Raw genomic sequence first — 72,089 nt, 5'->3', positions numbered from 1 at the left:
CAATCTGGTCTCAGCAAAAGTGACAGCCCCTCCAAGGCCTTTCTAGGATTTGTTTTTCTATTTTTTTAACGTTTTTTATTTATTTTTGAGACAGAGAGAGACAGAGCATGAACGGGGGAGGGGCAGAGAGAGAGGGAGACACAGAATCGGAAGCAGGCTCCAGGCTCTGAGCCGTCAGCCCAGAGCCTGACGCGGGGCTCGAACTCACGGACCGCGAAATCGTGACCTGAGCTGAAGTCAGCCGCTTAACCGACTGAGCCACCCAAGCGCCCCTAGGATTTGTTTTTTTAATGAAAAGCAAACGCCAGGGCGCGCTCTGTGCTCCTCCCTCCCCCGCTTCCGGCACATCACCCAGTTTAGTTTTCTCCCTAGTTCTGTCATAGACAGTAACCTCAATGGAGGTCTGTGTGGCTCACCACTGTAAAGAGACCCTCAATAAACATCTGTGGGACGACCTAAGTTCTCCGACTTTTCCCTTCCCACCGAAACAGCTGTTCCTAAAGACATCTGCAATTGTCCCTTCTCGCCGGCTCATAAAGGCCCACTCTGCTGGCAAGTTTTTCCTGAGACAGGGCCTAATCCCACCCACTTCCGGCGTTCCCCCCTCACTCCAGCACTGCCCGACGCGCGGGAATGACTCGGGCCTCGCCTGAGGGAAGTCTAAGGCCCGCTGAGGCGTGCACCGCCAAACCCACCTTAGCACATCTGGCTCGGCGATACCCAAGCGCGGTGCTAAACGCCGGATCAGCCCCGATTCCATGGCGCGAACTAATCTCGCGAACAGCTGCTACACGATGAAACCCGCGCGCAAACGCCGCGCCAGCCAGTGACGGCCAGGCCCCACCCCTCTAACTGCATCTGGATTGGCTGGGACAAGAAGTTGAGACCGTTCCACAAATCAAGCCTAGTCTTCCTTTTGCGCATGCGCAACGTGACTGCACGCCCCTGGACAGGTGAACTTGGGCCGGCAGCTCCCACTTCTTCCATTCCTTCCGTCTTGACAAACTACTCAAACGACACCTTTACTTCCTGCTGTCTCCTTCCTGCCGCCGAGAGATTCCTCGCTACAGTGCACCTCCCCGCCCTCTCTCACACACTGTGGAGGGACAGGCTAGAACCCAGGTCCGTCAGTCCATGGATAAGTGGCAGGAGCCAATAAACACGCGAGACTTGAGTTCCTAGAAGCGGGCCAATCGAGGAGCCGCCTGCAGGGTCCGAGGGCGGGGCTAAGGAGGGCGGGGTTTGGAGAGGCCGCAGCGTCACCTGACCACAGGAGGCTTCGCGCGGGGTGGGTGCTCCTTGCTGCAGGCTTTGGGGAGTCGCCATGGTAAGTGTTGAGGGGCGGCGGGCCCCGGGCGGACCCTTCTTTCAACCTCTGCGCTCTCCCACCGCCCTGGAGCCTTGCGGGCGGAGTTGGGGCTCTGCAGCCTGATCGGGGCTAAGACCAGCTCGGCTTGGCCTGCGGGATGAGGACAGGCCGGGGAAGGCCGCAGGCGGGCAGATCCGAGATCGGGGTGGGCGGCGGCTCCTGATCGCAACGGTTGCTCTGGAATGGGGTAGCCTTTTCGAGGGGGTGTCTCGGCCTGTAGGCTCTGAGGTCCATGAAGGCCTGCTGCCACCTCTTGAGTGGAGTCGGCCACCGCCGCGCCTTGAGGGGAATACCGGGTCTAAGCGTCAGGCTGGGTCGGGGGCGTGCAGTGGGCCTGAGACTCCGAGGTGGCGTAGGGATCCGCCCAGAGATTGATCTGTCGCTGGCGTGCGTTTCCACCTTTGTGCCTGGTAGTGCTCTGTTGTCCCCACGCCCTTTTCTTGTACAAGAAATACCTACCGGAGGGGCCAAGTGGTGTCTTGGCCTTTTTCGGCCTCATAGCCCCCTTCCACTGCTGTGTTTGTCAGCGATTTCTAGGGACTCACGTGAATTTCCTGGAAGGACTCTTGCTATCTGATATCCATTAAGTAGGACAGAAAGGAGACTTCTTGTTTCCTTTAATGTTTGTTTATCGGGTACCTTGGCTATATTACGTGTCTTCTCATTGATGAAATCTAAGTATTTTATTTGCTGGAAGTAGGCATTCATTCTTGTTAGCTCCTCTTCGTGGTGGCAGCAAATCGTGATGTGGCTGTTGGCCTGTAAACTTGAACTTCCTCAAAATGTAAATCCATGTGCCTAGTTTCCACAAAGGCAAGTTGTCACTTGCATTTTATTAGCTTTTGACATAATCTGCAGTGTATAAACCATGTTTTGGGGTGTTGGTGTATTCTATGTAATTTTAATGATCTCATTATTCAGTTCATGTAGACAGGCTTTTATAAACCTCTAAGCCTGGAAACAGACTTCACTTTAAATGTGTTAATGCCAGAAAGCAGGATTAAATGTTTGACATACTACTTTCATATAATATATTGCCGTACAAGATTTTGTTTATTTCTCAGAATTTTTACAATAGAGAACTGATGTAAGGACGATGTAAAAATTTAGCGAGGATGTGTCAGTTTCTCAACATTTATGGATTGATATGTACAGTGTTTTGTAATGGAAAGCACTTAATTAAGGATCTGCTGTACACCTTAGTTCTGTACTGGGTGAACCAGTTTGAAGCAGTGAGCTGGACACACGGTCCTGTCCTCATGGACATTTTTGGGAAAGGAAACTTGGCTGTCAGTCTTGTCACAGTCAGTGTTTCTATGAATTGGGCGAGTCATTCATTCTTCTTTGAGTCTCACTGAAAACAACTGTTGGCTTCTTTGGCTCTTCCCCGTCCTAAAATTCTGGGATACAATTCAATTCAAGCATATTGTATGCCTTCTAATGTCAGTGCTAGGCACTGGAAACAAACACGGTCCTTACTGTCCAAGAGCTTAAGAGTGTCTAACAGGGAAGATATGCTTATGGAACTTAATGTAATATAGTCTTTACAGTCTTTATTAGCACTGTCAGCTCAGTGTTGTGGGATCGTAGAGGGAGAGAGTTCTGCTTCAGGAGCCTGAAAAAGACTATGGAAAGTGACATGTGAACTGAGACAGTGAGGAAGGTAAGCAGAAATTCTCCAGGTGGAGGAGAAAGAGCATTGCCAATAGGTGAAGCTGAGAGAAGTGAATGCTCATGGTGTGTACCAACATAGAATTCCTGGAGAAATTTATTGGTAAATGAAGTTGGAGCCAGTTTAGTGTTCAAATTGTATTTTGAAGTTCCCAAGCCCTCATCATCCTTAATGCTCTGTACTTCAGTTGTAATGTTGTGAAAGGAAAAGAAAGGGAAGGGAAGGAAAGAAAGCAAAGGAAAACAAAAGAAAATACAAAATTTCTGATTTTGAGAAAAATAAAATAGTACTTTCACTAAATATGATGAAATTCTGTATCTTTGTGAGAGTGGTTATTTTCACTTTACAGTTGATTTGCATTGTGTTAGGATTACATCTACAGCATATCAGTGAAAAAATGGACCAGTAAATAAGTGGCTAGGATGGGTGGAGATAATTGCTTGTATCTGAGGGGGGTATAATAATAATAACACTTAAAAAGTGCTTATTACTAAGTGCTAGGCATGTTCTGAGCTCTGTGTCATTTCATTTATTCGTCATAATAGTATAAGTACTCTTACTGTTCCTGTTTGATGGAAGAGGAAATGAATGCACATTGTTTGAATGGAGAGTAATTTTATAAGTGATCCGTTCATAATGGATCACTTTCTCTGCCTTTCTCTGAACCGTGTAATTGTATAGACTTAGGACTGTTTGGCCTGGGTCTCAAGCTAAAGTGAGCCTAGTCACAAATGTTAATTTGATCTTGATTCTTTAGTGTTTCCATTTTTCTCTGACCCATGTAACTGCTAAGTATAGAGTCATTTGTAAATGAGGAACCACTTCTGTAAGTGAGGAGACATTGATTACCTGGCTCATGTTTAATGAGAGCATGTTCGTAACAGTTCTTACTGTTCTTGCTGTATGTGACACTTCCCAGGGAGGGCATCAAGACACTCCCTTAGAATAGCCATATTATGGCTACATTTGTATAATAACTACATTGTTCTGGAAGTAATATCTAAAAATACATTTCTTTATTATAGCTTTAGTTTTTCATTTGTAGCCTACTTTGTAATAAGGGTGTAGTTTTCTACATTTTGTATTTATGTTTCTATTTTAAACCCAGTTGATACAAAATAGAAGAATTTTGCTAAAGTTTTATTTATAAATCACTGAATCTATTTAGTTCTATACAAATATTTTTACAATTGTAGTCTCTTTGTAACCAGTTATATTTGCTATATTAAAGTAATTTTAATACAAAATAGCCAAAAGGTGGAAGCAACCCAAGTGTCCCATCAATAGATGAATAGATAAACAAAATGTGGTATATACATAATGATGGAATATTATTCAGCCTTAAAGGAAAGGAAATTCTGACACATGCTACAACAAGGTTGAACCTTGAAAACATGCTAAGTTGAAATGGCCAGATACAAAAGTGTATGATTCTACTTATATGAGGTACCTGGAGAAGTCAGACTCAAGAGAAAGTAAAATGGTGGTTTCCTGGCATGGAGTGGAGAATGGGGGATTATTTTATGGGTAGAGAGTTTCCCTTGGGAAAGATAAAAGGCTGCTGGAGATGGATGGTTGGTGATGACTGTGCAACAGTGTGAATGTACTTAATGCCACTGAACTGTACACTTAAAAATGGTTAACATGGCAAATTTTGTAAGTATTTTACCACAATAAAAAATAATTATAAAAATTTCTTGATGTATAAATATTTATCTCTAAGTTGATCATCTGAATGTAATGAAATCTGTTGATTCTAATAATTGTTAAATCTATTCCATCTAGAGATAAAGAGCCAAAAAAAATTCCAAACTATAGTTTGATGTCACTGAAGTTCTCAGAGGACTAGCCCAGGATGAATAGCAAATTTTATTAAGTCAGAATCCTCAGATGCTGGTGTTGTCTTTGCCTCTGAGACCAACATTTAACACTAATAGTTCTGCTGTGTAAATTAACGTTCCCTTTAAGTTTAGCTTAAAAGACATAACTTTTTCTTTGAAATTTGTGTATGCTTGTGAAGAAGTGTGGTCATAGGGAAGCACAGGATACTAGAGTTTGCCATGGGAAAAAGATAGAGACGCTTAGCATTTCTTGTTATTAGCTTTCCCCTCTTTACAAAATTAGACCAAGAGAAAACTTTCCACTTTTATAAGTGATTATAATTCAGAAATGGGTTTTATGTGGTTTTTGTTACTCTCAAATTCATTGTTGTTTTGATTGTCAGATATTGGAACAGACCAGATTAAACTTTCACGTTTATGTGTAAGTCTTTGCGGCCTTCCTTTCCATCTTATTGTGTAAGAGGGATTTTATCTTTGGTTATTTTTTTTTATTAAGGTGAAATTTATATAACATAAGATTAGCCATTTTAAAGTGAACAAGTTAGTGACATTTAGTACATTCGCAGTATTGTGCAACTATTTCTGTCCAGTTCCAAAACATTTTTATCACTCCCAAAGGAAACCCTATACTCATTAAGCAGTTATTCCATGAGTCTCTCTTCTGGTAACCACCAGTGTACTTTTTTTTTTTTTTTAATGTTTATTTTTTACCAATAGAGCACAGATGCGCATGTGTGTGCTCCTGAGTGGGAGAGGGACAGAGGGAGGCAGACAGAGGCTCGGAAGTGGTGCAGGGAGCCCTACGCAGGGCTTGAACTCACGAACCATGAGATAATGACCTGAGCCAAAGTCGGAAGCTTAACCAACTGAGCCTCCCAGGCGCCCCTCTACTTTCCGTTTCTATGGATGATTTGCCTATTCTGGATATTTTATATGAATGGACTCATACAATATGTGGTCTCTTTTTTGTCTGGCTTCTTTCACTTAGCAAGATGTTTTTTAGTTTCATTCGTGTCACATATATCACTACTTTGTTCCTTTTCATGACTGAATAATATTCCAGTTTATGTGTTTATGTATATGTGTATACCAGAACTTAACTATTCATCTATTGATTCTTTAGTCATTTTTTTAATTAAACACGTAACCTGAACATTCTAAAACCAACTCATTCTTTCCTACAGTGAACATTTGTGAATATCACATAACCTAATATAAAAATGATCATCATTTATAATTGCAGTACAGTGCATTTATAGAGTGTAGAGGTGTAAACACGTTTATATAGCATAAAGGAGGGTGTAGTTATTTCTGCTTAACAGGTAAATCTAATTAATTTTGCAAATAAGGTTTTGCTGGTAACAAACTGAAGAGTACATAATATTTTGTCCATTATAACTATAGATTTTTCTATTTGAAATGGTAAGGTAGGTACTTGAGAGTACTCCTATGGCCTTCTACATCAGTCACTAATATTAGTTTCAGTTATTTTATTTCTAAGTTTTTTAGTTTCTTGTTCTATATTGCCTGAAAATGTCAGTGTTCCATAAACTGGCTTCTTGATCTAAGAATAGACTAAAATGCAGATGAAAAGTAGTATGGAGAAAAAAAGAGGCTTTTAGAGATTTGGGTTACACTATACCTATCACAAAGACTAGATTGATTGGATGGCTGTGTTCGGGTTGGATTTAAACTAACACCACATGTTTTTTGAGGCCAACCTGCTAACAAGTATGTTGAATCAGTTTCTGAGAGAGAAGAAATTCCGTATACATTACTGTTCCCCTTTGGCATTATTTTGCTGTTAAGTTAGATGACTGGGTTCAATAGTTGTCAAAAATAGATAAATGGGCTTGAGATCTAGAACTGGAATGAGCTTATGAAAGCTTTGGAAAAGGGCTATGGCTAGAGCTATGGAAATAACAGATTTTTATTTTTTTATTTTAATTTTATTTATTTTTAAAAGTTTATTTAGAGAGAGGGAGAGAAGTGCGCAAGCACATGGGTGTGGGGGGGGAGGAGGGGAAGGCGGGTGGGGGGGGGGAGAGAGAGAGAGAGAGAGAGAGAGAGAGAGAGAGGGAAAAAGAGAGAGAATGAATATGAATCCTGTGCAGGCTCTACCCATCTGGGGGCTGGATCCCATGAACTGCAAGATCATGACCTGAGTGGAAATCAAGTGTCGGACGCTTAACCCACTGAGCCACCCAGGCACCCCAGAAATAACAGATTTTTTAGAGGAGAGTGCTAATGGGACATTAATGGAAATATTTTTTATTTTTCAGCCTACAACACAGCAGTCACCTCAGGATGAGCAGGAAAAGCTCTTGGATGAAGCCATCCAGGCTGTGAAGGTCCAGTCATTCCAGATGAAGAGATGCCTGGTAAGAATGTCAATATGAAAGCAGAATTTCAGCCTGGGTTTTCTTAAGTCCTATAGCATCACTTCTTCTGTCTTTATCCCATGTCCCTCAAGCACTGTGTGGAGCAATTCCAACAGAGAGCCCTGTTTACTTGCATTTGCATTTATGATTTGGGATTGTCTCTTCTCTACCAGAATGTAAGCTCCAGGAGGACAAGAAACCCTATCATCTATTTACACATAGTGTTGATCTACATACCAATATCTGCCCTTAGTTACTAGCCTCATTGATTCTATATCTCAAATCTGAGGAGTACTTGACATATAATGGGTGCTTAATAAATATTTGTTGAGCAAATATATTTAAAAGCTTTCAGTTTGGATTATTCAGCTTTTTTTCTATCTTGAAGACTTTTTGTTTCTATCCTGAATAGATACATATTTTTTGCAGCAACCAACTTGAAAATTATCCTTACACCGGTTTCTGTGTTTTCATATTCTAAAAGACAGGGTAGGAGGTAATCTGTATAGAAACTATGGATTCTCTGCATTAAAATTTATGAAATGGAACCAAAGAGGCCGGTACTTCAAGTTATAAGTTGCTCTGATGATGATGATGATGATGATGATAATACCTTATCTTTGTAAAGTGTCTTATAGTTTCTAAAGCTTAGCAATATGCCATTTTAACCAATTATACCTACTGTATTTTTTTCTTACAAAAAAGTGTGTTGGAATGGAGAAGACGGGTGGGTATGGAACTTGGTATTGCTTGTTTCTGTTTTTTCTGAGTCTGAATATTGCTTTCTGTATCTGCAGGCATTTTTTGTATTTATGTGTTCAGTGGACACATGGGCATTGTGAGGAGGAAAACATACTTAAAAGGATAGTCATTTCATACATATCTGAAGAGTCTTTACTTGTGGCAAAGCCATTATCAGGATAATATCTTGCTTTAAAAGAATTAGTATGCCAGCCCTCTTGATTGTAGGAAATGTGAATTAATGGAGCTAGTTTCATAGTCACTAGGGGTTGAAAAGATTAGAGTTATGCCAGGAAGTTTGCAGTCCTAGTTACAGATGACTTGCTAATAAGCTTTGCAGTCCTGATGAACCATGAATCTTTTTCTTTCAGTAGAGAGAATGTAAAGTGAAACTAACCTGATTTGCATGTGATTAAAATAATTTAAGTACTACATACTGTATAACAAATCCAAGTTAAATGAAAGCTTTCTCATCAGTTCTCTTGGTATTTCTGTAGGACAAAAACAAGCTTATGGATGCTCTGAAACATGCTTCTAATATGCTTGGTGAACTCCGGACTTCTATGTTATCACCAAAGAGCTACTATGAACTTTGTATCTTTTGAATGTTGAAGATTGAACATTTTCATCATACTTTTTTTCTTGATAAGGCCATATTTTGTTTGTTCCTTATTATGTTTTTCTGGTTTTACATTATTTTTCATTGTCTTAACCAAATAGTACTCCATGGAAATTTTGTGAGAAAAAGAAAAACTGAATATCAGAAACCCTTTTTCTATGCCTTAGCTTCTTTAAATAGGTTGTTGCAGTTTCCAGTCCCTTCATGAAGGATATTGAAGCTATTAGGCAGTTGGTTCTTTAATGCTTAGATTTTGTTATGCAGTATTCTGAAGTGGAAATGAATTCAATGATTTGCCATTTTAAAATCCTCTAGTAGTATGTTAGGCAATCCTTGTTTATACTCCTTTGCTTTACCAGACTATCTTTAAAAACCCTTATTTTATTTTTTTTCTTTAGCATTTTATTCCATTTATTTTTTAAGTTTTTAATCACCTGGTGCTCATTGTGACAAGTACCCTCCTTAATCCTCATCACCTGTTTCACCCATCCTCCAACTCCTGTCCCCTCTGGTAACCATCAGTTTGTTCTCTATAGTTAAGGGTCTCTTTATTGGTTTGTCTCTCTTTTTTTTTCTCTTTGTTCATTTGTTTCTTAAATTCCACATATGAGTAAACAGAAACTTTATTAAAAAATTTTTTTAGGGGCGCCTGGGTGGTGCAGTCGGTTAAGCGTCCGACTTCAGCCAGGTCACGATCTCGCGATCCGTGAGTTCGAGCCCCGCGTCAGGCTCTGGGCTGATGGCTCGGAGCCTGGAGCCTGTTTCCGATTCTGTGTCTCCCTCTCTCTCTGCCCCTCCCCCGTTCATGCTCTGTCTCTCTCTGTCCCAAAAATAAATAAAAAACGTTGAAAAAAAAATTTAAAAAAAAAATTTTTTTTTAAAAATGTGTATTTATTTTTGAGAAAGGGAGAGACGGAGCACGAGCAAGGGAGGGACAGAGAGAAAGGGAAACACAGACTCTGAGCTCTTAGCACAGAGCCTGATGTGGGCTCGAACTCATGAACTGTGAGGTCATGACCTGAGCTGAAGTTGGATGCTTAACCAACTGAGCCACCCAGGCACCCCATAAAACCTTTATTTTAAAATAAGGAAAACCCACTGAAATCGTCTTCACTTAAACACATACTTTTTTGAAGGACTAATGTTTAAAATATCTGCCCAGTAGTTTAATGACTCCAACAAGTTCATTGTATTGCTTAGGCTGGCATTGCTTCTCGGCCTTTTGGCTAAGATCAAGTGTTGTATTGCTTAGGCTGGCTTAGCTTTATTTGAGTCCTTAATCGTAATGAAAAGATATGGCTATTTCTGATGAACTACACTATTTGGAGGTCTACCTGACAGATGAATTTGCTAAAGGAAGAAAAGTGGCAGATCTCTATGAACTTGTACAGTATGCTGGAAACATTATCCCAAGACTGTAAGTAATTGAGAATTTGAGGGCTTTTATAACTGCATTTTCCACTTTATGTTATAGCCTTTAAACTTTGATTTTTAAAAATCATTTTTAAGGTTACTTAATTTCTTAACAAATTGAGATTAACATTTTGGTAGAAAGTCTAGGTTTTCTTTTTTCTTTTTTTTTTAATGTTTTTACTTATTTTTAAGTACAGAATTACAGAATACGAGTTGGGGATGTGCAGAGAGGGAGGGAGACACAGAATCCGATGCAGGCTCCAGGCTCTGAGCTGTCAGCACAGAGCCTGACGCGGGGCTCGAACTCACAGACTGCAAGATCATGACCTTAGCTGAAGTCGGATGCTTACCCGACTGAGCCACCCAGGTGTCCCCCCACTTTTATTTTTTTAATATTTATTTTTGAGAGAGAGAGTGCACACACATGCACACACACAAATGTGGGCAAGGGCAGAGAGAGAGGGAGACAGAATCTGAAGCAGGCTCTGATCTGTCAGCGCAGAGCCTGATGTAGGGCTCGAACTCACGAACTGTGAGATCATGACCTGAGTCAAAGTTGGACACTTAAACAACTGAGATACCCAGGCACCCCAATACTCTGTGTTTTCTTTTAAGGTTTTAGGGTATGATTAATTTTACTTTTTATATAGATAGTTGAGGAATTTTTGAAATAGAAAAGTGGACTTACTGTTTTGTTTAATGTCGTGACTACTAGAAAAATTAATGATGTTTATTCTCTTCCTAATGTGTAAAGGTGATTATGATACTCATGTGTGTATATATATATATATATTTGTATATGTATGTAAATATACATAACCTGTATGTAAATATATATGTAAGTTGGGGAGAGGGTCAATGAGTGGTTTTCTCTCTTTATAAGTTCTCTCTTTTTAAGTTTATTTTTGAGACAGCATTCAAGTGAGCGGGGAAGGGGTAGAGAGAGGGAGACAGAGGATCTGAAGTGGGCTCTGTGCTAACAGCAGAATGTACGATGTGGGGCTTGAACCCACAAACCGCGAGATCATGACCTGAGCTGAAGTCAGATGTTTAACTGACTGACCCACTCAGGCACTGTGGTTATATTATAAATTAGATATTTTTTCATTGTGCAGAAGAAAAACATGGTTCCTGTCTTGCTTAATAGGTTTGTAGTCAGTATGTTTCGACATAATCAAATTCTTGACTTGAATATTTTACTTATTTATTTATTTTTGAATATTTTATTTTTAATCAAATATTTTCTCATAATTCCCCTAGTTATCTATTGATCACAGTTGGAGTTGTATACGTCAAATCGTTTCCTCAGTCCAGGAAAGATATTTTGAAAGATTTGGTAGAAATGTGTCGTGGTGTGCAACATCCCTTGAGAGGTTTATTTCTTCGGAACTATCTTCTTCAGTGTACCAGAAATATCTTACCTGATGAGGGAGAGCCAACAGAGTAAGTGATTTTCTTTCTTGATTTAGTTGTAAGATTTTTTTGTTGTAGAATATGCAAGAAGTATAGAAAAGTGTTTGGAAGAAAATAAATCTCAGTAATTCTCCTCCCCACACCCAACTAGCGACTTGTAGCATTTCATGTATGTATTTCCCCTGTGATACAGAACTCTTGAGCATGTGTGGTGTGATGTAAAATGTACTATTATGAAATTTATGTCTGTGGATTATTAGAACCTGCTTTTTTCATTTAACACAATTGAGAGCATTTTTCCATTATGTTAAGTATTCTTTGAAACTGTGACCTTTTAAATTACATTTATGATGAATTCATGAGGTATGATGAACTTTTTCCACAAGTGAGGCTAATTTTCATATTGTTTCTTGAGTATCTTATCAGTTTTATAATTTATGGACTGGATAACCTGGATATAAGAGACTTAAGTTATCTGTGTACACAAATTACATATTAACTCCAAAACTGAAAAAACAAAAGCCTTTCAGTGAGAGCCCCATCTCTTGTGTGACCAGTATTCTAGTACCCACATCCATTGCACTTTTATTCTACAAGTGTAGATAGTCAGCCAGCTGTGGTCTTCAACCAACTAGATGAACTATTTATGTGAAGATTCTGTAGATTGAGGAACTTAATATCTTTTTGTTTAATTTTATTTATTCATTTATTTTTATTATTTTTTTATTATTATTATTTTTTAGGTAATCTCTACACCCAACATGGGGCTTGAACCCGTGACCCTGAGATCAAGAGTCACATGCTCTACCAACTGAGCCAGCCAGGCACCCCTTATTTATTTATTCATTTATTTCTAAGGTGCACAATTCGATAGTTTTTAGTATATCTACATCAGTTCCTTTTTAAGGGAAAAAGAATATAATAAAAATTTACCATGCATGTGACAAAGTTAAACAGTATAGAGGAGATAAAAACTTAACAGTGCTGAGGAGATGGTGAGGTTATTTGTTTTATTATGATTTGACTGTCACTTTTGAGCATTTATTTTTTATTTTTTTAAAGTGTATTTATGTATTTTTTGAGTGAGAGAATCCCAAGAGAATCAATGTAGGGCTTGAACTCATGAACTGTGAGATCATGATCTCAGCCATAGTCAAGAGTCGGACGCGTAAGTGATTGAGCCACCCAGGCACCCCAGTTTTGAGCATTTAATTAGGCAGTTGTTACAAAATTTTGAAAACTATGTTTCCTATCCTAGAAGATGAAAAATAAGCAGGAAATAACATAGTCTCTTCCCTCTCAAAGCTTATATTCCAATTGGAACCATAAAAATTTTGATAAAATGATGTAGTTAGTATGTTATTAGTATCAAGTTTTTTAGGCTTTTTGAATTAATGGAGTTGCTGTAAGAACAGGTTGGCCCCGGATAGAGAGTGGGGGAAAGTTTTTTGTCCCTTTGTACTTGTACTATGTTCTCTCCCTGGTATTTTTTTTCTCTTGAGTCTGTTTTCCTTGAAATTGAACACTAAGCCAATGAAGTTAAAGTTTCTAATAGAAAACATTGACGTATTAATGCAATAAGGAAATGCACAAAGGAGAGGGATAACAGTAAAGCTGGTCCTATGGCATAAACAGTGTATATAAAGAATTTTTCAACTGTCTCTTTGCAGTGAAGAAACAACTGGTGATATCAGTGATTCCATGGATTTTGTACTACTCAACTTTGCAGAGATGAACAAGCTCTGGGTGCGAATGCAACATCAGGGACATAGCCGAGATAGGGAAAAAAGAGAACGAGAAAGACAAGAACTCAGAATTTTAGTGGGAACAAATTTGGTGCGCCTCAGTCAGTTGGAAGGTGTAAATGTGGAACGTTACAAACAGGTTTATATCCTTTTACTTGTCACTTTTTCTTACATCATGAGGTATAAATTGAGGTCTAATTTTTACAAATATTTTTATTAAATAATACTACATTGAAAACCATTTTAAAACTAAAGAAGATTTAAGTAAATTGATTTTCAGTTTGTTTGTGGATTGGAAGACTCAATATTAAGATACCAATTTTTCTGAAATTGAGATTAACTACATATTACTGTAGATTTACTCTAAAACTACAGTAAGATAATGTGATATTGGTGGAAGGGATAAACACATAAATCAGTGGGAGGAATAAAGCAGAGATTGACAAGCTTTTTCTAGAAAGGAAAAATAGTAATATATTTTTTTATTTTACAAGCCATGTTGTCTACAACACTAAACTCTGCAGGTATAGTGAAAAACAACCACGGACAATATAGAAGTAATGTACAAAAACAGATAATTGAGCTAGATTTGCTGAGCCCTGGAAAAGAGAATCCAGAATGGGCCCAGTCATATATGATAAATTACTTTTGATAAAAGTGTAATGGTAACCTTTTCAACAAATGGTTCTGGAACAATTGGACATCTGTGTGCAAACAAAACCCTTGAACTGTGACCCATTCTCATACCATGTAGAAAAAGTCAAAAATGGATCAGGGTTGTAAATATAAAACCTAAAACCATAAAACTTTTAAGGTTTTTTTTTTAATGTTTATTTTTGAGAGGGAGCATGTGAGAGAGTGGGGGAGGGGCAGAGACAGCAGAAACATAGAAGCAGGCTCCAGGCTCTGAGCTGTCAGCTCAGAGGCCAACATGGGGCTCAAACTCACAAACCGCCAGATCATAACCTGAGCCAAAGTCGAACACTTAACCGACTGAGCACTCAGGCACCTATAAAACTTTTAGAAGAAAACACAAAGGAAATCTTTATAATATTGAATTAGACAAAGATTTCTTAGGGCACAAAAGGCACAAATTATAAAAAAAAATTGATAAAATGAACTTCATCCTAAATGACTTTCTAAATAGAAACCCAGAATTTTTTACTTAAATTTTTACTTAAAAATTCTTCTGTAAAATGTTAAAGTTTAAAAATGAAATAGGGGTAAGAAAAATCTAAAGTAAGATTTTCAAATTAATAGTTTATGTTATTAGAGGAGTGGTTTAGGATTTAAAAATAATTTTTTTTTAACTCTTTTAGATTGTTTTGACTGGGATATTGGAACAAGTTGTGAATTGTAGGGATGCTTTGGCTCAAGAATATCTCATGGAGTGTATTATTCAGGTAAGTGAGAACATTTCACTTTTTAAAAGGACTCATTTTGTCTTTCATTAATTTTCATTGTTTTGAAAAAAATCTTGATAGAATATCAGCTGGCCTCAGTAAAGAATTTTCTCTTAATGATAACTTCGTCTTTGTATTGATGTGTTTTTTCTCCCCAAAATGTAGGAAAGAGTAGTTTTCATGTTTTCTAGTTCTCATTTGTCTTAGTTTAATTGTAGATGTACTTTGGTTATTGGAATATTTCTGTCTGGCCTTATGTTTAAAGAGGCTCAAAAGTAACATATTTGAATTTAGTTGTGTAAGATTAAATGATTGTTTCCACAAATACGACCTTTGCCATAAATCCAAAATATAATGTGAAATACTTTTACTTGTATCACTCAATTGTTATTTGATTTTCAGGTTTTCCCTGATGAATTCCACCTTCAAACTTTGAATCCTTTTCTCCGGGCCTGTGCTGAGTTACACCAAAATGTAAATGTGAAAAACATAATCATTGCTTTAATTGATAGGTAAGCATTTCCAACATTGCAGGGCAGTGTTTTGACTTGGAACTAATGAACTTAAAACATTTCTGTGAATTACTATTTCTGTTACATCTTTATTAATGATTTTAATGTAATTACATTATGAACATTTAGTTCTGTAAGTATGAGTACCTACCAGGTGCTTGCCTAGCTTAGGCGTGAGAAGAGGCTTAGCAGCAGGCATGGAGATAATGAATACTCTTGTTCTTTTGTTTTGTTTTAAAAAAAATTTTTTAATGTTTATTTGTTTTGGGAGAGAGAGCATGTGTGCAAGCACGGGAGGGGCAGGCAGAGAGAGAGTGAGACACAGAATCCAAAGCAGGCTTCAGGCTCTCAGCTGCCTGAAGCTGCCTCTGTCAGCACAGAGCCCAATGTGGGGCTCAAACTCATGAGCCGTGAGATCATGACCTCAGCCGAAGTTGGATGCTCGACTGACTGAGTCACCCAGGTGCCCCATGAATACTCTTAATCTAGACATTTAATTGGCATTTAAATTGGCAATGTTATACAGATTCATTACTTAAATCTTACAAATCCAAAGAACAAAATTTGTTTTTTACAATAATGAAAGTTACCTTTTAGTGGGAACTGATTTGATTTGGGAGTCTTTTTTTTTTTTTTTTATCAAGTATTCATTAAATAGAGATGATTAAGAATGTTTAGGTAATCACTCTATCACATTTTTTTAAAGAAGAATTTTGAAATATTAAATATGTTTAGTAAATTCCTTTTAGGTTTAAATTTTACTTCTTTAGCCAGTGGTCTTGGGTGAAAGTATAAAACTTTGCCTTTGATAATGGTTTTAATGAGTGCCTGCTTGGCAACTATGCTGAGTGCCAGGATATAATAGGTGTCCTGCTTGTGAGCTTACACATCATTGACATAATGAAACCAGAAACCCAAGTGAAGATTTATTTCTGCAAATACCTTTTGTTATATTTTAAATACCTAAGTTATTAAAGTCTGAGAATTTATATAGCAAATTCTCTAAATTATCTCTTCAAACCTGGGCAGCAAGAATTACATGCAAATTGGGCATACTCTTAAGGGAAGCTGATAATGGAATTTATCTCTTATTTTATTTTATTTTTTATTTTTTAAAATTAACATCCAAATTAGTTAGCATACAGTAGATTCCTTAGTGCCTCTTACCCATTTCGCCCCTCCCCCCTCCCACAAGCCCTCCAGTAACCCTCAGTTTGTTCTCCATATTTATGAGTCTCTTCTGTTTTGTCCCTCTCCCTGTTTTTATATTATTTTTGTTTCCTTTCCCTTATGTTCATCTGTTTTGTCTCTTAAAGTCTTCATATGAGTGAAGTCATGATTTTTGTCTTTCTCTGACTGACCAATTTCACTTAGCATAATAACCTCCAGTTCCATCCACATACTTGCAAATGGCAAGATTTCATTCTTTTTGATTGCCGAGTAATACTCCATTGTACATATATACCACATCTTCTTTATCCATTCATTCATCGATGGACATTTGGGCTCTTTCCATACTTTGTCAATTTTGATAGTGCTGCTATAAACATGGGGATGCATGTGTCCCTTTGAAACAGCGTACCTGATCCCTTGGATAAATGCCTAGTAGTGCAATTGCTGGGTTGTAGGGTAGCTCTATTTTTAGTTTTTTGAGGAACCTTCATACTGTTTTCCAGAGTGGCTGCACCAGCTTGCATTCCCATGGAATTTATCTTTTAAAGATTGCTCTTTAAAATCATGGTTGTTGAATGCATTTGTCACTTTACGTTTTTATCCATATCTATTTGATTAGACTTCAAAGCATATGGCAAAATTGGCCTATTGAAGATCTATGTATAGTATAAAATATGTATATATAGTAGGAATTCAGTGAAATGAGACATCATTGACAAAACTGTTCAGTTAAAAATGAATTGACCACTTTCTTACTACACAAAAATAAACTCAAAATGCATTAAAGACCTAAATGTGAGACTGGAAGCCATAAAAATCTTACGAGAGTGTACAGGCAATAATTTCTCTGATATTGGCCATAGGAACATTTTTTTTAGATATGTCTCCTGAGGCAAGGGAAATAAAAGCAAAAATAAACTATTGGGACTATATCAAAATAAAAAGTTTCTGGGGCACCTGGATGGCTCAGTTGGTTACTCGTCTGACTCTTGATTTCAGCTCATGTCATGATCTCAAAGTTCATAGGATTGAGCCCCATGTCAGGCTTGGTGCTAGTGCAGAGCCTGCTTGGTATTCTCTCTCCCTCTTTCTTTGTCCCTTCTCTGCTTGCTTACTCTTTTTCTCAAAATAAATAAATTAAAAAAAAAAAAGTTTCTTCATAGTGAAGGAAACAGTTAACAAAACTAAAAGGTAGCCTACTGAATGGGAAAAGGTATTTGCAGATGACGTATCCAATAAAGGGTTAGTTTCCAAAATACATAAAGAACTGATACAACTCAACACCCAAAAAACAATCCAATTAAAAAAATGGGCCAAAGACATGAACAGACATTTCTCCAAAGACCTACAGATGGCCAATAGGCATGTGAAAAGGTGCTCAATATCACTCATCATCAGGGAAATACAAATCAAAACTACAATGAGATGATACCTCACACCTCTCAGAATGGCTAAAATCAAAAATCTAAGAGACAATAGTGTTGGTGAGGATATGGAGAGAAAAGAACCCTCTTGCACTGTTGATTGGAAGTCAGACTGGAATAGCTACTGTGGAAGACAGTATGGAGGTTCCTCAAAAACTTAAAAACAAATCTACCCTACAATCCAATAATCGCACTACTGCGTATCTACCCCAAAAATACAAAAACACTAATTCAAAGGGATACATACACCCCTGTGTTTAGCGCATTATTTGCAATAGCCAAATTATGTAAGCAGCCCAAGTGCCCATGCCCATGGATAGATGAATGGATAAAGAAGATGCGTTACATATATACATATGTTTAGTCATAAAAAAAGAATGAAATCTTGCCATTTGCAATGACAATGTATTTGCTAGAGAGTGTTATGCTAACTGAAATAAGTCAGAGAAAGACAAATACCATATGATTTCACTCATGTAGAATTTAAGAAACAAAACAAATGAGCAAAGGAAAGAAAAGACACATCCCAAGAAACAGATTCTTAACTGTAAAGAATAAACTGGTGGTTACCAGAGAGGAGGTGGGGGGTGGGGAATAGGTGAAATAGGTGATGGGGATTAAGGAGGGCACTCGTCATGAGGATGGGGTGATGTATGGAATAATTTAATCACTATACTGTACACTGAAACTGATATAATGCTGTTATACTAGAATTAGAATAAAAACTTAATTAAAAAATGAATGGAGGGAATGGCTCAATTCCACGTTCTTTTTTAAAATCTTTTTTAATGTTCTAGGAGAAATACCTTGTATAAAATACAGTAAGGTATAAAGAATAAAATGTCACCCATGATCCCACCATTCAAATCCCTGTATTTGTTAAAATAAAGATTGTTTTCTTTTTCAGATTAGCTTTATTTGCTCACCGTGAAGATGGACCTGGAATCCCAGCAGATATTAAACTTTTTGACATATTTTCACAGCAGGTGGCTACAGTAATACAGGTTTGAATGGCTTTTCTAAATTCCCAAAACTTGGAAACTTCTCAGCTGGTATATCCTTTTGTGATTGTTTAAATTCTGTGGTTTTCTAAACATTTCAGTCTAGACAAGACATGCCTTCTGAGGACGTTGTGTCTTTACAAGTCTCTCTCATTAATCTTGCTATGAAGTGTTACCCTGATCGTGTGGACTATGTTGATAAAGTTCTAGAAACTACAGTGGAGATATTTAATAAGCTCAACCTTGAACAGTAAGTCAAAGTTACATTTTTGTAAAAACCCTCATAAAACACTTTTTAAATCCCAGATTTGTTATTCTTAATTGCTTTTGGAAATGTTAGCATTTGTCTGAAGCGTTTGTTAGATTGACTTGCTTGGTGTTAATCAGGGCAGAAAGTGCCAACCAATTCCTTGATTATGTACATTGATAAAGTAGTGGCACTCATGGAGTATAAGCAGTCTTTCCATTTCAGAATCTGAATGAGTTTTCAAACTGGTAAGAAAATTAACAGTTCATCTTTGAACAGTATTGGGATTAGGAGCACTGACCTTGTGTACAATTGAAAAATTGCTTAGAACTTTTTACTCCCCCAAAACTTAACTACTGGTAGCCTACTGTTGACCAGAAGCCTTAACAACAAAAAACAGCTATGAACACGTATTTTCTACGTTCTATGTATTATATACTGTATTCTTACAATCAAGTAAGCCAGAGAAAAGAGAAAATTATAAGAATATTACAGGAAGAGAAAATAACATTTCATAGTACTGTACTGTATTTGTAGAAAAACATCATGTATAAGTGGGCCTGCACAATTCAAATCTGTGTGGTTCATGGGTCAACTGTTTATGTTAAGCAGTGTTTCCATAAGAAGTGATTTCCTGCAGGTGAATAAGTTTTGAAAAATTAGAAACATATATATATTTAAGGTGTGAAAATTAAATTGGTTTGAAATATTTTTCTATTTTGAGCTTTGATTTTGATACCATCAAGGAAAGTTGATTTTGTTGCCTACTTGGGAGCTTCCTCAACTATGCTGTCCTAGTCTGTGGCATCCTCTAGTGGCCACCGTGGGCAGTTCTGGTCCCTTTACCTTTTCACCAGCAGTCCTCCTACTGTCCCATCCTGCATCGCATCTGAACATGGGGTCAATTATTTTTTAATAATTAAAAAGTATATTTTTAATAATAAAATTATTCATAATTTTACTTCATACCATCTTTTTCCTTTCCATCTCCTTTCTGGTGGTTTAGCTACATCAGGAAGATTTCTCATTTTCCTTTTACCTCCTTTTATTTGGCACTCCACCCCCCTTTTTTTGGTTATTTCCATTTTTTTGTGAACTGAAAAACATTCCAGATCTTGAATGTTAAATATGAGAGAAAATTAAATTATGTATCTACATTCCCCCACCAAGTAAGTTTTAAAGTAAAATTAGACAAAATAAGGAATTAGAAATCCCAACCTCTAAAGGTCTTATAAATGCCCGGATATGCCTCATCTCAACAGAATGCTGCTATGAGCTACTACCTTGAATTTAGCCTGCTTTTCCTTAATCACCAACATCTGATGCAGAAGAAACTGTTTTGTAGAAGTGCTAGTTTTGCATGGATTTTTCTTACTACTGATTTTCATCATGAATATACAGTATTTATTGGCTACCCAGGAACTTAACTACCACTTAAAATACTTTTCTTAGAAATGTCAAATTCTAGATAGTTATTTTACCTCAAGCTGTACAACCTGGTTGATGAGTTGGAGAGTGTTACATCTTATTTGTATTAATGGAAAATTAAGAGGTGAGTACGTGTTTGTGTTTAGATAGACATCTGTATCTTCTTGAAGAAGGTCATTGGAGTATTTTGAGATGGCATGATTCACTTGACCTATTTCCTTTAATGTATAAATGAAAAATTTTTATGCAATGAGTTATTCATATATATAGAAAGCTAATTTTATTCATTAAAGGGCTGTTGTTTTTCTTTTTGTAGTATTGCTACCAGTAGTGCAGTTTCAAAGGAGCTCACCAGACTTTTGAAGATACCTGTTGACACTTACAACAATATTTTAACAGTCTTGAAATTAAAACATTTTCACCCACTTTTTGAGTATTTTGACTATGAGTCCAGAAAGAGCATGAGTTGTTACGTGCTTAGTAATGTTCTGGATTATAACACAGAAATTGTCTCTCAAGACCAGGTAAGAGAATACCAACATGCTATATTAGGAAAACAGACAATGTAGTTAGGATTTTAGATCTTGAGAAAGACACATGAAATGGGAGGAGAGAGTAATACTAAAAAAGGTTATAATTAGCTACTCATTATATAAATCAGAAATTAGAAAAAAAAAATATATATGTATAAAGAAGAAAGTAACTGTAATCTCACCAGTAAGAGAATAATATTGTTAATTAATATGTGGTGCATCTCTTGGATGGAACTAAACGATATTATGCTAAGTGAAATTAGTCAGAGAAAGACAAATATCATATGATTTCACTCATATGAGGACTTTAAGACACAGAACAGGTGAACATAAGGGAAGGGAAGCAAAAATAGTATAAAAACACAGAGGGGGACAAAACATAACAGACCCTTAAGTATGGAGAACAAACAGAGGGTTGCTGGAGGGGTTGTGGGAGGGGGATGGGCTAAATGGGTAAGGGGCATTAAGGAATCTACTCCTGAAATGATTGTTACACTACATGCTAACTAACTTGGATGTAAATTAAAAAATAAATTATTAAAAAAATAAAATGCCAAAAAAAAATTTGGTGCATCTCTTCCAGACTCTTGTCTATATCTGTATCAACATATGTAAACTTTCTTATAACAAAAGGAATTATATTGTTAATACTATTTGATAACTTTATACAACTAGAAACACTTTTGACAGTGATTTTATATGCTGATAGTTTCACTTCAATGGGTTTCTGTGTCTCTTGTGTTATAGGTGGATTCCATAATGAATTTGGTATCCACATTGATTCAGGATCAGCCAGATCAGCCCATAGAAGACCCTGATCCAGAAGACTTTGCTGATGAGCAGAGCCTTGTGGGCAGATTCATTCATCTTCTACGGTCTGAGGACCCTGACCAGCAGTACTTGGTATGAGTTAACTCAGTTATACAGCTTCATCAGCTCCTAGTGAAATCACATGTAGATGTGACTTGAATGGTCTGATGCAGCTGTGGCCTTAGAAAGTTTAAAAAAAATTGCAACCGAATAAGATTAAGTGACATCCATGGACTTTCACTTTATATATAAATGCACAATTGTGAGCTTATTGGGAATAAGTTGGTTGCTCTAGTTTCATTGAAGATTTCTTAAGAATTGCAGAAAGCCCATCCTCCTTTAGTTGGGTGTTCAGTACTCATTTCATGTTCATTTTCTTTTTCAACTGTGCTGTTTTTAGAATTGTCCACTGTTTATTATAATAAAATTTAAAGTATAAACAGCAGTCCTCATATTCAGTTGTATTTATGTTTCGAAGGTTTGAAAATATAAGTTGTATGTGTTTGCCACATTGAAAATTTATGAAAACACTTTAGAATTGAAATTGTCTTTTTTTCTTAACCTCTTTTTCTTGGTAAAGAACAATCAGTTGAGGTTCTCCCTTTGTTTATCATTAGTCCTCAGTAAATCTTTGTGAAATGAATAACATGTTGCCTGAGTAGGAATATTGGTGACTGATCCCAGATGATTTGTTTTAATGAAAGGTAGCACAGATGGCTGTTTAATTACTGTTTGGGCAAGGTGTAGTTTAACTGTTGTTAGATACATGAAACTCTATAGTTAGACTGCTAAAATGAGGAATATTTTTATTTGAGGTTGAGTCCTGACTTTCTCCTTCTATTGATTTCTTTTGTTATAGTTGACACTCTTGTACTCCTTCATAAGCAGTGTGAAAAAGAAGCTGGTTTCTATTGGCAAGATGATAGTCTTTGACTTGGCTTACTGATAAACATTCTGGGCACTCCAGTGTCACATTCTGTGCACTGTGTGTGATCTGTGTACGATGACTGGCTGATTGTTCAAATATTTTAAGTGATCCCTTTATGCTACGTTGGTTTTCACTTTTTGTTGCATACCAAATGTAGTGGTAGGAAGTATGCCTTCCACATCTAGCCAATTGATTTTGCCTATGTACTGAGAATTAAGACAAGGATTATTAGCTCTGACTTCCCCAAGGGGGAATGCATTCTCTTATCTGTCTATTATATCAGAGGATATTTTGTGAATACAGAATCTGAATATGTCACACAGTGTGTCACACATATTAAAAAATATTTCATGAATATTTGTGTTTTTTCTGAAAAACCTGATGTTTCACAATGGCTCTTTTTAAAGTATATTGTCATTTCTTTTGACTTTAATGGTATTTTTTTTTTCTGAATTAGGAGGTATGACATACCAGCAATGTGCATATAACTGTTTTTGCATCCTACTAATAGCCAACATTTTCTAAGCACTTGCCTTGTGTCAGGAACTGGTAACACTTCACATGTATTACTTGATCTTCCCAACAACCCTAGGAGAAATATGCTACCCCATTTTTCAAATGAAACTTTTATAGCTAAGAGAAGGTAAATACTTTACTCAGGGTCACTCAGATAGTAAGTGTTAGAAACTACTTTTATTTTTTTATTTTTTATTAAAATTTTTTTTTAATGTTTATTTTTGAGAGAGAGAGGGGCAGAGTATAAGCAAGGGAGGGGCAGAGAGAGAGGAGACACAGAACCCGAAGCAGGTTCCAGGCTCTGAGCTCTCAGTACAGAGCCTGATGTGGGGCTCGGACCCACGAACTGCAAGATCGTGACCTGAGCTGAAGTCAGATGCTTAACTGACTGAGCCACCCAGGTACCCCTAGAAACTACTTTTAAATGTAAGTCTGTGTTCAGAGCCTGCAGTCTTTTTATATTTTTTAATTTATTTTTTAATTATCTATTTATTAAAAAAAATTTTTTTAATGTTTATTTTTGAGAGAGAGAGAGAAAGAGAGAGCAGGAGCAGAGGAGGGACAGAGAGAGAGGGAGACACAGAATCTAAAACAGGTTCTAGGCTCTGAGCCGTGAGCAGTGAATACATGACTGAGCTGAAATTGGACACTTAACCGACTGAGCCACCCAGGTGCCCCTAATTTTAGTCTTATTTATTTTTTTAGTTTATTTATTTATCTTGAAAGAGAGAGGCAGAGTGCGTGCGCCAGCGGGGGAGGAGTGTTGGGGGGGTTGTGGTGGTGGAGAGAATCCCAAGCAGGCTCTCCACTGTCAGCACAGAACCCTATGTGGGGCTTGAACCCATGAACTGTGAGATTATGACCTGAGCCGAAGTCAAGAGTTGGACCCTTAATCGACTGAGCCACCCAGGTTCCCCCAGAGCCTGCCGTCTTTATAAACACAGTATACTATGTACATATCTATATGAAAATATGTGTACATCTGTCATTGTCTCTACTTGTATAACCTTGGGCAGATTACCTTTGAACCTCGGGTTTCTTCATTTGTGAAATGGGGTTACTATCTGTCTTGGTTGCGATGTTGATTGTATTGACCCAGCGAGATAAGAAATGTAAAAGCATCTACTGTAAAGCCTGCTGCATATTAGATACAGTCAAAAATGGTAGCAATGACAATGATTAGAGCCCTCATTTAATTTTATAAATGATTAATCATAGTTCAGGAAAGATTAATGTTTTGGGTTTTGTTTTTTTTTGGGGGCGTGTCAGATTTTAAACACGGCACGAAAACATTTTGGAGCTGGTGGAAATCAACGGATTCGCTTCACACTGCCACCTTTGGTATTTGCAGCTTACCAGCTGGCGTTTCGCTACAAAGAGAATTCTAAAGTGGTGGGTTGACTTTTAAGTATGTCATTACTTTTTTTTCTTTTTTTCTTCATCTGTATGTGTTATTTATTATAGAAATTGAGACATATACAAAAATAGACAATGGTATAATAAAATTCCAGTTTCAATAAGTCAATTCATTATGCATCCTGTATTAAGTGTTCCTAACAGTGGTGTTGGTAGATTGCATAGTAGCTGAGGGATCACATAAAAACACTTAGAAATGAAAGATTAAAACAGTATAAATTTATGCTAGGAGTTTTTCCTGTATTTAAAGATTACTTGTGAGACATTGATAAGTTTATTAGAGAATTGGCTCAGAGTGCTTTAGTTTAGGAATGATTTTACTTTCTTAGGGTCTTTACCAATTCTAAAGTGATACAGTAATCTCATGTAGAGGTTGCAAGTACATAACAGGTAAGGTCTGATTCACGGTAGCTTTGCCTAATGAAAGGGCCTGACATTGCATAATAACCTCTCTCCAAAAGCCTAAAATTGAATTATTTTATGAATTGTGTACATTTTTTTACGCACTTATTCCTTAAGTAGAATCATGACTTAAGTCTTCGATAATACAGTTTTATAGAAAATACTTAAATATAGCATACCTGATAGTTGGGCAGTCAGTTAGTGTTAAGGAGTAAGCCTCAGTAAACTTACTTTTCTAATAGTGGAGAAGCAGATTTATTTAGTAGATATGCCAGCATGACATAGCAGCTTTTGGCCAGTTTTTATCATGCCAGCCACTCATTTAGACCCTTTTCCAGCATTCTATGTATAGATTTTAGCGAAAGTAACAATGGAAATAGCAGCCAGCACTTACTACATGCCGTATACTATGCCGAGGACTGTGTATATACTTGGATTATTGCATTTAATCCTTGACTATTATCTGATTTTAAAAATGAAAAGAATTGATTGCTTTAATAAGAAATTTTGATGGTTAAACATGGATAAAATATCTAACCTCACTAGTAATTACAACAATGAACCTCTGTTTTAGAAATTAAACTGGTAAAAAGGAAAGAAAAATAAGGTTCAGCAGTGCCAATGGTGTGATGATAATTCTCACCTAGTAATGGTGGGTATGTGAGATAGTACAGTCTTTCTAGAAAACTCTGGCATTATTTAAGTAGAGCCTTAAAAGAGCTAATAAAGTCCACTTCTAAGAATTTATACTAAGGAAATAATTAAGGATTCAATAAATCTTTATGTATACAGAGCATTCATTGTCATATTGCAGATTATTTCCAAAGGGAGTAGTTAAGTAAGATATCCTACATCCAGTTTGTGAAATATTTTCTAGTCATTAAAATGATTTCCAGTAACTTAGTATCATGAGGAAAAGTTATGACAAAATAAGTGAAGGGTGCAAGTACATGCAGCACGAACCCAGTTTAACTCTTCTGGTGAGTTAAAGTAGAAAACAAAACCAGAACAGAGATCCTAGTTAGTTATGATTTGCATAGACAAAAAAGAAGACCTTAACATCAGAATGTTATTAGTGATTATTGCTGGATGGTAGATTTAGGGATGATTTCAATTTTTAAAATTCTTTGGTTTATTTTCTTAATTCTGTCCAATTGGGGTATGTGTTGATTTTCTGATGAGAAAAAACAAATGCCAAATATACAAAAATGGTCAAGTCAGTAACTACAAATTGATGTTTTGAGAAGACATTGTGCTTGATTCATTTGTGTGCTTTATAAATGAAACAGAAGAAGGATACCAGGAGAACCTTGAGCTCAGCTTTCCTGCTTTCCCTGTTCTAAAGACGTTTCACATAAAATGAATATTCTTGAGCAAGTTAATCTTGAAAGTAAGGTAATTTAAACTTTTTTTTTTTTCCTTTTAGGATGACAAATGGGAAAAAAAATGCCAGAAGATTTTTTCATTTGCTCACCAGACTATCAGTGCTTTGATCAAAGCAGAGCTGGCAGAATTACCCTTAAGACTTTTTCTTCAAGGGGCTCTAGCTGCTGGAGAAATTGGTTTTGAAAATCACGAAACAGTAGCATATGAATTTATGTCCCAGGTGATGGTCTGTTTTCCTTTCTGTGTTTAATGTTACAGTTTTGCTGTGTTCAGCCACCTGTCTGTAGTTATGGCGGTTAGTGCACATGGATTGTCTCTTAACTGAATTTGTAACTATCCCTTTCCCACCATCTTGGAACTCCTTAATACTGTAGTCATATTGATTGATTTGGAACAGGAAAATGGATCAGTTACTGGGTGCTAATGAGATTTAAGATTTCTAGGTAAGCCTAGGTAAAAGTGTTTCATGGGGTAAAAAGTACCTTTATTCAGCTTGGGAACTCTGGGTTAAACAGTAGTTAAAACAAGTTTCTTTGTTGGAAGTTGTATCTTTCCATATCAGCTGTGTCTTTCTTGTGCTTCTCCAAGGGAGGGGTAAGCATCTTGTGATCTGAAGGGGCTACAGAGTGTCTCACACGATGGGGTTTGGTGGGAAGTACTTTAGAAAATGCTTGAGTAGATAGTAGTAAAGGTCTCTTCTGCTTCTTGTTCACCAGGCATTTTCTCTGTATGAAGATGAAATCAGTGATTCCAAAGCACAGCTTGCTGCCATCACCTTGATCATTGGTACTTTTGAGAGGATGAAGTGCTTCAGTGAAGAGAATCATGAACCTTTGAGGACTCAGTGTGCACTTGCTGCATCCAAACTTCTGAAGAAACCAGATCAGGGCCGAGCTGTGAGCACCTGTGCACATCTCTTCTGGTCTGGCAGAAACACAGACAAAAATGGGGAAGAGGTAAGGAGAGAGGTCATTCCTGGTCATAGAAGAGGGGATTGTTTGCTGGAAGTAGCTGCCAGGTCCTTGTGTGCTGGAAGTGAAGCATTTGGAGTGCTTGGAAACCTGACAAAGAAAATTGCTTTGTTTATTAAAATAAATGAAATGGATGGTAAAGTATACTGTACAGAGTTACATACTGTGGTGAAGCCCCACTTTAAGGATATTGTAACACAGCAAGTATATACTACTACCTTTAAAAAGTATACATAACAGGGATGCCTGGGTGGCTCAGTTGGTTAAGCATCCTACTCCTGATTTCATCTCAGGTCATGATCTCATGGTTGTGAGATCAAGCCCTATGTCAGGCTCCACATGGGGCATGGATTCTGCTTAAGATTCTCTCTGCTGGGGCGCCTGGGTGGCTCAATTGGCTAAGTGTCCGACTTCAGCTCAGGTCATGATCTCTGCAATTCGTGAGTTTGAGCCCCACGTTGGGCTCTGTGCTGACAGCTCAGAGCCTGGAGCCTACTTCAGATTTTGTGTCCCCCTCTGTCTGCCCCTCCCCTGCGCGTAGTCTCTCTCTCTCTCTCTCTCTCTCTCTCTCTCAAAAATATTAAAAAAGAAAATTATCTGCCTCTCTCCTGCTCACATTTTCTCTAAAAAAAAAAGAAAGGTATACATAATAAATATAAAACATTTAAGATACAAATATGTAAAACAGGGACATCTGGGTGACTCAGTTGGTTAAGCATCCCACTGTTGATTATGGCTCAGGTCATGGTCTCATTGTGAGTTTGAGCCCCACTTCAAGCTTTGCACTGACAGTGTGAAGCCTGCTTGGGATTCTCTCTCTCCTTTATTTTCTCTTTCAAATTAAATAAACATTTAAAGAAATGGATACTCTTTAAAAAAGTGAATATGTAAAACAAATACATGTTTTAAAATATAGCTGTGTCTTTAAAAAAAAATGAAGAGGTTTTAAATTTGTTGTGTACCTTAAAAAAGAGCCAGTGTAGGGTAGGGTTCTGTTGATTTCTTTGTGTGAAATGGGACATTTGTGATTCATTAATCTCTTTAATACTCTCCCCTTACCCCCAATCCCCTCACTTTTATTCTAGCTTCATGGAGGCAAGAGGGTAATGGAATGCTTAAAGAAAGCTCTGAAAATCGCAAATCAGTGCATGGACCCCTCTTTACAAGTGCAACTTTTTATAGAAATTCTGAACAGATACATCTATTTTTATGAAAAGGAAAATGATGCGGTAAGTAAACTATAATAAAATATTGTTAGTGAATTAATACTTCCCTTCCTGCTCTTCAGAGATCTGATACATATTAAAGTTTATGATCTTGATAACTTTTTTTTTGTTTAAGAGGGTCAGAGTTTAGAGAATTCACCTAGTAGTCTCTTTTATTCTCTAGTATCCTTTTCTGTCTATAGATGCATCTCTCTAACAGAAGGACTCATCATGTACAAGAAATTCTCATCTCTTTTGTTATGAATATTTTATAAAAAAAATAGTCCCTGTCTGTTTGAAAAACACAAAATAATTTACAAATGTAGCATACTGATTGGTCATCACATACAAGTTTAGAATAATTCCTAAATGAATTATCCTTTTAGCAGTACAGTGTTGAAGATTTGTAGGTTAAGTAAAATTTTGCTATTCTTTTATTGGTTTGTGATGCTCTAATTTTTATTGATTTTTTTTCATTTTGTTTTGTTGGTTGTTTTGGTGAATTGCCAATAGTTGTTGCTCAAAGCAGGGATCATGTTTTCATATGTCTTTTTTTATGATTGATTACTCTGGTGATTGGTGTAAGACAATCTTTAAAACGTTTTTATTGAATTATCTTTTCTTTTTTATTGTACATGCTTGGTTATGAAACTGTGCGTGTTCTTTTGTAGGTCACAATTCAGGTTTTGAACCAGCTTATCCAAAAGATACGAGAAGACCTCCCAAATCTTGAGTCCAGTGAAGAAACAGAGCAGATTAACAAACATTTTCATAACACACTGGAGCATTTGCGTTTGAGGCGGGAGTCACCAGAATCTGAGGGGCCAATTTATGAAGGTCTCATCCTTTAAAAAGGAAACTGGCTCACCATACTTCTTTCCATGTACATCCAGTAAGGGTTTTATTATACTAGGTTTCCCCTCCATAGATTGTGCCTTTCAGAAATGCTGAGGTAGGTTTCCCGTTTCTTACCTGTGATGTGTTTTACCCAGCACCTCCGGACACTCACCTTCAGGACCTTAATAAAACTATTCACTTCATAAGTGCTCAATCTGTCTGATCACCCCAGGTAGCATGATTGATCTGCTATTTAAAACTCCTGTGATCTGTAAACAAAACAAAACAAAAAAACAAAACCCACCAACAACAAAAAAAACAGCAAACCACCACTTATCTCAGCTACTAATGAAGACCTTCTTCCTTTATTTCGTTTTGTTGGTTGTGTAATTTCTTTCGTTACTTGGGAGTACTAACCTGAAAGTGTCTGTCTCTTTGTTCTCTAGTCCAATTTGAGATTAATTTAGGGGAAAGGGATACTGTATGTGAAATTCAGCTTGGGTTTTTCCCTAAATGCAAGATAAGGCCATGTGTAATATTTTCCCTAAAACTAGAATATATTAATGCATGTTTGAGAATTTTAAAGCACCATGGTCAAAACCAAAAGCTATATTTTGCATATTTGGACTCCGTCATTCATTAAGAACCTATGTTTTACTCTGGGCATATTTATCAAAATAATTTTGTTCTAAATAGCATAAAATAGAAAATTCGTGATCAGTATAATTTATGTATAACCTTCATTGTAAATTTAAGGGGAAATGCATCGTACAATTACCATGATTTTTTTTTTTTTTTTTTTTTTTTTTTTTTTTTGCACCAGTGAAACAATAAAGTTGCTATTAACAATTTGGGACTTTTTACCCTTTCATGCTAGATTTATAGAAGGAGCTAGTAGAATGCCTGTGGTTAATAGACAATCTTATGTACAGCACTTGCTTGTTCATTTTAAGCTTTCATTTTAAGCACTTCTTGAGCAAGGTACCATCTATTCTTTTGTTTATACCCATTTGCTTTCCTTGGCCTTATTCTCTTCTCCTTAGGCATGGTACTTCCACATTAATTCCCAGAAGGCTCACCACCTTTATCTGTCATGTAACAAATTATTCCAAAACTTAGTGTGTTGAAACAACAGACATTTATCTCATGGTGTTCTGGCTTAGGAATTTGGGAGCAGCTTAGCCAGTGGTTCTGCCTTAGGGTGTCTCAAGATTTTGCCTGGAGCTGCAACCATCTAAAGGTTTGGTTGGGACTGGCTTCCAAGCTTATTCACATGACCATTATCTTAAAGGCCTCTATTCCTTTCTTTGTGGGCCTTTACAAGGGCAGCTAGAAAGTCTTCATGACAGCAGCTGGCTTTCCCAAAGTGACCCATGTGAGAGAGGGCAAAGAGGAAGCCACATGCCTTTTTATGACCTGACCTTAGAAGTGACATACTGTTGTTTTTGCCTTCTTCTGTTTGTTAGAAAGGAGTCACTAAGACTAACTCATACTCAAGAGTAAGAGGAATTACATTAAGCTCCACCTCTTGAAGGGAGACTTTGCAAATGTATGGACATTTTCAAATGATCACCTCACTTAATACCTTACCATCTGCCCCTTCACCCACATTGATAGACGTCTAGCACTTCTTAGGTGCTATGGTCTGAATGTTTGTATCCCCCTCTCCCCACCACCCCTGCAATTTATATGTTGAAATCCTAGCCTCCAAAGATGTTGAGTGGTGGGGCCTTTGGAATGTGCTTAGGTCGTGAGGGTGGAGTCTCATGAATGGCATTAGCGCCTTTATAAAAGAGGCCCAGAGAGCTTGCTTGCTCCTTTCCACTTTGTGAAAACACAGGTTGGCAGTATGCAACCTGGAGAAGGGCCCTCACTCAGCCATGCTGGTGCCTTGATCTTGGACTTAACACCTTCCAGAACTATGAGAAATAAACTTCTGTTTATAAGTTACCCAGCCTATGGTATTTTGTTATAGCAGCGTGAATGGACTAAGACATCAGGTTTTAAAGAATAAAGTTATAGAATTGGTACCATTAAAATCTACCAAGTATCCCAAGCTTCTCTGTAGACCCTTTTAGTCTAGCAAATCCTTTCTGTACTTTGCAGGTGCCACTTTACTCTGTATAAACTTGATTGTGGAATAGAAGTCAACATGTTCATTCTATTCACATATTTTGTGAAATACAGCTGGAGAAATAAAGACATGACTCAAGGAGAATACTTGAATTTGAGCTCAGGAAGGTTCAGAGGTAAAATGTCAGTACAGGGTATAAAGTATTTCCCATTGTTTTGGTGAGGTGAAGAGAACAGATTTAGGAAATAAACCAAAGCTCTGCTAATCTTAATTCACACATTCCTTTACTGAACAAAAATTGGGTACCTACTATATGCCAAGTACAGGCACTGGGTATAAAGGTGAACAAGATAGGGTCCCTAGCTTTGAGAATTTTCATCTGGTGTGAAGACCAACAGTAATGTGATAAGGGTATGCCCAGGAGAGCATAGAAGTGCTTTTGGGGGCTGAAGGTGTTGGAGTAAAGCCTGGAGGAGGTTTTATGAATCCTCATGTGACTTCAAGTCTGTCTTTTTAGCCTTGTGAGGCTAATGCTTGACCTGCAGTCCCATATTTTATAGATGGAGCCAGGCTATCCAAGAGTGATCCATGGACTGAAGCAAGTTAAACTCTTACCTGTCTATAATGAGAAATTTAAAAAAAGTTAAAAAAGAAAAAAGGACTAAGAATTGACACACTTAAACCAGTTTGGCGATTTTATGTCTGTTGAATCTAATGAATTAGGGCTTGTGCTTTGTATGCCTGCTTCCCTGGCCTCCTTTTTTCTAGTAGTTTTTATTGTGTCTTACAAAAAAAGTACTGGTTCTTGTTAGACCAGGGGGAAAAAAATCCTTCGTAGGTGGAGAGAAGCACTGAGCCTAGGTCAGGCCTAATGTTGCATGGAGAATTCCAAGACTAGGGGACAGTTAGTTAGGAGGACATATCTAAGAGGTGATATGAGTGAATGACCCTTTCTCATTCTGAGAAGCTTGCTGTTTTAGGACATTTCTGCCCTCCCTTTCCTATCTCCACTTGTCTGAAGTGATTCTTGGAGTCCAGATGATTGCTTTTTCACCTAGAAACTCATGCTTCTGACTGGTCCTTTAGCCATGACATTGGGAGCCATCAGATAAAGGAGCTCTGATTTTACCTTGTCCACTAGGGGTCCTGGTTGGTTTGCAGGCTGTTTTATCTGTTAGTGTAGCTAAAAAGAGGGAGGTGTTGGACTTGATCAGGCATCATAGAGTGCTTTGAAGAAAAGGAAGAATGGTTGTAGTACAGTTCATGTACATCTCTCAGAGCCATTGAGAAATAGGACAGACCGCAAGGAATAAGTATACCACCATAGACACTGAGAGGGGATTTAAATACAAAGTCTAGATTTCAGAGGGCTCTTCCATTACATTGCTTTCATAAGAATTCAAAGAAAAAAGTTCAAGCAGAATGGAATTGAAAGGATTTCTCAATGGCATTGTCTTTGATGATGGGAATTCCAGACTACATACTATAAATGAAAAGTGATGGGGTGAGGAAATCTCTCAAGGAGCCTTCCTGTTTGCTATGATTGGGGGTGTCCTGGAGTTGGACAGCAGACACTGAGTCAGCTAGCCAATATCTACTCATTTGTTGTATACTTGAGTGACCTGCCCTAGGTTTGATTAAAGACTTGGGTTTTCTGGCTTGTGGTAATTCAAAATAAGTCAGTTGGGAATGGGTAGGGAAGGACCTCATACTGCTGTTCACTCCTCTGCATCACACTGCAGTGTGCCAACAAAACTAGGTCCAAGCCTCCAAAATCTCTGGAGATGTACTGTATATTTTAACCACTCATCACAGTGATTAGCCTTAGGTTAGAAATGTCTTCCTAAGACGAAGTAAAATCTTAAGCTGTGACTTTAATCTATTTTTACAAGGCAGAGCTAAGTGTAAATACAAATGGCTTCATGACCATTAGATATACTGTTAGAAAGGAGCACATTTGGGGGTGCCTGGGTGGCTCAGTTGGTAAAGCATTCTACTCTTGATTTTGGCTCAGGTCATGACCTCATGGTTGTTGAGATCGAGCCCTGCATTTCACCAAGTGAGCCACCCATGTGCCCCTGGGTTCTACCATTTTTTATCAAGCTTACTGTCTATATACAAAGGCAATGGAGTACTCAAAACTCCAATCAAAAGGGTTAATATTGGGGCATCTGGCTGGCTCAGCTGGTAGAGCATGCAACTCTTGATCTCAGGGTTGTGAGTTCAAACTCCATGTTGGGTATGGAGCCTACTAAAAGAAAAGTTAAAATCTAAACTGGTGATCCTTATCAAAGAATAAAATGGGTTGACAGGATAGTGTGCAGATTCAGTAAAATTAATATAAATTTGAACGACAATGATTTTAAGCCTTAAATAGGATGTCTCTCAGGATATGGGCTATCACAAAACCATGCCTGTCAACTACTTTTATCCTTTTACACATCCCTTGGACCAGATTCTCAAGCTTTATTAAACATACAAATCACCTGGGATCTTGTTAAAATGCAGATTCTGGAATTCAGCAGGTCTGTGGTGGGGCCAAAGATTCCATGTTTCTAATATGCCCCCATATAATGCTGTTGGTCCAGGGACCATACTTTTGAGTAAGAAGCCCTAGATAACAATTCCATAGACACATTTTTAATAGTACTTGCAGTAAATTGTTTCACTTGTTTCTTATAATGTAAGATGGTTCTTACATTTCCTTGTGGTAAAGACTAAGGAGAAATGTGTGGCAGTGGCCTAGGGAAGTGTTTGTAAACATCTTTCCTTTGGACAGTATAAGGGGTTTAGGCAATCTGCTCCAGGAGGCATTTCTGTCCTATGTACATATGAGGGTGGATCTTGGCTTTTCCAGGGCATAGCAGTTTGATGAAACTCTTCTGAAACTCATGTGGCATAAAGGGTACAGAATAGGGTTGATAGCCGAATTCAGCCAGAGGAGCCAGAAAGACATCTCATGGAGGGAGTGCTGGATGCATATCCCATGGCAGGCAGCTCGGATGATCATGAGCAATGTGTAGGGTGCCCAGCAACAGGCCAAACACACATGATGATGGCTAGCCACCTGGCCACTTGGTTAATCCAGAAGAGCTACAGGCGGCTGGCCAGTGAGCTGGCGAGGTCTGGCTGTCTCTGGGCAATGCAGACACTCTTGCTGGCCCTGTAGTTGTTCTGTTGCCAGTGTGCTGCTTTGGCTTGGATGTCTACCTGCAGAGGTGGTAAATCTTGAGTCCCAGGGACATCCAAGGAAAGACCCTTGTGTCTGGGGGAGAGTACCTGGTCTCTCTTCTTCCTGCTCCTCGTCTCAGCTAGTTTAACAAAAAGTATAATTTGTTTTTTCTCCCCTGGAAGTTCATCTCCGAGTTGTCTTGGCTCTGGGCAATGTTGTTCCTCCTCAGGGAGGTGCGCTTCTGAATGTTGATGTAGATGCTCAAGTTGAAGTAAGTGACGCTGATAAAGGGAGTGAAGAATTTGATGATGGAGGTCGTCATCAGGAAGTACCAGTTGTAGAAGAACTCAGCATAGCACTCCCCCCGAGGCAGGATGCTCCTTTTGGCCACATATGCCCAACCGATGATGGCAGGTCCATAGACGAGGAATGCCACCACCCACCAACTCGAAAACAATATTCCTGGTCATGCCCTTCTGAGCTCTGTAAGTCACCTAAAAGGAAACAGCAGAGGCCGGTAAGAGGGGAAGTTGAGGCACCTTCACTCACTCAGCCTGGTACAGCATGGTGCCAATGGTGAGGTCGGATATTAGTTGTTGAGCTAGCCAGTGTCTGGGGGCTGGGAGAGGTTCTACTTCCCTATCAGCCAACTCTTCCCTAGCTCTACTCTGCCACTCCAAGGAGCCTCCGTGCAATGGGTGAAAAGCCTCCCTCTTGCGGACACAACTCAAAGTCTGCCCATTTGGATGTTAGTGGTATTCCTCCACGTATGAAAGCATACATTTTCAACACCTCTCAGAACATGTATACATTATATACATAATTCGCTCAACATCCACAAATCGAATAGCACTGTGTTGCACCGTGCTGCTTCTTCCAACTTTAAGTACATCCTGCTGTTAACTTTATGTGCTCACTCTGTATTTTTATTTTTGATCAGTCCAGTCCCACCTACTGTTCCTGTAGGTGGCACAAGGTCTCAGTGACCAAGAGTAGAGGCTCTGGAGTCAGGTGGCTTGAATTTAAATGTCCACTGTCACTTGGCTAGCTGTTTGTCCTAGGCAACTTAACCTCTGTGTGCCTCAGTTTCTTCATGTATAAGATGGGACACCTTTACCTGGACCACAGGGTTGTCATGACCCTATGTATATCAGCTCTTGGATATAATCCATATAAAGTTCTTTAAACAGTATCTGACTTAAAATAGGCTGTCAAATATTACCTATCATTCTTACTGGGCATAAAAATATCTGTAAGGGCAGAAGCATGAAATAAATGTTCTTGGCTTTTTCTCCCCTGTATCTTTGGTGTGCAGAAAAAGTTCTGAGATGGTGAGAGATAACTGTGAAAATGAAAGGTTCTTTGAAGATTGGAGAGATGGGCATTTTCCCCCAACTGGGCTGCCATATTGAAGACCCTTTGGGAATGTGTGTCACTGAAGCAGAAGACCCAGCCCTCTACATGGTTCAATGCAGAACATTTAATACTGCTAATTAGGCCATCTTACTCTGTATGCCCTCAGTGTACCCCAAAGCCTTTCATTCATAGCAAAGGAAACCTAATCACCAATGGATTACAGGAGAGTGAGCCCAAGTAATGTTTACTTTGGGCTCATTTAGAAAACGCCACTTTAAATGATGTTGGTACTTAGGAAATTATTTTGGTCAAATACAGTGAAAATGTAATAAACAGTAACAGAGATGAGAGACAGGGATGAGCTGGACTAGAGCAGTGACGAAAGGCAATGAGTCTCATTCTTGGTTGTACCATCTAATACCTTATAATCACCTGATGGCCTTTTTAAAAATGCCAAGCTTGCCCCCCACCTCTAAGCCCATTAAGTCTAAATATGTAATAAAAAAAAAAAAAAGTGCTTCCCAAATGGGTTGGAAATTGCAGCTGGAAAAAGCAAATTGCCTGAGTGCCACAGAGTGGACTTAACAATGGATGGCTCTATCTGCCAAAGCTGCTAATTTTCCTATAGTGAACATAGATTACTTGAACAAAAGATAAAAGGAATTTTCATAAAAGACCCAAAGGAAAATGCTTTAAATGCAGTAAAAATGCTTTTTTTTTTCTCTTCTGTCTCATTTAAGGTTCAGTTTTGCCCCAGATGATTAATTTCTTTGGGTCTTATCATCCCTGTGTGCAAAATAGGGATAAAAATCTTTAGTTTCTACCTTACAGGGAGGTGAGGACCAAAAGAATTAGCCATCATAGAGGTTAGAGCCAAAGGGCTTTTAACCGCTCACTTTCCTAATGGAAAACAAGTGCACAGAGGTGCTGTGATGTGCCAAAGGCACACAATGTGTTGTGTCTTAAATCAAGAGTGGACCCTAGGCCTCCTGACTCCTGGACCAGCCTAAAAAGCACCACTGTGAGTGCAATGTACTTGTGATTGCTCATGCAAACCCTTCCCTTTGCTATCTGCTCTGGAAATACTGAAGTATTTTCCCTTCCCACCCAGCACTGTTCTTGGGGAGGCAGCCATGAATACTTACCAGGGAGGACAAAAAACCACTTGGCACCCATATTACCTTTACATCAGGCCTTGAATGTGGACTTTGGATCACGCCTCCAGATGAGGTTATGCTTTCATTAAATCAGTACCTATGCCTAGCACTGTTACAAGCAAGCACTGGGAAAACATCAGGTAGCAAGACCCCTGCCCCCTTAGAGCTTGGGTTCTAGTGAAGAAGACAGACCTCGAATACAGTGTCCAGCCGTGATAAGCATGAGTATAGCAGGGAAGGAGAACTGGAGAAGGTGAGGGCTGTTACTTGACACAGATGACCAAGGATGTCTCTCTGAGGAGGTGACAGTTGAGCAGAGGCGTGGACTCAGGGTGAGAACAATGGATGGAAAGAGAAAGATGCCTTAATAGGACTTTACGTTTGCATCCTTCCTGACCATACTCATGACCGTAACACCTAGGGTACACTTTATAAGGATAAAAATAAATCATGTGAAAGGCACAGTTTATATTGCATTTTAACTCTTTAATTTGTTAAATGTATTTAAAACGGATATCAATATTTGTAACCTACTTTTAGCATCTCCTTTTCTTTTCCCTTTGAATATCTGGGGTTCTGAAAATATATGGAAATCGTATGGTGGTTTCTCTCCGCCACTAGCCCAGCAACTCCAAACCCGACTGTGTCCCTGGCAGTCCTCCACGCCAGCGGGTTTGTGTAGAACCTCTGGCCTTCTTTCCGCCCTGGTGACAGAGGTGAACCTGTCATAGCTGATGAGGACAATATTGAAGGCCGAGGAGGTGCTCACCAGGTAATCCATCACTAGTCACAATTTACACAGCTCCTTCCGAACTTCCACTCCCCGGTCAGGACGTAGGGGATGTACAGTGGGATGCAGAAGCCGCCTGTGGACACAGGGGAGCGGTGGCCTGGCCCCCGGGCTGCCAACTCCAGCCTGGTCTGGGGTGCCCCAAGGCGTCCCAACTCTCGAGGGAGACTTCCGAGCGCAGGGTTCTCCTCTGCAGGGCTACTTGTATGCCGCCGGTCCCTAGACCGCACTCACCCACCAGGAGGTCGGCGACAGCCAAATTGAGGAGGAAGTTGCCGCTGGAGCGCAGGCTGCGGTCCACGGCAAAGACCACCACGATCAGTGAGTTGCCCAGCACCGTGGCCAGCGCCAGCAGCGCCCTGAGCGCCGCCAGCAGCGCGGCCACCGGCGCCGAGAAGTGGCCGGCGTGCCGTCCGGAGTGTAGCCCTGACTGGAGCCCCAGCCCGGTAACGCACGCGTTGCCCGATGCGTTCGGCTCCATGCTGTAGGTGGCAGGGATGCCGGCGGCTGGCGAAGGGAGCCCGTGGGCAGGGGGCGCGCGGCTGGAGCCGGCGCCTGGCCGGTGGGGATCTAGGGGGCGCAGCGGGAGGAAGTGGGGCGGAGAGACGGCTGCCTGCAGCCAGGACAGGGCTGGGACGCTGGGGACCGGGCCCCTGGCCTGTAGGGTAGGGACCACCAGTGGGCTGGGTCCGGAACACCTGGGGCGGGGCCGGGGTCGGGGTGCCTGGTTGGGGACAGCCGGCTGGCTGGGGAGCAGCTGAGAGCGGGGAGTTGCCAGGGGACTGGGGTAGGAGGAGTCGGAGACCGCTGGCAGTGGGGGCAGGGGACCCTGCGGGGCGGGGGGAGGGGGGAGGTGGAGGGTTCGCGCTGCGCCGCGTTCTAGCTCCCCTCGGCGAATGCAGGGAGGTTGAGTCTTCCAAGCAAGTTGTTACTACTATTTTCCCGAACAGGAATAGTTTTGTTTCATTATGTTTTATCGTAAAAGTAGTATGTGCACTTAGAAAACAAGAAATACAGAAGGGCATCAAGTGGAAGTAAAATTTTTACCGTTATCTCCTCCCTGAGATACCCACTTTGAACATTTGGGTTTAAATCCTTCCAGGCTTCATGCCCCCCCCCCCCTTTTTTTACCCCCCAACTCTTCCCTCCTCCACAGAACTAGACAGACAAAACAAACATGCAAAAAACCCAAAACGCATAGATTTGGGGTGGGGGGTGGAATGGGGTTTGGCTATTTTGATTTATAATCTGCTTTTTCTCCCCATGAAATAATAAATCTGGACATTTCCCCACATCCATACGGAATACAGGTAACCATTATTATCTTTAATGATATCATTTTTCCATTATATGGATGAGCATATTTCCTCAATTTGTTGATAGACAACTATCAATTGTTTCTGTTTTGTTTGATTTTGCTTGTGTATCTTTGTTCACTTATCTACATAATTTCCCCAAGGGAAATTAATGGAAACAGAATTGCTGGGACAAAAGGAATGCAATAGTATAAAATACTATTTTACAACATGTTGCCAGGTTGCCAGGTTGGTAGAAAAGTTGTTCTAATTTACCATTGAAAAAGCCATTAAAAAATTTTTTTTCACAGTGGTGTGACACTGAATACAGGAAACTTCAATTACAATAGAGGCAGGAGGACAAGGGACACCTGTTAAGCATCTTGATTTCAGCTCAGGTTTGTGTGAGCCCCACATCAGGCTTTGTGCTGACAGTGTGGTACCTGCTTGGGATTCCCTCTCCCTCTCTCTCTCCCCCTCCCTTGCTCACTCTCTCTCTGTCTCTCTCTTAATTAATTAATTAATTAATTAAAAAAATAAAATTGAGGCAGGAGGCCAGAAGGGGAGATCTCAGCCCTTATCAACTCTAGGACAATTGCAGATCCCAACAGAAAGATCCATACCTTGCATTTTCCAACAGGAAGAAACCTACTTTATTACCCTAGCAAGCAGGAGGAAGATTTTGCTCCTTGCTCAACAGCAGACCAGCCAATGAGAAACTGCCACAACTTAGCCAATGAGAAACTGTAATCACCCTTCTCAGTTTCCTCTAATGGACTTTAATCCAAAGATGCCCCTCCCAACTTCCCTTTCCCCTATAATGTTCCTTTCCTTTGTTCTCTGGACTAGCCTATGATTTTGCTTTGGCTTGCATGTCCAAATTGCAATTCCTCTGCCATTTCTGAATAAACCCATTTTGCTGGTAAAGTAACTGGTTGTTTTTATTTTCAAGGTTGACAGTAGGTAGTGATTGTGTGGGGTCTTAGTTTGGCTTCCTAGAGCTCCCTCTCACCTTAGCCCCTTTGTTTCTCCAGCATAGACAGTCCTTCCCTCTGGCGAATTGGCTCAGAGTGGACTACCTGTCAGGACTACTAGGACTGGGAGTAATGGCCTCTTAGAGAGGGGGAAGAGGTTGGAAGACTGTACCTTAACACTTTTATCACCGGGGTTGGGGCAGAATCTGTCAGGAAGCTCCTCCCTGTGGTTTGGGGTGTGTGGGCATGGGGAGGGGTATGTGTAAAGAGGGGATGTGTATAAATTATGCAGATGGCAGCTGCTTTATCTGTCCTGTTATTTGCCTCCTGCAGACCAGTTTGTTCTGGTGGTGGGAAAAGTGACCCAATGTCACGGATACAAATTCTTGGGCCAGAGAGCAGGGATGGGCCCTTGGGATTATTTGTGCAATGACTCTCAAGCTTTTTGAACCACAACCCACCTAGAATATACTGTTTACATTATAACCCAATGTATACACATACTGCACACATGTGCATGTACACACATATTGGTGAGGAAAAAGTAAAACAAAAACAGTGACTGCCCTTAGTATGATGTATTCTGATATTTTTGGTTCTACCCTATGTTTTATTATTAGTTTTTAAATGCTGGTCTTGACCCACTACATTTATTTTGTGATCCTCAACTGGCTGTCAGCCTGCATTTGAGAAACAGTCATCTGGTTAATCTAGTTGAATCCACTCATTTTACACATGGGAACATGGGCCAGAATGGGAAGATACTTAGTTGGGGCCATCCAGGGAGTTATGGTTGAGCAGAGCTGGTTCCAGACTGATGTTGACAGACATGGCCAGCCGAGAGATGACTGTCCCTCTCGTGGCGGCAATGATGTTTGAGGCGGGAAACAACTCTGATGATTGAGGAAGGAAGAAACAAGCCAGCATTTATCTCCTTTCTTGTCTACTAATTGCCTCTTCATTTGCTGAAAAGATACTTTGGGCCTGGTGGAAATGACACTTGGAGCAGATTGATGGGCCCCTCTCCCACCAACCAGGGGCTGAGAATCCATCTAGGCCAGTTTAAATAGGAAAAGTGATGGCAGGTCATGTAGAAGATGCAGGTAGTACTACTGTTGTCTGTCTGTAAGAAGACAGGAGAATGGGGTCTAGCAGGCATATACTTCTCCCTCTCCTTCAGGTATTGGGTAGCTAGGGGACCATGCTAAAGAGTTAATCCCTGTTTGTTGTGTATGTGTGCTACATTTGTTTCAGAGGGCCAGGCTATACCTTCACAGTGCCTCAGGGGCTGGGACTTATGCAAAGAGCCTTAGGGTTGACACTGCTGCCCCAGTGGTCCTGGAAGGTAGGGTATCCAGGCAGAGAATCGTTCTTGAGCCTTGGATTCATCAGTTTGGCCTGCCGAAACAGAATACCATAGACTGGGTGGCTTCAACAACAAATATTTCTGACAGTTCCAGAGGCTGGGAAGAACAACATCAAGCTGCTGGCAGATCTGGTGAGGACATACTTCCTGGTTTGCAGATGACCATCTTCTCATATCTTCGAGTAGAAAGATATTGTGTCTCTTCCTCTTTTATAAGGGCATTAATTCTTTAAGACCTAATATAACCATAGTTCCCTCCCAAATGCCCCACTTCTAAATGCTATTACACTGGGAATTAGTGTTTTAACATATACACTTTGGCATGGGGGTTGGAGGACACATGAACATTCAGTCCATAGCAAACATTAAGATCCAACGAATTTGCCTTGCTAGGCTCTGGTCTTGCTTGGAATCTGTCACCCCTTTCTTTCTGATGTCTCCCTTTTGGAATAGGAAAGTCAATTCTATGCCTGTCCCACCATGGTAATTTGGAAGCACAAATTAATTTGTCTGGTTCCACAGGCTTACAACTGGACCGGAGTTTTGTCTCAGGATGAATCACACCCCGAAGAGGTGTAACTAAGAAACCAAATCTGGCACAAAAAAGAAAAGGAAATCATTGGCTCTTTTTTGAAGTGGAAGTAAAATGATTTTTATTATTGCTATTGTTATTTTGGTATCTGGGCTTTGCGATGTGAAAGGAGCTGACTTTACTTGCCTGCCAGGCTGTGTGGGGCTGTTGCATGTAGAATCAGAGCAGAGGAGGAAACCTGACATGGGGGCAGAGCTGTCTTCATTCCCTGGGCTCCCGCACAGCTCTGTCCACCATCTCAGCCTTCAAACCAGTTCCTACTTACATGTGCCTTCTTGGGAGTGGAGTGCAATCATGGCTTTAGTAACCAGACTTGAGTTTAAATCATGGCTCTACCGCTTACTTGTTAGAAGACCCCAAGCAAAGTTTAGAACCCCTAAGTCTCATTTGATCAGCTGTCAAATGGCAATAATAGTAACTGGTAGCATTGTTATAAAGATTATTGGACAATGGGCACATATTGCATGGCACACAGCAAGTATGACATAAAAGGTAGCTCTTATAGCCAAGATGTTAGCTGAGGTCTCTAGGCCTCTTGAGTTAGAGATAAGATGTCTTGAATCCTAGCACACCTGGAGGAGTCTAAAACTTCCCCAATGTTCCTGCAAATCCACAGAAGGCTTTTGTTCCAAGGGTCACTCATATCTGGCTTGGAACTCACCTTTTTCTTGATGAGGTTGTCTCACATCTGTGCCATCTCTCTTATGGGTCATATCAACTCAAAATGAAACTCACCTCCTTTCTTGATTTCCCCAATGCCCCATCCCTCAAGATTTGGGGAGGAGACCCAGGAGGAGTTTATGTCTCATAAATATAATCTTAGCAGCTTCAAATGGAACATTAGGACTTCCTGTTCTGAAAATGTCTGTCAGCTACCTCCACCAGGATGTTTTTGGACTTCTTTGCTCCCACAGTGTCCCAACATCACACTGTCTCCCTGGCTCCCCTCTCTATACTCCCTTTTCTGAGAGCAAAATATATTTTCCCTTTTCTCATGATTATCAGACTAGCTATCTCTTTCCACTTTCTAGGTTTCTGCCAATACTTCTTGCTCAAAAAGATTATCAAGCCATTTATGGATCAAAAACCATCCCTACCCCAGGGGCAACTGAAATTTATACTCCCCTCTCCTGCATTATTACTGTTTCTTATTTAAATTTTATTACAGGATAAAACACAAAATTCTTTTTGTAGACCCAGAAAATCCAAGTGATTCATTTAAAAATCTATTAATAGTAATATGAGCTCAGTAGAGTGGATGGATTCAACTATATGAATGGAAATCAATAGCTCTGTTATACACTAGCAATAACCATTTAGAAATTTGTTGCAAAAAAAATCCCATTTGCCATGGCAACACAAGCCACAAATACTTATGAATAAACCTAACAAGTAATTGTGCAATAGTGTGAAGAAAAATGTTAACTTTATTGAAAGACTTAGAAAAACCACCAAATAAAGGTAGAGACAAATGTTTCCTCATTTTTAAGACCCAACAGTGTAAATATATATTCTTCAATTAATCTATAAATTTATTTCAATCCCAACTAAATCCCAACAAGTTAGTTGAGCAAAGTTTACATGGGAAGAAAAATGCACAAAAATAGCCAAGACATTTTTAAAAAAAGATAGAAGAAAATTGTCCTAGTGCATATTAAAATATTATAACCCTATAGTGATTAAGATGGTTCAGGAATCATGGGGCACCTTGGTGCCTCAGTCAGTTAAGCGACTGACCTGATTTTGGCTCAGGTCATGATTTCACAGTTTGAGGGTTTGAGCCCCCTGTAGGACTCTGCGCTGACAGTGTGGAGCCTGCTTGGGATTCTCTCTCTCCCTTTCTCTCTCTGCTCCTACCCTCCCCCCCCCCCCAAATAAATAAACTTTAAGAAAAAAGAAAAGATGGTTCAAGAATAAAAGAATATAATGCAAAAATGCAGAATTCAGAAGCATGTATATATGGAATGTAGTTTATTTATTTATTTATTATTATTTTTTTTTAAATTTTTTTAACGTTTATTTATTTTTGAGACAGAGAGAGACAGAGCATGAACGGGGGAGGGTCAGAGAGAGGGAGACACAGAATCTGAAACAGGCTCCAGGCTCTGAGCTGTCAGCACAGAACCCAACGCGGGGCTCGAACCCACGGACCGCGAGATCATGACCAGAGCCAAAGTCGGACACTTAACTGACTGAGCCACCCAGGCGCCCCTGGAATGTAGTTTATGATCAAGATGACATTTCTTAGTGAAAAAGGATCATACAACACATTTGTTTTAAACAAAGGGCTGAAATTTAGGAAAAATAATGTGAAATCCTGAATCTTATACAAGGGAGAAAAATATTCCAGATGAATTAAGAAACTAAATGTAAAAATGAACAAAACTTTAAAATACTTAAAAAAAAATCATCTTGAGATGGGGAAGACCTATCCAGAAGCTATAAAGAAACAAATGGACAAATTTGACCTTAGTCAAAACTGTATAGTTCAAAACTTCTATAAAATGACAGATGCTAATCACAGTCATAAAAATATTTTTCAAAGAATTAATATCTAGAATATATAGAGCACTTTTACAAATCAATAGGAAAGAAACACAAATGTCCAAAGAATATGAGTAAGTTATTTAAAGGAGACCTACACATGACTTATAAACATACAAAATGATGTCACCATCACTAGCAATCAAATTAAATGCAAATGAGAACAAGACAGCTTTTATAGCCCATGATGATTGGAATCATTTAAAATGGTTGATAATAACTGTGATTGACAAATATGCATGAAAATGGGCACTCACTTATGGGTGGCAGTATAAATTAGTGTCAAAGGGAAAAATTCTTGTACTTTTTAACCCAGGAATTTCACTTCTAGAGTCTATCAAAAATAATCACACATGTATAAAGATGTATGCAAAAAGATGTCTGTTGCAACACTTCTTGTAATGATCAAGTGTTGGAAGAGACCTAAATGTCCATCGATATAGAAATGAATATATAGGGGTGCCTGGTGGCTCAGCCAGTTAAGTATCCGACTTTGGCTCAAGTCATGATCTCACCGTTTGTGAGTTTGACCCCTGCGTTGGACTTTGTGCTGACAGCTTGGAGCCTGGAGCCTGGAGCCTGCTTTGTCTCCCTCCCTCTTTCTCTGCTCCTCCCCTACTCGTGTTCTCTCTCTCTCTCTCTCTCTCTCAAAAATAAATAAACATAAAAAAATTAAAAAAAGAAGTGAATAAATAATACATCTATGCCCTTAAATGTTGCCAATGGCCCTGACAAAAGAGGGAATCTATTTCTCCATTCTTTGAATCTAGTTTAGCAATGTAACTTCTCTTGGCCAATGGGACTGTACACATGACGCACTCAGAGGCTTGATAGGTGCTTGTATATTGTAGCCTGTTCTCTTGCTGCACTTGGGACCCTGACACTGCTGTGTGAATGAACCTGAGCCAGACTTCTGGTGGGTGAGAGCCCATGTGGAGAACCCAGGCACACTGGCTGCCTCCCTCCAGAATATGGATGAGGCCATCCTAGACCATCCAGCCTGTAAAAGATCTGCCTGCTAACCACAGATGCATGAGAAAACTCATCAGAAATAAAACTGGATCAAACCAGAAGAATTGTGCAGCTGGTCTTTTTAAACTACTAGGTTTTGGGGTGGTTTGTTTTGTAGCAATAGATACTGATACTAATCCATACAATGAAATACCATGGAGCAATCTGAAAGAATGAGGTGAATATATGTGTCATAGTGTACTGACATGGAAAGCTTGCTGAGACAAATTATTAAGAAAAAACCAAAGACCTTGTAATTCTACAAGCTATCCTATAGTCTTCCAATAAATTCCCCTTTTTTCCCCTCAAGTTAGCTATTGTTTATTTCTGTTGTTTGTAGCCAGATGGTTTTATTCATAGATGTTCCTGGTAAAATAAGTTTGGAAAACACTATGTGAAATATTTTTCTTACTTCAGGATTTGTCAGTAAATCCTTTCAAAAGAGGTTGTGAATGCAGCTGTCTCATTGTTGTTTGATATCAAAACCCTTTTTACCTTGCCCTAATATCCCAAGAGATTAATGATACACTCTGAGAAACTGTCCTATTTGTTCTTGTGACAAATGAATATGGCTCTAAGGATTCTACCATTTCCATCTGTCATTTTTCTGGAAGCCTTTCTCATTTGTGTGTGGTGCTGTGTCAGCTGTCCCAATTTCTACAAATTTGTTGCCAGGAACCCATTATATTAAAAGTAAATAGAGAATGGTCTCTGCTTTAAAAAAACATTCCTCTAGTTTTCCCCATTAATATTATTCATTATGTGGGTACATAATTACCCATTTATCCAATGTACCACATATCAGGGCAAGGTGATCTGTTTTAGAAAATAGACCCAATTCACATACTGCCCTAGACAAACTTGGTGAAAGAATTGGATTTGGGGGTAAGTCACTTCTTGGCTAGCATGGCATTGGTAGAGAAGTTATTATCAGAGAGGTACAAGGACTTGGAGCACTGGGTTGGGAGTTATACCAGTCACTGGACCAGGCTGTGCCTCAGGCTGTTTAGTTTGTCCATAAAATGAGGGTGGTAATAGTGTCCCTATCACAGGGGCATTCTAGTGCTCAGATATATTAATGGAGGTGAAAGTGTATTGTGAAGGACAGAGCACTGCATCTGTAGGTATCAGCCCAGGCCCTCTCACTTCCAGGAGGCAGAAACCCACCCTGACACAGCTAAAGCAAAACAGGAATTTGTGTATTTGCATAAGTGAAATATCCATAAATATCCATGGGGATTTTAGGTCTAGGCAGGGATGGATCCAGGGGTTCCAACACACTATCAAGATCTACTTCTTTCCATCTTCCATACATTTTCTGCTTTGACTCTTATCAGAAGAAGGGATATGAATTAATAAATATTCTCACTAAACAGTGAGAATTTCCACAGTCCTCACCACTTATGCAGGCCTTTGCTGACTGAAGAGATTTGCCAGGGACTTAGGCCTGTGAGTTTGAGATCCATAATTAGATTTAGAGTCAGGAAGAAAGGGGCTGTCAGTCCAACCTCTGCCTTGTTCCCTGAACACTGGTTCTAGCCAATTCCTTTCCTTCTCTCACCGGGAAATGAGGGTTCTGGGAATATGAAAGATAACTTCTTATTTTGGGAGGTGGATAGAAGATACACATTAGGGCCATACTTAGTAAACACAGATGGAACTGAATTGGATGCCTTCATCTAACCACTGGCTAAAGTTGGTAGGGTTCATGAATTCTTATCTGTAAAGGAAGGACTTTCGGCTTTCCATTTGATGGAAAAGACAATCCTACTGATGGATAAAGGAAAGAAGGGAGGGAGGGAAGAAAGGAAGGAAGGAAGCAAGGAAGGAAGATCAGAAGAAAGAAGGGAAGAGAGAAAGGAAAAGTAAGGGAAGGGAGAGAAGGAGATGTGGAAGGGAGAGAGGGAGGGAGATGAGCAAGAAGCAAGGGCAGGGGAGTGGGGAGGGGCTGATGGTGCCTGCAGAGCCTTAAGCGGGCCAGGCTGGAGGAAAGGCAGAGGGCTTTTCCTGAACAATTCCTTTTTCTTCATGACTTCCCAGCTCCTCTAGGTTTCTGTGGGCATCAGTTTCCAGTGTTTAAACTTATTTTTATGACTATAAAAGTTAAATATGCTTATTATAAGTAAGAGAAAGCACAGAAAACTATAAAGAAGCTGAAAAGCCCTTCATGATTCCACTGATTGTGACCCAAAGTTTGAAGGCTAGGCCTTAAAGAACGTGCATGACCCTGGGCCTGCCTGCCTCTGACCTCCTCTTTCTATGCCTTGTGCTCACTGCTCTCCTGCTCAACTTGCACAACTGCTGTCCTGCTCCCTGGAGTACTGTCCTGCCCTGCCCCATCAGTTCATGGTTGGCTCTTCAAATCTTTTAGGTCTTAAGTCAAATGTTGAAGGCCCAACTCTTTCTCTGTCACCTAGTCACTTTCTAACATCACAGAACTTATTTTTTATAGTCTTTATAACTACCTGGATATACATTCTTTTCTCTTTTTTTTTTTGATTGTTAGTAGGGTATTTAAAAATTTTTAATTCCAATATAGTTATACAGTGTTATATTAGTTTCAGGTATACAATATAGTGATTCAATAATTTCATACATCACTTGGTGCTCATCATGACAAGTGCCTTCCTTAATCCCCATCATCTCTTTCACTCACCCGCTTCTCCAAACTGCTCCTGGTAACCAGCAGTTTGTTCTCTATAATTAAGGATCTCTTTCTTGATTTCTCTCTTTTTTTCCCCTTTGCTAGTTTGTTTTGTTTCTTAAATTCCACATGAGTGAAATCATATGGTATTTGCCTGTCTCTGACTGATTTATTTCACTTAACATTATACTCTTTAGCTCCATCCATGTTGTTGCAAATGGCAAGATTTTATTCTTTTTTATGGCTAAATAATTTTCCATATATATATGGGAAATTATATATATATATATTTATATATATATATGTATATATATATGGGAAATTATATATACAAATTATATATACATCTATACATCTCACATCTTCTTTATTCATCTGTTGATGGATGCTTGGGCTCATTTGATAATTTGGCTAGTGTAGATAATGCTGCTATAAACATCAGGGTGCGTATACCCCTTTGAATTGGTGTTTTTGTATTCTTTGGGTAAATACCCACTAGTGTGATTAATGGATCATAGGGTAGTTCTATTTTAAATTTTTTGAGGAACCTCCATCCTGTTTCCCACAGTGGCTGCACCAGTTTGCATTCCCACTAACGGTGCAAGAGGGTTCTTTTTTTTTCCACATCCCAACACTTGTTTCTTGTTTTTTTTTTTTTTTTATTTTAGCCATTCTGACAGGTGTGAGGTGACATCTCATTGTAGTTTTGATTTGCATTTCTTTGAATGCAAATGATGAATTATGTTGAGCATCTTTTCATGTGTCTGTTGGCCATGTGGGTGTCTTCTTTGGAAAAGTGTCTCTTCATGTCTTCTGCCCATTTTTAAATGGATTACTTGTTTTCTGGGTGTTGAGTTGTATAATTTCTTTGTAATTTTGGATATTAACCATTTATTGGACATATAATTTGCAAGTATCTTCCCAGATGTACATTCTTTATTGGTTCAGTTGTTTAATTGTGGTTTTCCCCACCTAAAATGAGAGCTCCATCAGAACAAGGACATTCATCACTGTGTTGTACCTGGCACATAATAGGTACTTAATATTTGTTGAATGACTGATCAATACTTTTTGCTTCACAAAGCTTTTACATATACATGAATTTGTATAATCTCAGTAAAATAAGGGAATGGATTATGAAATTCATTTTCTAAGTGAAGGAAAGGAGGCTTAGAGAGGTGGAGGAATCTGCTTGAAATTACAGAATTGATCCCTAGTGGATGTGGACCTGGAACTCATATGTCATCACATCCAGTTCACTGTGGTCATTGTGCCTCCTTGATGCTATGCTTTAAGGTGAAGGTGAGGATTTTTTTCTATGTGCGTGTTAAGGAAAAACTGATGACTGATTGGTTGGTCCTTTACATAAGGAGGCTTAGTCATCCTTTTGCGCAGTCTTGGACAGACTGCTTTTAACAAACTTGACATAAACAGCCCCATGAACAGCAGGAGGGCTAGAGGAGGATGAAAATCTTGAACAGATGTCTGGTTGCTCATGGGGTGAGTCAACCCACAAGGTCAAGGCTGTCTTCAACTCACTGATCTTTGGGAAAGTCCTTGTCAGGGGATAATCAGTTCTTTCTAGCAAATTTCTGAATCCAGGCATGACGTAGCAGTGAGATTGTTCTTGCTTTAGTCCAGTGGTGCAGAACTTGTCAGCTGATTATCCAAAGAGCCCACTCCCCATTCTTTTTTACTCACCAGAGCTCACTTCCACTATTATAGATGGAAACATCCAGAGGCTGCTTTCTAGATGTCCTTTGCAACATGGGTATGTGACCTGATCTGGGCAATGACTTCCCAAGGGAAGTTTCCTTGGGAGAATGGATGCTCCTAGGAAAGAACTTAATCCAATCCAAGATAATAGAGGTGTAAGGGAGGAGAAATTCTCTGTGTGGTTTTGTGATTCCTTGAAGATATTTTGGCTGTCTTTGCAACCATGAGGGGGAACATCATCATCTTGGTGAGGACAGCAGGATGAAAAGATGAAGAGAGCCTGGACCTTAATGACCTAGTTGAGCCACTGAACCAACTCTTGAACTTCTTCCAGATTTTTCGGAAAATGGGTGAATAAATGTCCTTTTTTGTTTCAGGCATTTGTAGTTGAGCGTTCCTTGCCAAACCTGAAATAGCCAAAAGTATCTTAAAAGACATTTCCAATTTTGTCTCAGAGTCCTGCATATTCTTTTTATGAGAGTCCTGCATACAAGTTGCTGTTATTAAAATGGAAACTGGGTTTTCCTAGGCCTTACTCAACTGTGGACTGGGAGAGGTCCTACGAATGGTAATAATTATTAGTTTTTCACCATTTCTTGTCCCTACCAGCATGGGGAAGCACCTTCTGTAGTCACCCTCCCCCTTTTATCCACCACAAAGTCTCATCCAGCTATTTCTCATAGTCTACGGGCTGTCTCAAGTGAGTTCAAGAGCCAGTCCCATGTTTTTCTGCTTCATCTCCTTTGTTGTATGCACTTCTTGTGAAGCCTCTTGATGGTATATCTTCTCATTGTTGTGCTTCCTTGTTGATATGAGAAGATCACTGAAGTGGGAGCAGAGAGATTTGCTTCCTATTTGGGCTCTGCCATTGACAAAATGACCTTGGATGAGCCCGTGCTTCCTGCTGGGCTCCAAATACTATCTGACCATGATGAGGTAGGTGGATGATATCATCTCTGAGGTAGTGTCTGAACAGTGAGATGTGGGGATTTTAAACTCCTGTTCTCAGAGCTTGGGTCTGCAGTGTGTGCCAGCTGGGAGCACAATTCCTGTGTCACCTCCCTAGGCTGATAACATGGGCGTAGGCTCTGCCCTCATCTGCTATGCCAAGGGTCAGAGCCATGGCCTGCCAGGAGCCCCCTGGAGGTGGGTATTTGCACTGAGGAGTTTTGCTTCTGCGTGGGGGGTGTCTGAGAGGTGGCGGGGAGGGAAGTGTGTGGACAGGTGGCTCCTTATCTGCAGTGAAATCAAGAGTAAGGCCATCTGTCTTTGTTAGGAATGCATATGCTAGGAATTTTACCTTGTCAAAGTTTTATTCTAGTCCAGACCTACAGATGGAGCAGGCATTTACTGGGGCTGAAGGGAGAGGACAGGGAAAGTAGCACATCAGGCAGAGGGAATAGCATGCACAGAGGCTCTGAGATAGGGGAGAGTGTGATGTTTGAGCACCTGAAAAAAGTGAGTGGAAATAGGCTGGAGGAGGCAGGAAGTAGCATGCACAGGGTCTGGCTGGCCATGGTGAGGATGCTGAACCTGCTTGTGAGACCTAACTCTGAAAGGCTTAGAGCAGAGGGAATATGACTAGACCTGTAGTTTGGCTGCCACAAGGAAAAAGGATAGAGCAGAGCCCAAGTGGATGTGTGGTTCTGAATAGGAGGTTAACACAGTCATTAGCTATAGGTGACAGTACAGAGACTAGACTGGTGGGGCAGGGATGGAGAGAGGTGGATGGGCTTGAAATATACGTAGGAGGAAAAGCCATTTGGTACTGATTTGGCTACAGAGGGTGAGGGAAAAGGAGGTATCAGAAGTAACTCCTTGATTCTGGATTCTGTAGCTATGTGAAAGGTGGTGATCTTGGTAAGATGAGGAACTCCGGAGAGGACAGGCCTATAAAGATGCTCAAGTTCAACATGATATAATGAGCTTGAAGTCCATTTGAGACATCTAAGTGGGGTTTTGTTAGTGGGTTTAGTGGATCAATCTAAGTTTGCAAGCTTTGCTGGCTATGGTGAGGCAATTGTACCTGATTTTAATAGCAATGAGAAGACTTTAAAAGGGTTTGAGCAGATGGGGCCATGCTTTTGGCTTCATTGTGAGAATAGATTGGAAGAGAGCCAGAAAGAAAGTATGGGAACCTCTGGAGGTGAAGGTACATGGCAGTTGCAGCAGGGATGCTAAAGGGACCACTGAGAAGAGAGAAGCAAGAGTGGTCCACTGGCTCCTATCTCTCCCATGAAATGTGGGCAGCTTTCCCCTCTCTAGACCTGGGCCTCCCCATTGGAAAGGAGCACTTTGGTCTGTATAGTCAGGCCACCTCAGGCTCTCGTACCCCAGTTTGGGATCACTGCATCTGCTTTCTCGGGAACAGATCAGTATTTCTATGGCAAGGGAGGCTGGAGAAGAGTCTCTGCAGGACCAAGAAGAGGCCCCTTTGCTCACTTGCATCTGGGAAAGAGGGTTGCAATTTGCATGAAAGAGGCAGGCAGCAGTACACAGATGGCAGCTCTGTAATTCCATTTCTGTGCCTCACAGCTCCTGGAGCACTGCATCTGGGACTGCTGGGTTCCTTCAAACTCAGTTCCAGGGAGACCAGGGCTGAGAAGAACTGGCTTGCTGATGGTCCCTCCTGCACCTACATGGAAGGCCTGGGAGGTCAACTACTGCCCAGGGATGCAGCCTAGGGTAAGGGTTACCCAGGGTCCCACATTGATGGTTTCTGTCAGTGTCTGTCAGATGTTACTGGTCCGAGAAGAGATAAGCATAGAACTTAAGTTAACCTTCAGAAACATTATAAAGTTGACATAGCAATTTTATTTCTGTTAAGTCTAATAATAAAGAAATGGGTTTGTACTTTGTAGGTTTTTGCATTGTTATTTCATTTTTATAGAAATTCATTTTTTGTGTGTATTACAAAAGTATCAGTCTGCAACAGATTGGAAATAAAAATGAACCATGGTACTTCTGCCTATGTAGTGGGAGAAGCACTGGTCTAGGTGATCTTGGGCAACCACTTTCCTTTTCCAGATCTCAGTTTCTCCACATGTGGATAAATGGTGAGCATGTTTGGAGGTTTTGGGGAACTTTTGGCTCTGAATCCTTATTTGTTTATTATTTCACTCAAACACTATTTATTGGGAATCTACTTTGTGCCAGACACAGTAGGAAAAGTTTAGAATACAATGGTGAGAAATATCAGAAGTGGCCCCTGCACCTTTGCAGTTTATGGTGAGAGAATAAACAGGGACATATATCGGATTATATGACACATACAGGGACACATATGAAATTATAGTTATAGGAAGTGCAATTAAGGAAAAGATTGGATCAACAGTGGAACTTGTCCTGCCCAAGGGTCCAGGCAAGAATTCCTGAAGAAGTGTTATATAACCTGGAGTCAGAGAGATTTGTAGGAGATGATTAGGTAACGTATTTGCCCCTCAGGATCCACTTTCTATCTTTGTCCATCCTGCTCTGTGCTCAGGTGGACGACCTCCAGGGATTGCCTCACCAGGCTCTTGCTTCCAGCAGGTTTGGGCCAGAGGAAGAGATGAGTGGGAAGAAGCAGAGTGAGGTCATGGTGTTTATTTCTCTGGCTCCCTCCCTGCCTGGGATGGCATTCCTCTACTTGTGGCTTCTGTGGCAACCACAAGACAGATCTCTGCAGAATGCATAATTAACTGTGGGCTCTAATTTCTATGCTCTGAAACCCACTCCCTCATTGCACCAAGACCATGTTTTGCATGGGCGGTTCCCAGTCTGTGGCTGTGGAGTGGGGTATTAAAGCATTCCTGGGAGATACAGGACTTCTCTGCTGGCTGATTCTGTCTTGAGGGCTCCCTGATAATGTTTACAAAACTCCTTTAGTCTGCACAGTTTAGGATGCTCCTACCCATCCGTCTTTCCCTCTATTCTTCATTTGGGGTCAGATTTATATCATGTCTGATGGCTCTCCCAGCCTTTCTGTGTTCCCTACCCATTTTCTCTCATAAAAATTTTCCCTAATAAAATCTTTGCATGCTTAATCTCAACTTGGCTTCTGCTTTCTGGACATCTTGCTTTTGTTGAGAGGCCCTTTGCCTGTAACCTCAAGCTCACTGGTTCCCAGGAGCTACTCTTTCTACTTTAGGCCTGGCTGTGATTCTCACTGTTGCTAGTCTCTGTGTGGTATTTCCCCTAGTCCTGCCTGCAACTTTTCAAAAAACCCCACCATTAAACTCTATGAAGTTACTGCTATAGACTGAATGTTTGTTTCCCACCAAAATTCATATGTTGAAACCTAATCCTCAATGTGATGGTACCTGGAGAAGGAGCCTTTGGGATGATTAGGTTATGATGGCAGAGCCCTCAAAAATGCAGTTTGTGCCTTTGTAAAAGAGACCCCAGAGAAATGATCCCTCATCCTTCTTGCCAAATGAGATAATAGAGAAAAGACAGCAGTCTATGAACAAGGAGACAGGGCCTGACTGGACACAGAATCTGCCAGTGCCTTGATCTTGGACTTTCCAGCCTCTAGAACTGTGAGAAATGCATTTATCTTACCTCTAGGACACCCAGTCTCTGGCTCTGTTATAGCAGCCTGAACTGACGTAGACAGTTTACCCCTTTTGAACTTGTTTCCACCAGAACTCTGACTGATACCGTACTCTAGGCACAGAGGATAGTATAGTCTGTGCATTGGCCTGATGTGTGAGGGGCAGGTTGGTGGAGGAGGACCAGGGGAGAGAAATACAAAATGACTTGGGTTTGTATCTGAAAAGCATCATAAAAAAATTTTTTTTGAAGAATTTTAGGCAGAGGTAATAATATCACACTTGCACATTATAAAGATGATATGGTTGTATTGTGAAGAATAGATTTGGGGTGGGTGTGGAGTGGATGTAGGGAGACTAGTTAGAAGGCTATTTGTATAGTCCAGATGAGAAATGGCAGCAGCTTGGACCAGGAAGGTGACAGTGATAGTGGAGATTAGGAGGTGGATTGGATACTGGGGTTTAGGAAAAGGGGGATGAAAAGAATGACTCCTCGACTTTGGCTTATATCCTTGAATGGAGGATGTAGGTGCTGTTTAATGAGGTACTGTACACTGAAAGACAATTAACTTTCTGGGTGGGGAGATCATGAGTTTGATCTTGGACATGCTGAATTTTGAGGTGCCATTGAGATTGCCAAGTAGGGAGATAAGTAAGCAACTGAGCCCAGGTCTAAGCAATCAACAGAGGAGATGACTAGGGTGGAGATAGACATTTTGGTGCCATTTGTACATATAGAGGCATGAATGAGATTTCTTGGGGCAAGAGAAAAAAATTAGAGAAAACAAGGTTTTAGGATCTTTATGACCTTGGACGTGGCAATGGATTCTTATATATGATATCAAGAACATGAGCAACAGAAGAAAAAATAGATAAAATGGAATTCATCAAAATTAAAACTTGTGTATCAAAAGGCATTATCAAAGTAAAAAGACAACCTACAAGATGGGAGAAAATTTTTGGTAACAATATATTTGATAAAGGTTAAATATCCAGAAGATATAAAGAACTCCTACAATTCAACAACAACAAAAAAGAACAACGGAGTTTCAAAAAAGGGCAAAGGACTTCAATAGACATTTCTCTAAAGAAGAAATACAAATGGACAATAACCACACGAGAAGATGTTCAACATCATTAGTCATTATGGAAATGCAGGTCAAAACCACAATGAGATACTACTTCATACCTATTGGTATAGCTATAATGAAAAACATGGAACATAGGTGTTGGTGAGAAGTTGGAACTCTTGTGCATTGCTAGTGGGAATATAAAATGGTGCAGCCCCTGTGGAAAACAGTATGGCAGTTCCTCAAAAAGCTAAACATAAACTTAGTGTATGACACAATTCTGCTCTTAGATAAACTATACGCTTGGGGCACCTGGGTGGCTCAGTCGGTTAAGGGTTTGACTTTGGCTCAGCTCATGATCTCGTGGTTCGTGGGTTGGAGCCCCGCATTGGGCTCTGTGCTGACAGCTCAGAACCAGCTCAGAAACAGGCTCCAGCCTGCTTTGGATTCTGTGTCTCCCTCTCTCTCTGTCCCTCCCATACTCATGTTCTATCTCTGTCTCTCAAAAATAAATAAACGTTAAAAAATTTAAAAAAATAAAAAAAGATAAGCTGTATGCTCAAAGGAATTGAAAGTAGGGACTCCAACAGATATTTGTATGCCAAAGTTCATTGCAGCACTATTTACAATAGCTGAAAGGTGAAAACAACTCAAGTATCCATCAAGAGATTGAGTGGATAAACCAAATGTGGCATACATATACAATGGATATCTTTCAGTCATAAAAAGGAAAGATGTTCCAATACATGTTACAACATGAATGAACCTTGAAAACATTATGCTAAGTGAAATAAGGCAGACACAAAAGGACAAATTTTGTATAATTCCACTTATCTGAGGTGAAATAGGCAATTTCATAGAGACAGAAAAGAGAGAAGTTACCAGAGGCTGGAGGAAGGAGGAAATGGGGAAGTGTTGTTTAATGGTTACAGAGTTCCTGTTTGGAGTGATGAAAAGGCTTTGGAAATAGATTGTGGTGATGATGGTAAAACAATGTGAATGTAATTAATGCTATTGAATCATATACTAAAAAATGTAAAATTTTGTTTCATGGATTTTATATGTCTTAATAAATTTGTTTTTTTTAATTTTACTTATTTATTTTGAGAGAGAGAGAATCCCAAGTAGGCTCTGCACTGTCAGCACAGAGCCTAACATGGGGCTCAAACCCACAAACTGAGATCACAACCTAAGCCAAAATCAAGAGTCGGACACTTAATCAATTGAGCCACCCAGACGCCCCTAAATTTGTGTTTTAAGAAAGATTTTAGGACTGAGTCTTGAGGAATTCCATCATTTAATGGTCCAGTAGAGAACAGTAGGTTTATCAGCATACTGAGCATGAGACATCAAGTTGAGAGAAGGAAGTCTGGGGAGCAAGGTGTCATGGGAGTCTGTGAAGAGGGTCCTCTAAGTGTATGGGAGGGGGCAAAAGGTCAAATGCTGCTGCTGTGAAAGGTAATGTGAAAACCACAGATTCATTGGTTCAGCAAGATGGGGGTCTTTGGTAATCTTGGTGAGACTTCTTTGGTGGAGTACCAGATAGGATGTCATATTTTAGTGGACTGAGTCAGTGGGTGGTGAGGAAGTGGTAATACTGAGTAGAACCACATTCCCACGCCTCTCTCCCTGTGTTGGAGCTTAAAGTTGGTCCCTTGGCTGATTTCAATACCAAAGGAAGTGAATGTCTGACTTCCATTCTTGCTTTCTGGGTCTCTGGGCTCCTTCTGGGCTGGGGCCAAACTTCCTTTCAGATTTCATGGCCACTACCAATTCTAGTCCAGTGTACTTTGCCTGAAAACTGGCAACATGCCTCCTAGTGCTTTATTTTTGAGAATCATCAGGGGACACTCATTTTACAACAGAGGATGGTTGAGAAACAAAATGAAGAGTGAATAGGAATCTGCAAAAGGTAGCAGAAAGGGATCTGGAATGAGATTTAGCTTTGTTCTGGCAACGAGCTCTGTGTGGCCCAGGCCAGGGCACCAAGAAGGGAGAAGGTTAAGTAGGAGAGCCTGCTCTTCATGGTGCTGACCCACATTGCCCACTGGAGGCTGAAGCAGGCTTTTGTCTCTTGGATACTGGGAAGCATGTGATCCTCACACTTTGTGCCTCTCTGCTGCCTTTTGCAGTTCTCTTTTTATTGGCCTTAGGTCTAACTGGATGATTTTTATACTGAACATCTCCTTTTTTCTGTGCCAAACATCCAGTCCTCGTCTGATAATCACACTTTGACTTTTATTTTGGGAACTGCATTTTCCTCACCCTCAGTTCATGTAGTTGGGGTGAATATGTCTCCTAGGATAATTGAGTAAGTGATAAAAATGTGATTTGTTGGGTCAGTAAAAGTCAACCTTGGATATTTGTGGAAACTATTGGCAAAGGGGAGCTCCTTTTCCTTCGGGATTATTACATTGGGAGAACTTTCTAGAGCCATCCCTTGAAAGGAATACAAAAGCTGATATAGGAGGAAAGCTAAATTCAGAGAAAAAGAGATAATGAGATGGAGAAAGTACTGAGCCCCTGGATGCAGCTCTGCCTGAAAACAACATGCCCCTGAACTTTTCAGTTATATGAGACGATTGGTACTTTTTTTTTTTTTTTTTGACTACACCATTTTGAGTTGTATTTTTGTCATTTGAAACAATGAGAATTCTAATACTTCCAGTAAGAGCATTTTTAGTTCTGTTGTTTTAGGAATTTACAGGTCCTTCACACCAGAAACATTGCATTTAATATCTGCTGATACAGGGGTTAGAAAGCAGCTATTCCTCTAATGCCTTCTCAGAAATGGAAGATGGGATTTAAAAAATAACTATTGATGTATAATTTATATACCATAAAAGTAACCCATTTTAAGTGTACAATTCAAAGATTTTTAGCACATTTAGAGTTGTAAAATCTACTATTAGAACATTTCCATTAAACCAAAAATATTTCTTGTGTTCATTTGCAGTCAATCCCTGTCTCAACCCTAGGCAACCATTAATCTATTTATCTATAGATCTGCTTTTTCTGGGCATTTAATATAAATTGAATAACACAGTATGTGGTCTTTTGTCTGTGGCTTCTTTCACTTAATGTTTTTGAGTTTCATCCATGTTGTAGTATTTCACAAGTTATTTACACGGATTGCTTTCATTTTTTGGTTGTTATGAATAAAGCTTCTAAGTACATTTAGATACAGGTCTTTGTGTAACCATATGTTTTCATTTCTTTTATGTGAATACTTAGAAGGAGAATTTCTGAGCTGTATGGTAAGTTTTATATTTAACTTTTTAAGAAACTGCCAAACTATTTTCCAAAGTGGCTGCACCAACATTACATGAGGATTCTATTTTGTCCACATTCTCCCCAACACTTGTTACCTTCTGTCTTTTTGATTGTAGACATTCTAGTGGGTGTGATGTGCTATCTCACTATAGTTCCAATTTGCATTTTTCTAATGACTAATGATATTGAGTAGTTTGTCAGGTGCTTATTAGTTATTGTACACTTTCTCTGGTGAAATTTATATTCAAATCTTTTGCCCATTTAAAAATTTGTATTGTTTTATTAAGTAGCAAGTATTCTTTCTATATTCTGGATTTCAGTCTTTCAGGCAGATATATGATTTGTAAATATTTGGGAGATGGGATTTTACATCTAGAAGCTAATGGTTCCTATCTATTTCTTCAGGCCCAGTGTGGACCTTGGCATATCCTGGAGACTGTTACAATCTGCCTTCAAACCCTCTTACTTCACAGGTATATATCCTACTTCCAAACTGTCTTACCCTCTACCCCAGAACTAGGTCCTTACTTTAGTTTTCTTGTCTGCAAACAACATAAACCAAATATAGATGAACTAAATGAAAGGTAATTTGTTGGTAGGACTTCTGGACCTGTTGGCCAAGCCATGCATAAGCCACATGTCTACCCCCTAGCTATGCCAGGAGAGAGGGGGAAAGGCCTGGCCTCCCTCAGTGGAGGGTAGGACCCTAGATTTACTCTTTCACCAAGACTCCCCATAATGGAGGAGAGATCATTTCCATATAGGAAATCAGGGCACTGTTAAAATGGGGCAAATAGATGCTGCACAGCCAAAAATTAAGTGTTCACTCTGTAGGATCTTCATTAGGAATGTCAGGACCTACTAGCAATAACTCCAATTTGGCCATGCCTTGTAAAGAGTGATGGCTCTTTGTAGGATTAAGGTGAGGCATCATTTTCTGGAACACATGTCTCTGGTGCTGGAGATTCTGGAAATAATAAACATTTGTGTAATTTGAAGAAAATTGAATTTGAAGAAAATTCAATAAATAGGACTGATGAGCAGAGATTAGTGGGGAGAAAATTTCCACTGAATATAAGAATAAGATTTCTGATAGTGTTTTCCAGTGATGGAATGGGCTTCCCTAGAGGCAGAAATGTCTCCAATAGAAGTGTGTGTAAGCCAAGGCTGGATAAAGATGTGTCTTCCTATGGTTAACTTTATGTTTCAACTTGTCTGGGCCACAGGGTCCCCAGATATTTGGTTAAACATCATCCTGGGTGTGTCTGTGAAGGTGTTTCTGGAGCAGATTAACAGTTAGACTTGTAGACTGCTTAAAACAGACTTCCCTCCTCTATGTGGGTGGGTCTCATCCAGTCTGTTGGAGGTATGAATAGAACAAAAGTGCAGATAAGAGAGAATTCTCTCTCTCTACTTGACTGAGGTGGCACATGTGTCTTCTCTTACCTTCAGACTCAGACTTGGACCGTATCTCACACCATCTGCCCTCCTGGTTCTCAGGCCTCCTGCTTGCTGACTAAATATTTTGGGACATTTCAGCCTCCATAACCACGTGAGCTGATTCTTTATAATAAATAAATAAATAAATAAATAAATAATTATCCTATTGATTCTGTTTCTCTGGAGAACCCTAATACAATGTCACAGGTAAAATGGCAAGATGAACTCAGAAGTCTTGTCTAGCCCAAGAATCTCTCATGCTACCCTGTAGAAGCTCTGAAGAAGTTCCACTTGGTGGCTACTGTGTGGGTTTAGAAAGCTTAGCTCTGGATCTTCTACCAGCTGTGGGCCCTTAGCCACAGTGAGTCTTAGTTTCTTTTTCTATAAAGAAGGATAATAATAGACCAATGGTTCCCATATTTGGCTGCACAATGAATCATCTAGGGGTCTTAAAAAATACTGATTTTCATCCCCAGACATTCTGATTTAATTGGCATGAAGTATGAGTTTGTAAAGCTCCCCAGGTGATTCTGGCATGCAGTAAAGTTTGGGAACCACTGTAATAGAGTTTGGCTGTAGGGATTATATGTGACAACTCATGCAAAGCAGCTAGCATGGCATGGCAGCTCCAGCAAAGGCAGCTGTTAGGAATAAAGAGATGAAGTCATGTTTGACCTAAAGATTCCCAAAGGGAGTGATCAACAGTTTTCCTTGCCCTGACTTTTTACATTGCGCTATGCTGCTTTTCTTCTGCTTCTCAATCAGGCCATTGGCCTGAGCATTTCCGAGGAAGAAGGCAGGGTTATCTTTTTAGAGAGGACTTGGGAGGGTGAGTGGGAGGGACAGATTTCTCTCTGTCTCTTCACTCCCAAATATGTTTTCCAGATAGTGCCAGGTTTATTTACAAAGGAACTATAGCTGTATGTGTGTGTGTCCTAAATGTCCCCTGCAGCCCCCTGTCCCTGGAGAGCAGCTCAGCTCTGCCGGGCTCCATAAACAACAGTATCTGGAAGCCCAGAACCCTCCGTCCAATTTCTGTGTGTGTCCTTATGTCCTTCCTGCTTTCATGCCTGGATCCCCAGGGCTGCCTCTGCTTCACATAACAGCTGGATACAAAATGAAACTTTCCATCAACTTTCAGGATAATCTCCACCAGGCACTTTATGAATTTAATACATTCTACTGAAGATTTGAAGATCACAAGGTAGGGACACATCATGGAACCTATTACAAAGATTCTTCCATTGACCAAATCCACTCAGGCTTCCCTTAACTCTTTCCTCAACCAGGCCTGAATTTTGGATTTCTATAGTCATCTCTGCATTGTCCAATTTTAGCAAGAGCCCTGCTAAGTCAGTTTAACCAGAAACCCACCTCCCCCACCATCCTTAATGTCTGATCACCCTCCAAATCTGGTTCCTCACCCCCACCATCCCTGATCAGGTGTGATCACCTTGCTCTGTCTTCAGCAAGTACCCTGTTAGGTGGGGTTAAGGCCAAACACTTCGTTCTTAGACCTGTTTTGAAGGTATAAGCTGTGTTATAGTTTTATTATTAATCTAGCCTCATGTTCTGTTCTTTACTTAATTAGGTTTCCTTAAGCTCTGTGCATGGTTAATTATTAGCTTTGCCCTTTTCATTCTACCTCTTGTTTGCACATTGATTATAAGAATCTGATGGAAAACAGAAGGTGACATTTGTCTTAAAACTATCAGAGGTCCCAGGTGCCAGATGGTGTCTCACTGTCCAGAAGAATGCATATCTTCAAATGGTTTCAAGACTTCCCACTAAATTTTCAAGAATCCCATAAACCCTGACCAATCATGTATAAACTGCCCCTAGGATGAACAAGGCAAGGTAACTTTAGGAACAATCCTCTGTCTTCTTGTTGGCTGCCCTTTTGAAAATAAAGCTTTCTTTGCTTCAAAACCTGTGTGCCAGCCACTGGCTTACTTCACAACAGGTTCATGGGCAAGTTTGACTTTGGTAACAGGTTTAACCAGAATCCCCCCAACCCCTGATGTTTCCTTTTTCTGTCCACTGACTTCCACCTGCTCCTTGGATATAAATTCCCAATGCCCATGCTGAAATCAGAGTTGAGACCAACCTCTCTTTACTGCTGCAAACTCCCACCTCAGTGGTCTCTACACCTAACATGATAGTCCATCCCCACCTTGAATGAAGTCTTCCTTACTGTGCTTTAACAGATGTCATTGAATGATTTTTTCTTTACAACTTAGAATGAATTCTTTTTTCCTTTGACACCTGCCACCTTCCTTGGTCTCACAGGAAACTTCTCTCCCTTTTCTCGGCCTCACCTCAACAAAACAAATTTCTCTCTTGGTCTTCTACAAAAAGGTATGGGGAAATACACACTCTTCTATGTTCCTGGTGCTAGTATGGATTGGTAAAATATCTTTGAGGATAATTTTGCAATATCTACTTAAATTTAAAATGGACTCACCCTTTGACCCAAGAATTACATCGCTAAGAATTTTCCTCTGTATATACTTGCACGCATATGAAATGAAAACTGGACAAGATTATTCAAAAGATTAAAAACCACCCAAATGTTCAGTAGTATGTACATGTTTAAATAAACTATGGTACTTCCATGTAATGGAAGCCATCACATATATTTCCATATAGCCATGGAAAGAATAAGGAAGCTCTCTATGAACTAATGTGGAATGGTTTCTAAGAGATTTCAGATGCAGGTTACACACACATATATCTGCTTGCACATGGATAGTAAATCTCTGGCAGCATGCAAAATTAGTTGTTTATGGGGAGGGAAACTGAGTGAGAACAGTGGGGGCAGGCATATTTTTGATAAAAATGCACCACATGTCCAAATTTTGGAAACTTCAAGTTTATTGTTTATTCAAAAATTAAATTATAAATAATAACAAAAAAGACAGCACAGTGTCTGGCACACAGTATGAATTCAATAAATGGTAGCTTATTATTATTGTTGCTGTTTTTGTTGGGTTGAAAAGACCTAGTACAATTTAGAGTCAGATATGTAAATCAATGGCAGTTATGATATGAGAACATTGTTGAGGGAAACATTCTTGGCGGTTTTTCAAAATTTTATTATTATTTTTAAAATTTACATCCAAGTTAGTTAGCACATGGTGCAACAATGATTTCAGGAGTAGATTCCTTAATGCCCCTTACCCATTTAGTCCATCCCCCTCCCACAACCCCTCCAGCAACCCTCTGTTCTCCAATTTTAGGAGTCACTTATGTTTTGTCCCCCTCCTTGTTTTTATATTATTTTTGCTTCCCTTCCCTTATGTTCATCTGTTCTGTGTCTTAAAGTCCTCATATGGGTGAAGTCATATGATATTTGCCTTTCTCTGACTGACAAATTTCGCTTGGCAAAATACCCTCTAGTTCCATCCACGTAGTTTCAAATGGCAAGATTTCATTCTTATTGACTGCCGAGTAATATTCCATTGTATATATATACCACATCTTCTTTATCTGTTCATCCATCAATGGACATTTGGGCTCTTTTCATACTTTGGCTATTGTTGATAGTGCGGCTATAAACATTGGGGTGCATATGCCCCTTTGAAACAGCATACCTGTATCCCTTGGATAAATACCTAGTGGCACAATTGCTGGGTCATAGGGTAGTTCTATTTTTAATTTTTTGAGGAACCTCCATACTGTTTTCCACAGTGGCTGCACCAGTTTGCATTCCCACCAGCAGTGCAAAAGACATCCTCTTTCTCCTCATCCTCACCAACATCTGTTGTTGCCTGAGTTGTTAATGTTAGCCATTCTGACAGGTGTGAGGTGGTATCTCATTGTGGTTTTGGTTTGGATTTCCCTGATAATGAGTGATGTGGAGCATTTTTTCACGTGTCGGTTGGCCATCTGGAGGTCTTCTTTGGAGAAGTGTCTATTCATGTCTTTTGCCCATTTCTTCACTGGATTATTTGTTTTTTGGGTGTTGAGTTTGATAAGTTCTTTATAGATCTTGGATACTAACCCTTTATCTGATATGTCGCTTGCAAATATCTTCTCCCATTCCATCGGTTGTCTTTTAGTTTTGCTGATTGTTTCCTTCACTGTGCAGAAGTTTTTATTTTGATGGGGTCCCAGTAGTTCCCTTTTGCTTTTGATTACCTTGCCTCCAGAGTCTCTCTCTCCCTTTCTCTCTGCTCCTCTCCTGCTCGTACTCTCCCTCTCAAAATAAACAAATAAACTTAAAAAAAATAACACTGAAATGTTCTGATATTACCCATACCCACAGTCTCAGATCTACACAGAGCTGACAATCTATTTTTTAAAAAAAAAACTTGAAAGTATAGAAAAGCAGACATAGGAACACCCAGGTGGCTCAGTCAACTAACTTTCCAACTTCAGCTTAGGTCATGATCTCACGTTTTGTGAGTTCAAGCCCCACATCAGGCTCTCTGCTATCAGCACAGAGGCCCCTTCAGAGCCTCTGTCTCCGCCTCATTCTGCTCTTCTTCCACTAACTCTCTCTCTCTAAAAAAATAAACATGTTTTTAAAAAATAGAGAAAGCAGGCAGTAGAATATTTTAAAAGCCATAATGTTCTTCCTTTGTTTTTTGTTTGCAAAGATATAAAAATCACACAACATTGTTGGAATTATAAAATATACAAGTTTTGTGGCCTGAATTTCTCACATTTTCCTGTCACAAAATTGTTCATAAACATAATTTTAGTGTCAATAAAATACTGCACTTTATAATGACATTATAATTCATTTAATTGTGAGTGGTTAACATCTTCAAGTATCTATTCAGAAAGACCTGGGTTGAAATCCCAGGTATGCCATTTACTTAGTGACCCAGGCATATTGCTCATCCTACAGGGATGTCAGTTTCATCTGTAACATGGAGATAATAAATAACCGCTCCCTCCTGGTTTGTCAGGAGGATTAAATAGGACACAGGTAAAGCTCTTGGCACAGGGATATCCAGGTAAGCATTTTCACTGGTATTATTAGTTTTTTCATGTTATTATTAGGGAATTTTTCTCCCCTTAAATTTTTGCAAATTTAAATAGCTCTATAATGAAAATCTCAGCACAGATTCCCAGAATTCGAATTCCTGGGAATGCACTTTTTCTAGGTTCTCAGTACAGTTTGCCAGACTGCCCTCTGAGAATGTCAGCCAGTACCCAGCCAACTTTCAATTATTGGCAACAAGGTCTGAGTTTGTCTCTCTGTGTCTCTTTGTGTGCCTCTCTCCTCTCTTTGTCTCTTTCTCTCTCTGTCCTTGTCTCCCTCTCCATCTTTCTCTCTCTTTCCCACAATGTTATCCAGAATCCTGTTTTGATGGTGCCCTGACCCTAGCCCTCAGGATGGGGCTCACTCATCCAAAATCCCAGAGGAAACCAGCACCTGGGGCCTGGTCACAGAAGAAGAGGCCCAGATTCAAATACCATTATTTCTTTGCAGTTTGGAGGCTGTTTCAATCAGCCTGCATAAAGTGCCTGCATTGTACCCCGCTTGTTATCTTCATGCTTTCCTCATTTATCCATCCAGCTGGAGCAATTTCAGGAGCATTCCTTGCCATTCTGTGCATCATTTTAATTTAGTCTTTTTTTTTTTTTTTTTTTTTAATGTATGCCTGCCTGGCCCCAGTGGTATATTTTTCAGAAAGGTGGTTTTGTTTCTATGGCAACTGAGGGGTCTATTGTAATCAAATATTGAGCCCCATTCAATTGCAATCTTCTCATCCTCCCACAGTCTGCTCTGATTTTTATGCTGTGTATTGTGCTGCTTTTCTTCTGCATCCTCAATCAGGCAGTCACATTTATTTCACTGTATTGTGCAGAAGCTGCTCAGAATGCTACTCTAAATGGCCTAAGAATAGGCGCTAAAAACTTGATGTCCATCTCAAATGCTGACATCAAAATGCACGTGCCCAATTTCCTTTTTAAAGAACAAAAACCTGGCACAAAAACAGACACTCAGATCAATGGAACAGAATAGAGAACCCAGAAATGGACCCACAAACGTATGGCCAACTAATCTTTGACAAAGCAGGAAGGAATATCCAATGGAATAAAGACAGTCTCTTTAGCAAGTGGTGCTGGGAAAACTGGACAGCGACAGGCAGAAAAATGAACCTGGAACACTTGCTTACACCATACACTAAAATAAACTCAAAATGGGGGCGCCTGGGTGGCGCAGTCGGTTAAGCGTCTGACTTCAGCCAGGTCACGATCTCGCGGTCTGTGAGTTCGAGCCCCGCGTCGGGCTCTGGGCTGATGGCTCGGAGCCTGGAGCCTGTTTCCGATTCTGTGTCTCCCTCTCTCTCTGCCCCTCCCCCGTTCATGCTCTGTCTCTCTCTGTCCCCAAAAAAATAAAAAATAAAATAAATAAAAAAATAAAATAAACTCAAAATGGATGAAAGACCTCAATGTAAGACAGGAAGCCATCAAAATCCTCGAGGAGAAAGCAGGCAAAAACCTCTTTGATCTTGGCTGCAGAAACTTCTTACTCAACACATCTCTGAAGGTAAGGTAATCAAAAGCAAAAATGAACTACTGGGACCCCATCAAAATAAAAACTTCTGCACAGTGAAGGAAACAATCAACAAAACTAAAAGACAACCGATGGAATGGGAGAAGATATTTGCAAGCGACATATCAGATAAAGGGTTAGTATCCAAGATCTATAAAGAACTTATCAAACTCAACACCCAAAAAACAAATAATCCAGTGAAGAAATGGGCAAAAGACATGAATAGACACTTCTCCAAAGAAGACCTCCAGATGGCCAACCGACACGTGAAAAAATGCTCCACATCACTCATTATCAGGGAAATCCAAACCAAAACCACAATGAGATACCACCTCACACCTGTCAGAATGGCTAACATTAACAACTCAGGCAACAACAGATGTTGGTGAGGATGAGGAGAAAGAGGATGTCTTTTGCACTGCTGGTGGGAATGCAAACTGGTGCAGCCACTGTGGAAAACAGTATGGAGGTTCCTCAAAAAATTAAAAATAGAACTACCCTATGACCCAGCAATTGTGCCACTAGGTATTTATCCAAGGGATACAGGTATGCTGTTTCAAAGGGGCATATGCACCCCAATGTTTATAGCCGCACTATCAACAATAGCCAAAGTATGAAAAGAGCCCAAATGTCCATTGATGGATGAACAGATAAAGAAGATGTGGTATATATATACAATGGAATATTACTCGGCAGTCAATAAGAATGAAATCTTGCCATTTGAAACTACGTGGATGGAACTAGAGGGTATTTTGCCAAGCGAAATTTGTCAGTCAGAGAAAGGCAAATATCATATGACTTCACCCATATGAGGACTTTAAGACACAGAACAGATGAACATAAGGGAAGGGAAGCAAAAATAATATAAAAACAAGGAGGGGGACAAAACATAAGTGACTCCTAAAATTGGAGAACAGAGGGTTGCTGGAGGGGTTGTGGGAGGGGGATGGACTAAATGGGTAAGGGGCATTAAGGAATCTACTCCTGAAATCATTGTTGCACCATGTGCTAACTTGAATGTAAATTTAAAAATTAAAATTAAAAAAAAAAAAAGAAAAAAAGGGAGAGATAGAATCCCAAGAGGGCTTTGCGCTGATGTGGAGCTGGATCTTATGGACCGGTGAGACCATGACCTGAGCAGAATCAAGAGTCAGAAGCTTAACGGACTAAGCCACCACGGCACCCCTGCAGGGTTATTTTCTTAAGACCAGACAAAACCCATGGAAAGCCAGAAATATGTCCAGTAACAAAAAAGGTCCTGTAGCCTTGTTTCCAGATTTAGGAAAATGTTGCAGTTTGGGTGATAACATTGCCAGTGAGTAGCTTTGTTCTGTAATCTGTCCTCCTGTCTTTTTATCTGAAAACTTGAGTCAGGGCCATATTAAGAGGTAAACTGGCAAGGCAGTTGCCAGTCTGGGGAGAAGTTGTATCATCACCAGGGAAATGAAGGGCCAATTAGCATAGGTCTCCCCAAGAGTGACCTTACAGAACTGGTGGGAAGCTAATGAGTCTGCTCCACTGAGGGCAACATTGCCCTCTGGGGATCATTAAAACACCCTCCCTTTTTCTTTTCAGTATTTTTGAGAGACACACATAAAAGATGAAATTTCAATTCTGACTAATGTATGCAATAATGACATTTACCTTGAATACATGATTCTTTTCATTATCTGTTAAATCCATTATGTGATTCTATGTGGTTTTCTGGTTTGGAAAACCATGAAAGAAAACAGGCCAACTACAGCTAAGTGGGAAGTGTTTTATTGATTTTTTTCAGAGCCTTAACAACAAAGTGACTTATAAAAAGAATAATGTAGAATTGTAGAAACTAAGATGGGCTATCTTCAAGATATATTGTTCAAATAAGAAGTTAAAAAATAAGTTTTCAAAATTATATTTATTTCATAAAACTAAAAGAACTCACATACACAAAGGAATATTATCCATATATATTAATGCCTGGAAGGGTAAAACTCTTCCAAACTAATAAGTTACCTCTGGGGGTAGGAAGAAGGGAACTGGATTTAGGAGAGGTAGCCAAGGGAACTTACACTTGTTGGTTGGATATCTTACAATAGAAATGTATTCATTATGTTTCTGATTAAATTATAGTAAAAATAAAATTTAAAAGGCAAATAAAAATATAACTGCCCTGGTTGAGGAGGAACAGGGAGGGTTCAGGGCTGTGCACCCCTTGCCCACTCTTGAAACTGCTCTGATATTTTGGAGCTGAGTTTAGTTTAAACTCTTCATTTTTCATTTGGAGAAATTGAGGTCCAGGAATTCACCAGAATTATTTGTCTCAGGCTTGCAGTGTTATTTTTTTGAGATTAGACAAAACTCACTGAAAGCCAGAGAAAGGTCCAGAACCTCCCTCCCTTTCCTTGTACCACTCTCACCCTCAAACCTTTCCAGAAGGGGATGGAGATTCCCAAGGAGACTGCCTTGGTAACAGATCTGTTTGAATTAAACATGAGCTTGTTATCAGAGTGAAGGTTAATGACCTAATGATTAACAGCAGAGACTGAATTACCAGGAGAGGGATTGTCCTAATTGTATCTGTGAACTCAAAGTCTCTGGAATGGAGAGATTAATATGAGGAAGATGCACTGGTCCTACTTCCAGCTTGGAAGAGTGTGGTTCCCTTGCCTGTCACCACCAACCTGCAGCTAAGAGACTCTCAGCAGACAATGTAAATAGGGACCCAAGGGCAGTGTGGTTGCATGAGGGAGTCAAGATGCTGACATCAGCCCTGGCAATAACACTAAGTGTTGTAAGGTTGGGGCAAATTGATTCTTTCTGGGCCTCATTAACACTTTTGGTAAAATAGGTGGAGGAATCTATGTTGCATTCACTCCATAGTGATGGTGTGAGGACCACATGGACTACAAAGGAGCTTCCAAAAGGATGGAGCATGGCATGAATCAGGACAGACCCCTATGTTTGCAAGTGGCAGAAAGCCAATTCAATTAATTTAAACAATATAGAAAAATGGAACTCACTGACTCATAAAGTTAGAAAGATCACTGTGTGCTTGTGCATGTGTTGTGTGAATCTGGCTTAGGCACAGGTGGACCCAGAAAATGAATTATTGTTCCCAGGAATCTTCCTTTTTTCCATAGTTATTCTCTGGTTTATTCTGTGACATATTATTCAGGCAGACTCTTCCATGGGCAGGCAAAGATGACTCTGGCAGTATTAAGGTTACATTATCCTCATAGCTGGTGGTCCTACTGAAAGGTGGAACTCCTCTTTCTGGTTCTAGCAAAAATCCTGGGGAGAATTCTGACTGGTCAGCTTTGGTCATGCACCCATCTCTGAGCCAACCACTATGGCCAGGGGAATGGGGTTCCCTGACTTGCCTGGCCTGGTTGATATGCCTATCCCTATCTCTAAAGTGGATGAACTGAGCGAGTGTGAGAGGTGGTTCCCTTAAGAGATGCTATGCAGAGAAAGAACATACAGCCACTATATAACTGATATCATGTTCAGCAAGAACTCCTGCCCTTCCTCACTCTCTGATCCATCCTAAACCTGAGATTCCTCTCCTAGGGACCCAAGTCAACATTATTGTCTCCAGTGCTGAGGCAGTTGTTTGGCCTGCACAATTTGGTTAGACACCTCTACTTGCTACTGTGATTAGTAGGGTTTTCTGTTGCAGTGAGTGGTAATACTTGTGGCCCCAAGGAAACATAGAGCCCCAGCAAACCATAAGAGACTCTTAAATACAGAGAACAAACTTAGGATTGCAGGAGTGGGGGATGGGTGGGAAGATGGGTTAAATGGGTGATGGCCACAAGAGGACACTTTTTGGGATGATCACTGGGTGTCATATGTAAGAGATGAATCACTGGGTTCTACTCCTGCAGCCAAGATTACACTGTATATTGACTAACTTAAATTTAAATTAAAAAAAAAAGGACACAGAACCCCAGTGCTGAGCAAGTTGAATGAACAAAGATATGGTATTTACCCTGTGACAGCAGTTACTTGGCTACCAGTCAAGAAAAAACATGTTGAAGACATGATAGGGCATACCATGTTGTGTAGCTTTTTAAATTACAAAATCTAATATAATCTAATCTATTTATTGGCATCACTGACGGAATCAGGCTGATGGAAGCCAAGAGAAGAAGGAAAAAGTGGCAAATTTTGCACTGTCTCTTCTTAAAGCTTCCACCAAGAAGCAAGTCTTGTAGCAGCTTCTCTCAGCCCATCTTGTAGTCCAATAAGCAGCAGTGATGGCCCTGGTGGCCCTGGTGTCATTGTTAAGTATAGATAGAACTATTTGGTCTTGGTGGGGGGCCCAAGCTGGCTAAGCCCAAAGTTTTCTTTTCATCTGACAACTCCTATTCCCAGTCCCTGACAAGTGCTAGAGCCTCCATCTGCCATAAAGAAGACTCTTTGCTGGTCTGATTAGCATGGGGCCTTCTTGGAAGTACTCTCCAGTGGGCAGGTAGGAGGGGAAGGTACTTTCTCCAGAGCCACCTGATGGCTGCTCCTCTAGCTGCTCTAGGACCCAGGCCTCCCTCAGTTGGGCGATAGGAGAGTCAGAAATATGAAAGCATAAGCAGAAATTCTTAACCTTTTCTGTGCCATGATCCTACTGAGGGAAGCTTCTGGACTTCTTTACAGAATATTTTTAGGTGCAAAAATAAAATATATAGGATTACAAAGGAAACCAAGTATAATGAAAGGCAGTTATGAAATTGTTATAAATTTTTTTTAACGTTTATTTATTTTTGAGACAGAGAGAGACAGAGCTTGAATGGGGGAGGGTCAGAGAGAGAGAGGGAGACACAGAATCTGAAACAGGCTCCAGGCCGATGCGGGGCTTGAACTCACGAACCGCGAGATCATGACCTGAGTTGAAGTCGGACGCTTAACCGACTGAGCCACCCAGGCGCCCCTAAAAATATTTTTGATGTAGCAATATATGTGCTATTTTCTCAACACATCGAATAATGAGATTTAGAAGTAGGATTAATGACTAGAAAAAGTTCAGAGGAAATCAAGCAAAGAAGTCTCCCTGGAGGATGTGGGCTCACCCTGTGCCTTAAAGTTGGGTAAGATTTGCAAAGACATGGAGAATAGCTCATAAATACCAAGTGGAAGAAATAGGGCTGGTGTCAGAGAGAAGGTGACCCTGAGCTCTGCAGAATGGGACACAGAAATATGGATTA

At 39.8% G+C, this 72,089-nt stretch overlaps 3 protein-coding genes and 1 non-coding gene across 5 annotated transcripts in view; 1 reads left to right on the top strand and 3 right to left on the bottom strand.

Moving 5' to 3' along the window:
• ORC6 (origin recognition complex subunit 6) overlaps window positions 1–1,031 on the bottom strand; it is a 6,930-nt gene extending 5,899 nt beyond the window's left edge. For both annotated transcript variants that reach the window (XM_042918738.1, XM_042918739.1), the window contains exon 1: window positions 696–1,031. In XM_042918738.1, the coding sequence (XP_042774672.1) occupies window positions 696–760 (65 nt within the window). In that variant the 5' untranslated portion in view covers window positions 761–1,031. The remainder of the gene's footprint in view (window positions 1–695) is intronic.
• A 215-nt stretch (window positions 1,032–1,246) lies between these two features.
• Window positions 1,247–29,754, top strand: VPS35 (VPS35 retromer complex component). The gene is made up of 17 exons (XM_042918737.1): window positions 1,247–1,327; window positions 7,165–7,263; window positions 8,502–8,598; window positions 9,917–10,040; window positions 11,297–11,479; window positions 13,120–13,333; window positions 14,514–14,597; window positions 15,000–15,109; window positions 18,614–18,710; window positions 18,809–18,957; window positions 20,699–20,906; window positions 21,663–21,818; window positions 24,439–24,561; window positions 26,414–26,593; window positions 27,090–27,329; window positions 28,430–28,573; window positions 29,221–29,754. Exons 1-17 carry the CDS (start codon window positions 1,325–1,327, stop codon window positions 29,398–29,400), a joined length of 2,391 nt encoding a protein of 796 aa, XP_042774671.1. The 5' UTR covers window positions 1,247–1,324; the 3' UTR covers window positions 29,401–29,754.
• Window positions 12,203–12,275, bottom strand: TRNAK-CUU. Its single transcript has one exon. It is a non-coding gene; the product is annotated as a tRNA-Lys (tRNA).
• A 4,350-nt stretch (window positions 29,755–34,104) lies between the features above and the next one.
• On the bottom strand, window positions 34,105–70,213 carry LOC122207731 (muscarinic acetylcholine receptor M3-like). The gene is given in 7 exon segments (XM_042917910.1): window positions 34,105–35,075; window positions 35,077–35,126; window positions 37,831–37,949; window positions 37,952–38,011; window positions 38,170–38,764; window positions 69,306–69,410; window positions 70,115–70,213. Coding segments are annotated over 7 exon segments (1,332 nt in total). The 3' UTR covers window positions 34,105–34,771.
• Window positions 70,214–72,089: the final 1,876 nt, after the last annotated feature.

This window comes from Panthera leo, chromosome E2 (assembly GCF_018350215.1).
Source record: "Panthera leo isolate Ple1 chromosome E2, P.leo_Ple1_pat1.1, whole genome shotgun sequence".
Classification (NCBI taxonomy): Eukaryota; Metazoa; Chordata; class Mammalia; order Carnivora; family Felidae; genus Panthera; species Panthera leo.
This window is presented reverse-complemented; position numbering and strand designations above follow the sequence as displayed.

Coding starts and splice junctions, on each gene's coding strand:
- VPS35 (XM_042918737.1), top strand. Junction 18,711..18,808: donor AGGTGGCTACAGTAATACAG/GTTTGAATGGCT, acceptor TAAACATTTCAG/TCTAGACAAGACATGCCTTC. Junction 26,594..27,089: donor CATATGAATTTATGTCCCAG/GTGATGGTCTGT, acceptor CTTGTTCACCAG/GCATTTTCTCTGTATGAAGA.